The following is a 70,135-nucleotide window of genomic DNA, read 5'->3' as shown; positions in this document are numbered from 1 at the left end:
GTTGGAAGACGTGATCTTAAAGATGAAAGGAACACAAGAGAACATGGTGTGAGAAAATGTTCTAGGAGTAATGACAGTATCAAGTCTGTTGCAGCACAAGTAAAAAGGAACCTTCAGATTGGTGACCACCATAGGGTAAGCTCTTTGTAGGAGCTACCCCTGAGTCTATCTGGCCAAAGATCCTTCTGAAGAGAGTGCCTGAAAAGGCAAGAGTGGGTGGCCTGGGTTTCCTAGGGACATGTCTTCATTTCTTCCATTCACTTAGCAAATCCAAGTCTGGTGGAAATGTTCCGGCCCACTCTTGTCTCTCCTTCAGCTTGGTTTCTATTTTTAAAATTTAAATATAAATGTTCTCCCTCCCACATAATTTTGAGGTAATTCAAGAGCTTGAGGGTAGCTGGTTCTACTGCCATCTGTTTTTTCCTCAAGCTGCCAAACATCTGTTTTCTCCAAGCGGATCAGGCACCTGCAGGCGGTGGTATCACAGCTATCTCCAGCTAGGTGACCAGAGCTGTGGCGACTCAGCCGAGTTGAGATGAACGTCCCGGTTATAGGTGCGTCCTGCAGCGTGAGCAGGTTTCTGCCCGCAAGGGAGCGCTCAGGTTTAGGCATGCGCAGACAGTCTGACAGCCATTTTAAGGGGCTACTGAGCTCCAGAGGGAACCACTGCGCAGGCGTATACAGGAAACTACCAGCTTCCCCCTGAGCCCGGAGCACGCCTGCGCGGATTAGCCGGAAGAGGCGGGGTCGGCTACTGCCGAGCTCTGTGCTTGGGGGAACGCCGAGGTGGGGCGAGGCGGGGCGACTGTCAGCTGACTAAAGAGCCGATTGCCTCGCGGGACAACGGTCAGCGACGCAGGTTGTGGTGGGAACGGAAGAGCTCTCCCGGCGGGTCTCTGTGCAGTCGGTGAGGCAGAGGGCCGCCGCAGCACCATGGCGACCACCGTCAGCACGCAGCGCGGGCCGGTGAGTCCTCTGGGCCAGAGCCTGGCTGGGGCAGCGGAGCCTGGGGTCCGGCTTCTCTTTTCAGTCTCTCGCGGGGCCTCTCGTGGGTTGCTTTGCCGCCCCGGGGCTTCGCGGGTCCTACCTTCAGGTACCCATACGGAGTAGCGACTCGGTCTTTCGGGCCTCTTGGGTGGAACGCAGAACTTGATGGTTCCCCAGATGCCCACGGGCCTTGAAGCTCCTGGCCCCCTTTATGGAGACTCCCGTAGTCCTCCTGAGTGGAGGCCCTGAATCCCTTAGTCCTCTACACAGAGGAAACCTTAGCCCATTGGTATCCAGATGGAGTGGGACTCCGATTCCCCTTAGTTCCTCAGAAAGGGCCCCGAACCCCCTACTTTGTCAGATCTGTCACCTGCTTGGTCTCCCAGATGGACAGGAACTGTGACTCTCTTGCTCTCCCAGATGGAGAGTGGCCCTGACCTGATAAATTTTCCAAACTGAGTGACTCTCGTGGTCTTTCAGAGGATTGGAGCCGGACACCGTTGGTCTCCAAAAAGGAGAGATATCCTGGTCTCCTTGGTTTTAGAGATGGCGAAAGATTCCACTTTGTAGTCAGTCCTTAGTTGCGACAGTTTCCTCCTATCCCTAACATCTATAGAAAATAGGATACTAACTCTTGAACTCAGGTAGTGGCTACCTTCTCAAGCCTCATTTCTTCATTTATAAACGAGTAGAAGGGAGCAGAGAACATGGAAGATTCAACAGGGTTGTCTCTTCAGGATTGTCTTGGATTCTAATACTACCTGTCTTACCTCCCCTAGTGTGAATGTCCTCCCAGTAGCTCCCTGAGGCTGGTATGGGTGGGATGTTGTTAGCCAACAGTGGCTGTGTGTGGTAGAACACAGTTCTGATGAGTACTGCAGTGTCTTTCCCTAAAGTTAATATTGAATGTGCCCGCTAAGCCCTGACAGCTTGGTATTGACACGTGTGTGTGTGTGTGTGTGTGTGTGTGTGTGTGTGTGTGTGTGTGTGTGTTAGAGAGAGAGGGGGAGAGAGAGAGAGAACACAGACAGACATAACTCCTTGGGGTAGGTTACTGATTTCCTGACTTTGAAGAAAGCCCCAGGTTTGATTAGGTGCTTTTAGGGAGGGCTTTGAGCCAGCTCTGACCCACAGTCAAACTTGGATGGAGCTTTCCAGAGCTGGAGTTACCTTCATGTTCAGCAACCTCTTCATCCTCACTGTGTCTCAGCAACTGTAGGAAATTGATGGTGGTTGCCAGAGGAGAAAGGGAGCCAGAGCCTTGCCCTTTTCATATCCCCTGCCTAGGAGAGTGGACCCTTTCTTACTGTGTGATCTGAGAGTATCCTTACCTCCTGTGGCACAGGCTGAGTTTGAATTCATCCGATGGTGAGCTCTGTGTCTGTCATGAGCAAGAAGCCATCTTTCCCTGTTGCTTAGAGAAACTCTGGTGTTGAACAGAGCTGGAATAACCTACACAGTGATGAGTAATTGGGAGTATCAGATGATGCTCGTACTAGCAGAATCCGTGGAGACTTTCTACTTGCCGAGTGTTCCAGGGATAACGTAGTCATAGGAATGCAACATCGGCAGCTAGGTGGTTTTAGAGCACTCTTGATGACTTGTAACTTTGGGCTCTAAGAATTTGTCATAACTGACCACTATCTCAAGCTTTACATGGATGTGCATGACTTCATCATAGTATTAGTGGCCACAATATTTAGAGCAACCAGACACTGAGCCACAGGTGTGGAGCACAGGGACACGCCATGCACGGTGACTTATGTAAGCCAGAAAATAAGTCTCCATCAGATCTGTGCTCTTAAAAGCACAGTGGAAGCAGAAAGGTATGGACTTGATATGGGAGGACTGCATGGGCCATGGCCAGGGTCTCTGTAGAGTAGAAGGCCTTGAACTTCATCTGGGAAGTGCTGTTTCTCAGTGCAAACCTTTTTCAGTTTTCACCTTTTCACTGGCTGCTTCACCTGGAATGACACACCCATTGACCTCTGGATTCACTAATATCTGCAAAGGCTTCTAGCCAGTAGTCAGGGTCTAGTAGAACTGCCAAGTGTGGTTGGTGTGCTTCTCTGCTGCTCATGTCATACTCGGGAGTGCTGCTTCCAAACAGATGAGGTGCATGCGTTTGGTCAGTGCTGGGTCCCACAAGCAGCCTTCTCTGCGTAGCCCCAGCAGAGGTTAGGCCCAGTGTCTCCATCCTAGGAGCCTGGACTCAGGTTTGGGCAGTTGACTCTGTAGCTGACCTTTACCTCTGAGAAGTGGGAAAGAACTGACAAGAGTGTCTTGGCAGGTTATAAAAGGCAGGACAATCCCATCTGGGCGAGGAGGGCAGGTATGAGGACAGATAGCCCACACCTACATATTTGTGAAGGAATAAGTTCTTCCTCAGGCTATGTGGCCTTCTACATTTTTAGATTTTAGGGTTTTTTTTTTTTTTTTTGGTTTTGTTTTTTAAAAATATCTACCACAGGGCACTGAACCCTATGCTATATCCATATCACTTTTGAAAACACTGGTATTTTGAAATTACCAGCCCATTTTGCTAACCGATCTACAAACCTGCTCCTTTTCTACAGTGAGTGACTTGGAGGATCCTATTTCTTGTGGGGATACATGCAGGAGATCTTGCTGCCTGGAGGCTGCACCAGGTGTAAGGGTGGCATTTTGAAGGTCCTTCTTTATAGATGTGTTGCGTTGAGTCCCACAGGTGCTGACTTACCTTGCTTGAGATGCCAGTTAACTGGTTAAAGTGAGCTTTGCCAGAGGACACTGGCTCTGGCTTTGCCCCTCCTCATTCTATGGGTGGTCCTTAGTGCTCATGCCTAGCTGAGCCAATGACTTGATTAGTGATGGCAAAGTGATATTTTTAATTATTAGATTACTTTATGTGTGGCATTTTGCCTATGTACATATATGTATACCATGTGCATTCCTGGGGCCCATGGAGGTCAGAAGAGGGGGTCAGATTTCCCCAGAACTGGAGATACATATGGCTGTGAACCATGTAGGCGCTGGGAATTGAATCCAGGTCCTCTGGAAGATCAGCCATTGCACTTACCCACTGAAGCATCTCTCCAGCCCCAAAAGAGTCATTTTTAAATTTGTTCATATGTTCTGTACTTGGTAACTGGATCTGACGTTAAAGATAAGCATTTCTCATCAGCCAGAGATGCCTAGGTTACAGTTTGAAGTAAGGTAAAATGTAGGCTTCTAATTTTCTAGTAATAGAGAAGGGAGTTGAGTTTTTTAGGGTGTGTATCAGCTAGCTAGCTAGCTTGCTTGCTTGCTTGCTTTATTTATTTATTTATTTATTTATTTATTTATTTATTTATTTATTTATATTTGTGTTGCTACATAAGTGGAGTTTTCAAACCTCCAGTGTAAGTTAGCATCCTCTCGTCTATGCATCTTCACAGGGCAGAACCTGGGCAAGAGGTTGTGCTCCCCAGCTGGCTACTAGGCCTATGTCTCTGGGTCCTTGAGAATGTCTGCTTTGGATTCTGAGGTGAGGCTATTCCTGAGTATAAGTCTAACATTCCTGCATCAGACTGTGGTGACAAGATAGTGACCTCTACTGGCTTCTTGCCTTTTACTTTGAGATTTTGTGACTACTCTGCTTTTTCTTTTAGAAAGTATTTGCAGAGTTTTTCTTTCTTTTGTTTATGTTTTGACTTTACATTGTTTTCAACATTTATGTTTAGGAAAGATCTACACACAGCAACATATAGCTGTATCCTTAAAAGTCAAATCTAAGAAGTACAAGTTCCTATTAGCTATTTTATTTTATATGGTATAAATATATACACATTTTACACTAAAAGGCTTCCATTTGTTTCTATTCTTGCCCTGACTGACTCATTAATCAAAGTTTTTAATGTATGTAATTAGTAGCAATTACATTTTTTTAATGTATGTAATCAGTAGTAAATTCTTTACCAGTTTGGTAAATGCATGGTTTCTTTCTTTCCCTTGGGAGTTACAAGGAATTGTAACACACAGTCTTGCAGATTGAAGTTGATTGCATCTCTGTCTTCCCCGGTCTGGTGGTGTTGTGCCATATTTGATGGTTCTCCTTTCCTTTTATGTCAGTGCTTGTTCAGATCCGAGATGTGTAATTTTCTTCCTCATCTTCTTTGTGTCTGTTTATCAGGATCCGTCTGCTGTGCTTTCCAGTTCCTCTTTTAGCACTCTTGACTGTAGCTCCTGAGAGCTCTGTGTAGAGTGGCAGCAGGCAGTGGCTTCTCAGTCCACCGGACTCCTGCCCTGCTGTCATCCCAGTCACTCTTTTACTAATCTTCCATTCTTTGGAGTTTCAGTGTAAATCACGGAAAGCCTTTAAGTGCAGTTTCCTTCCTGACTGAGGGCCATGAGGATGCTCCAAATTTATGCATGGAGAGTGCAACAGGCCCAGCTCATGGGAAATACCAAAAAGTAGTGAGATTCTAGGTCCTAATGAATTGTTTTTCATTTCTCAGAAAACATATTTCCATGATGGAATCCTTTTCAGATACTATTCTGCTTTGACACAGAGAAGCAGTAGAGCTGGGTACAGGTGGGTTTTACAGTTGTCAGGTACCTTTTGAAGGCAGATGGGACTGGCTGTGGTGACTGTGGCAGCAGCAGCTAATTTTGTGTGTAGGAATCCCTGTGATCACTGGCTCTGGAAGGCTGTCCTGGCCTTGGCATCAGGCAACAGATCCCCCTCTGCCCAGCTGTCACAGATTCTCTAAACTATGAGCTGGTGCTTCTTTAGGATTCTTCCTTGCTCCCTTTAGCCTTGCTAGTGCCCCAGCCTCTCACACATGGATGCATGCATGCAGCTCACACACTCATATACACACTCATCTGTTGAAGGAACTGTCGCTATCCATCTTCTTTGCTGAACTCTAGACTAGCAGCTTCTTGACTTTTCCTACAGTGTCCCAGACATGCTAGCAGGCAGGTGCTCTGCACTGGGCAGGCCAGAAGCCTTTGGAGAACCCAAGGACACAGCTAACTTGTCTGTTGATGGGGAAGTCTCATGGGCTTTGCCACAGATTGTAAAGATTGGGTATCATTGTGCCCTCATTCACAAGATTTGTCTGCCTGTTTCTACATTGAGTTGCCCTCAAGTGCTAGCTACCCAGAGCCAAGGCTGAAGCCTACTGTGCCCTGCCTATTTGTCCCTCCTTTTTGGTTCAGGGTCCTGGGGATTCCTTTCATTCTTTTAGGGACACAGAAATATCCCATTCTTTTTGAAGTTGAGAGCCTGGGCCACGTAGATATTTCTGACTAGGGAACTCAAACGTTGCTTGGTGGCTCTTCCTTTGTCCCGGGCCATAAGGAATGAGCATTTTTATGCTTACATTCTTGAAGCTTTTCCATGGGACTGGTGTCTGGAATTGAAATTGTTGGGTCTTTTTTTTTTTTTAAAGATTTATTTATTGAATATATATAAGCACACTGTAGCTGTCTTCAGACACACCAGAAGAGGGCATTGGATCCCATTATGGATGGTTGTGAGCCACCATGTGGTCGCTGGGAGTTGAACTCAGGACCTCTGGGAGAGCAGTCAGTGCTCTTAACCACTGAGCCATCTCTCCAGCCCTGAAATTGTTGGGTGTTAACCCACATGTTTGAAGTCATTTGTTAGTATCGAACCATGTATTCATCTTGTACTCTTAGATAAACTGTAAAAAAGATCCACTGTGAGTCTGTTAAACAGAATCATCATTTAATTTTTCTGAGTCTTTAAGCCAAGATAAAATTTATATTTCATGTGGCCAATATATAGCAAAAATTTCCTCCACCAGTATATGGCAAAAATACATTTTAGGATTAGCCCTGTATTTTAAAACTTTACTAAAAATAGCTGTTTATTAATGGTATTCTCTAGTGCCGTCATTGACTTTATAGAATTCGCACCAATGCCTGGATTCATCTCTTGCTTTGAAGTACTCCTCACTGTGCTAACAGTAGTGACTCCTTTAGGTACAGCAAGAGGTGTCCTCATTCAGACAAATCATCTGGGACCTGCAGCAACAGGCAGGCTTGTCTTCCCTCCCAGGACAGAGAGTAATGGTTGTATAACCACCTTGTTTATCTGGTTCAGGCTGAAGTCTTTCCTATCCTCCCTGCTCCTTTAGGTGAAGGTGAAACTTTCTAGTACAATTGTGACTTGAGAAAAGCTATAGAAAAAAAGTTTCCCTCGTATCACTCTGCTTCTCCTGATGTCATATTCACAGACCATTTCCACTGCCACGAAACTGGCTTCAGTCCATGCTCAAGATTCAGCTTGTTCCCTTCACTGCTGTGGACTCCTCCCAATACCTGACTTGCCTTGCCTTTAACCATATCTCAGGCTTCCTTGGTTTTTTTGTTTTTTGTTTGTTTGTCTGGTTTTTGTTTGTTTTTTGAGAAGGTACATTGTTGAGGGTGTTATAGCACATCCCTGGCTTGGACGAAGGGTCACCTGAAGAAGGCAGAATGGGTTAGCTTTCTCTACCATAAGGTTGCTTTTCTACTCTTAAGTAACACTGTTAAATTCGCATTGTTAAAACTTTCCTATTTATAATTTTATGGTTAAATCCTTATTGAAAAATAGCATATTTGAATTTGATCTTTGAGGGGCAAAAGTACTGGGGATTGAACTTAGTGCCTTGTGCATGCTGGGCAGATTTTCTGCCACAGAGCTCTACCTCTATCCACATCTTACCACTCTCACCCCCACCCCAACAATCTCTTTTTCTTTAATGAAAGCCTGGAAGAGTATAATATGAAACCTTGGTGCCTAAGGTTTCCAGTCCCAAGAAGAGGATGGATAAACAAAGTAAAAACCAACCCTGACTTGTTCCACATGGCCTTTCCTGACTCCATGCCTCAAGCAGCCCCCATGACTGCCTATATCCTGACCTATCACTGTGATATCTACTGGCCTGCTTGCCCTCCTGTATATATCCTCCGGAGACACAAATGTGTCCTGCTGCAGCACTAAAGCTGTAATACGTGACATACAATTGATAGTTGTTCCTATGACAAGTGAGAACTTGACCTATATGGGTTAACCCCAAGAATCTGGCTTAAAAATATCTGTTTTGCCTAATAACCCATTTAGGATGTATAGACAAAGCTGAGTATACATCTTGGAGGTACACCCTCTAAATTCACTATAGACTAGCACAGGTGTGGGCCAGGAGTTCCTCTGGGAGGGACTGTTTCCTATATACCATAGACACTGATTCGTGTCTTCTCAAATCACAGCCCTTTCTCATCTCTTCTGGAAGCATTTGTGATGTGTCCTGGGAAAGGTTGTCTGTCCAAGAGAAGTTTTAGGTGCTGGAAACTGTGCTTTTCTTGGAAACCATGGGTCTCACTGGCCACAGCTACTTTGCAGAAAGCTTCTGCATGGGTCTGGGGATTTAGCTCAGTGGTAGAGCGCTTGCCTAGGAAGCGCAAGGCCCTGGGTTCGGTCCCCAGCTCCGAAAAAAAGAAAAGGAAAAAAAAGAAAAAAGAAAGCTTCTGCATGTGAGGGCTGGGCTCCCTCCTGGTTCTGGATTGAGAGACCCCAGAGATTCAGAGAGACGTGCTGCTAAGTGGTCAGCACTCACAGACAAATGTGATGTGCTTTTTTTTTAAGTTAGAGGACAGGTCAACTGCTCAGGGGTGGCTATATCCTTGGTTCTGAACATCTGACTAGTCTGTATCTTCTGGAAGCACAGAGATGGGAAGAGGGTAAGGGGCTAGACTTGGGGATCCAGTGACTTTTGCTTGTTTCTTTCCTTTAATAATTTATTTAATTTATTTTTTGAGATAGAATCTTACCATATAACTCAGGTTGGCTTGCAACTCCCTATGTAGTTCAGGTTGGCTTTGATGGGAATGCGAGAGTGAGCCAAGAGGGGGTCTTTTCCAGGTGCTGGGAGTGAAAACCCTGCAGAAGGTGTGCGTAATGCACGTGGAAACCTACAGCCAGGAGGATAGGCAGGAGTGTGGTCAGTGGAGGAGGTAGTCAGGCTGTCACAGAACTGGGTGCCAAGTGCCCCCAGCAGCTCTCAGTAAATTCGCTCTGTCGCAGCTCACATATGACATTGGTGCTTCTGGGGAAGCATGCATGTGGGACCACTTTAGGCTTGATTGCTGCTCAGGTCTTCTTCAGTGCATTTTCAGCCTTCAGAACTTCAACTGTTTCTTAATGGTGAGCATTTCCTCTATGTAGCTAAGACCAGCACCCACTGGGCAAGAAGCAGTCCTGCCTTCTGTCAGGTTACCCTGGTTAAAGCTGTGGAGGCTTGCTCCCAAGGCTGTCCCCACTGTCCTAAGTAGCTAACATCATAGCTGCTACAAAGGGGTCCTTGACCCTCCCATCTTGGACCCCAGACAGGTATGCCATTTCCAACTGGTATTTTCTTCCTAGGTATCCCTGGTTCAGCCTGTATTCCTATGGTCTCCTCTGCGGTAGAGTCCTGTGGTTAACTCTAGAATGAATCTTAGCCAGGGCTACCATTAGGAGTCTTGGTTAACCTTTACTCTGCTCTCCTATTTTTCTTGAAAAGCTTTATTTTCTTAGAGCACTTTAGGTCTCCCTTGAGCTCTAATAGCCTTTTTAGTGACTGAGGTAGGCTCTTAACATTCCAAGAGCTCTGATTTGCCTTGAGCACCTCCTGAATAAGAAGGTGTATGTTTTCAGGGGAAGGAAGCTCAGATGAGGGCAGGCTGGAATCTCTTGTGGGTTAAAAAGAAAGGAAGGATGGAAGGAAGGAAGGAAGGAAGGAAGGAAGGAAGGGAATGAGGAAGGAAGAAAGGAAAAAAAAAACCTTGGTAAGGTGAGCCTGCGTGACACATTGCTCCAAGGTAAGCCTGATAGTACTGTGAGATTGCTTGGCAACTTGCTTTGTTTGACTCTACGCTTTTTCCTCACTGGAAGGTATACATTGGTGAGCTCCCCCAGGACTTTCTCCGTATAACGCCCACACAGCAGCAGCAGCAGATACAGCTGGATGCCCAGGCAGCCCAGCAGCTGCAGTATGGAGGAGCAGTTGGCACTGTGGGTCGTCTCAGCATCACTGTAGTACAGGTGGGTCTCAGTTTCCGGTTGAAAACTGGTGGGATTGAGCAGAAGAGGCATGGGCATGAGGCTTTGCACCTGATGTGGACAGTAATACCTGTCGATGTCCCAGGGATCTACCTAAGATACTGTTGGTCCATGTCAGTCATTATCCTCCATGAGGATGCTTTCTCTGACCCCTTTATTGCAGCTTAGGTGTTAGCTACTCAGTTCTGCACAACTGCCCTCTAAATAAACCATGGTTCCTATTCAACCTCAGCCCCATGCTGAGGCCTAGGATGTGTACAGTCAGTGCACAGTGTCAGATGAGAGGTCTTGTCTTACAGGTAGTTGCTTACTGCCAGGTATGGCCAGGTTCCCAGAGTCATGTGAGTCCAGGAGTGACCGGCAGCATGTTCAAGAGCAGGTTACTGACACAGTGAGGTGAACTTGAAGACTGTTTTTTCACACACTAGGAAATACCTGTAAGGAAAGCAGTTTACATAAGCACTGGCTTTTGTTTCTGCTGGTGGATGCCTCATTTTTCTAAATTTGGTGTTATTTCAGGCCAAATTGGCAAAGAATTATGGCATGACTCGTATGGACCCTTACTGCCGCCTGCGTCTGGGCTATGCTGTTTATGAAACTCCCACAGCACACAATGGCGCCAAGAACCCTCGATGGAACAAGGTTATTCAGTGCACAGTGCCCCCAGGTGTGGACTCGTTCTACCTTGAGATCTTCGATGAGGTGAGAGATGCTCCAATGTTACAGAGTTGCCAAGTTTGGGATCTGGCAGCCATGGGTGTGCTGCATGTGCCTTGTGGTTGTAGTCATGAGGCTGTTCTACTGGTGCTCAGGACCTTTGTACCTAGCATTTAGTGACAGGGTGTAACCTGCCTGGACACCTGGCATTTAGTGGCTGAATGACAAAGTACAGTTTCTTTGACAGTGTCCATTAGGAGCCATCACCAGTGATAGAAGCATGAGTAGAGTGTGAAGATAGATGTTCATGGATAAGTCGAATTACAAATAAGTCAGCACCCTCAGTGAGGGGAACACTGTTCTTGCAGGCCTCAGTTCCAGGCTCTGACACTAATGTCCCATGGCCATACCAGCAGTTAGGTGTGCAACTTTTTGAGGGCAGTCAGGAAACTCAGGTGGCTGAAGATGTCTTCTCGCAGCTTAGTTCTGGAGACCATGTGCTTGCCTCCTTGAAACAGAGCAAAGGGCAGTGGGAAGAGAATGGGGACGGTGAGAGCCAGAGAGGAAGTGGGCATGGGTAGTCCAGCGAGGGGGACGCAGCCACTCATTTGTCTTTACCCCCTTCCTCTGCTTTCTTCTTCAGCGTCTGTGAAGAGTAGGGATATGGGAAGGAGGGTTGGGCTATGGATGGGCTGGCAGCTCTTGTCCTTGTCTGTACCTACTGGGCTTGAGACTTACAGCTTCTATCTAGTTGATTAGTTAGGGCCACAAGGACTGCAGAGGACAGTGTCCATCCCTGAGCAAGGATGGCAGCCAAGAGATTTCTTTATTGTCCTTTGGCCTGACCTTATGGTGGTTACTCAGAAGATGCAGAAGTAGTGGTGGCCAGGTACAGGTCACCTGGATGTCTGGGATTGTGGTTTAATGGGAAGCTCCTTGGAGGAAGCTGGAGCAGTGAGAGGAACCCTGTCCTGCCAAGAACACAGAAGGTAGATGCAGGCGGCAGTCCAAGCACAGCCTTAGGAAAAGCTGGTCTCTATAACATGGGTCGTTGAGGGCCATAATGAGGTCATTTTACTCTTGTCTTCCTCAGCGAGCCTTCTCCATGGACGACCGCATAGCTTGGACCCACATCACTATCCCCGAGTCCCTGAAGCAGGGCCAAGTGGAGGACGAGTGGTATAGCCTGAGTGGGAGGCAGGGCGACGACAAGGAGGGCATGATTAACCTGGTCATGTCCTATACGGTGAGTTCACTGTCTGGCGAGGCCATTCTCAAAGAGGGTCTGGCACCTCCTTGAGATAGCTATGGCTCCCAGAACCTTGGGAAGTCATGGGAGGCAGGGCTGGGGGTCTGGTTTCCCACTGTCTCCTTTGTATTATCTGGGCCTTTCCTTTTAGTTGTTCTTGAGCCTTTGAGAACAGGGGAGTATAAAGCACCCGGTATGCAGGCCTCCTCCGCTTTACCATCCTACATGCCTCTCCTGGTGTGGAGTGTCACCCATCTTTAACAGGTGCTTTATGTAGCATAGGTCCATTGTATACTCGCTCATCTACAGTTCAAGATTATTTGAGCTGGGGCAGGAGAGGTGACTCAACAGGTTAAGAGCACTGCTGCTCTTGTGATTCCCAGTACCTTCATGGTGGCTGACAACCAACTGTAACTCCAATTCCAGGGGATCCAATACCCTAATCTAACCTTCACTGGCATCAGGCACACACATAATGCACACACATATAGGCACACAAAACACTAAGATATGTTAAATAAAACAAAGCAGTTCAGCATTTCCGAGAGAAGCTACTGATACTGATGCAGTCTCCAAAATGGACCCTGAAGGGAGCTTTGTAAGTCCTGTGTGAGAAGTGGTGTGGTTGTAGCTCGTGTGAGCCAGTGGTTGACATCATTTGTTTTCTTTGGTCTTCACCTTGACTCTTGTTCTCACTGAAACTGAAACTCATTCAATTCACTAGATTGGCTGGCTAATGAACTTGAGGGATCTTCTTGTCTCTGCCTCTCTCGTCCTAGGATTATAGATATGTGTCACACACACACACACACACACACACACACACACACACACACACACACACACACATAAACATAGCTTTATATATGGGTGCCGGGGATTGAACTCATGTCCTCATGCTTGTGCACCAAGCACTTTCCTAACTGAGCTGTAGTTCTGAGTCTGCAGCCCAAGTCTTCCAGCTGAAGGGAGGAGGTCTGCAGGAGTGGTGCAGATGAAACCAGTGGCCATGGACACTACATTCTTGCTGAGGATTCCATGTCTTGGGTGTTGCTGTCTGGGCTGTGGCTAGGACTAGCCCTATGATACCAGAAGTAACAAGATTGACATATGGTATGGTCCTCCTTGACACCCATGTTTTTCTTTGTTGTGTTTCAGTCCCTTCCAGCTGCCATGATGATGCCGCCTCAGCCTGTGGTTCTGATGCCAACTGTGTACCAGCAGGGTGTTGGCTATGTGCCCATTGCAGGTGTGTACTGCTTCTTTGGTAGGCATCCCAGGGACAAAGTAGGACAGGAGGAGGGAGGGGCCCAGCATTCCTATGAAGCTTGAGTAGTGTAGAATTGTGTAAGCATGGCTATTTTAAATGAAGACCTTCTAAAACCTACTCCAGTGTCATATTTGAATTATTTTTGTATACATAGGAAGTAGTGTTTGCTCTGTTTTTGCCACAAGTAAGGTGAGTTGAAATTTTTAGAGGTGTAGAAACGTTGTCTAGGAATATTTTCATGTATGAGTTGTAGGAATAAGAAAATCTGGTTCCTGTTAGACAAGGCATACTACATCTTAAATCATGGCTTTCGTTGAAAGTATTTACCCATGTAAATTAATACCTGCTTGAGTCGTAAAGTCAAGATGTGGCTTTTATATATTTTTTTAATTTTTAACCTTCCTGTGGATTTCACAGTACCTGGTGTCCAGTTGGTCTTCCTACCAGAGTAGGGCAAGCCAGATGAGATCACACACCTGCTTTCTTAGCCAACAGGAAAGACTGTGGCTCTGAGAGTAGACACCAGGGCAGGCCTTCAGGACCCCTGTTCTCTGCTAGGGTTCAGGAAACTGGAGTCCAAGCAAACCATGTAGTCCTGCTATCCCAAGGAATTCAAAGGCTAAGGCAGTAGGGATGGCCAGTCCATAGGGCAAGAGGGAATATGAGATCCTGGATGGGGCTTTGCCTATATGGTCCCTGCTTGCTGGTGCTCAGAGTGAGCATTGCTTTGGATCTAGGACAGCACAGAGCTGCTGTGGTTCATCTGTGTGGGGTCTGAGGGTTCCACACAGTCAGAATGGAGTGACTCATTAGTCTTTATTAAACTTAGCCCTTACGCCAGCTGAGCGAGGGAAGATAGTACAGGACTTGGGAATGAAATCCACCCACACATATCCTGAAAACAGCCCTGACAGACAGAACTTGGGCCTTCTGCCTATGACAAATCTCCCTGCAGGGACAAAGGGCAGCGTTTTCCAAAGGAAAGGGAGGGTAAGTTCACAGGGTTCCAGGGCCCTGCAGTATTTGAACTGGACTAGGTTGTCACCAGATCAGCAGACTAGAATGTACAACCTGCAGTAGAGGGCAAACAAGTCAAGTGGGCAGTGACCCAGGTCCTTAGAGAAACTTTAAAGCAGTGTGGTGGTTCACCAGGAGCCTTAGAAATCAGGAAAGTGGGGTTTTAGGATGTGTGCTCTCTGGAGTCCCAAATACAAGATACTGACTTGTCCTAGTTCAGTGATCAAATCAGATCCTCAAAACCCTGAGGTATGAGGGTTGGGTTCCCAGAGTTGCTCCCAGATTCCATTTTGAACTACAGCCCCGTCAGGGTATGTATGGAGTTTATCAGTGAGATGTGCTGAATTGGAGGTCTGAGGAGGGAGAAGAAGCAAGTGAAATGCAGTGAGCACAAAGGGTACCCAGTGTAGCAGAGGCGACTGGGTCACAGATGGGACAGTGTAGCCCTGAGGCCCTGAGGCCAGGAGTCAAAACAAGGGCTGTAATCCTTTCCGACGCTCCAGAGAGGGAAATTCTACCTTTTTGAGCTCTTGTGGTCTGTCTTCATACACTTGTGGCCGCCACCCTCTTTGTATGTTTCTGTCCTGTATGGTCACTGGACAAGGGCTCTTCTGTGCTCCTTCATGGTCTTATCCGAACAAGGGTACCCTCTTTCCAAGTAAAGCCCATCTACAGGCACCGGGGTTGGACTTGAGCAGAGGGTATGGGGAAGCAACAAAGACAAACTTCTGTGCAGTTACAAACAGGAGAACTACTTCTAAACAAAAGATAAAAGTTGTTGACCAATTTACCCTTTCTTGAAGGGCTCCTGTCCTTCATTCTCTGTAATGCCTCTAGGCTGCTCTAGAATGTGTATTTTAGGGAAGGCTCCTCTGTAAATAGACTTTGATCCTTTGATGTACATCTTTAAAGTTAGAAATAGTTTCCTACCAACAGAAAAGCTGTCACAGAAATAAAAGGATATTTTTCCTTTGGAGACTAGCCTCTGATGTTTGCTCTATCCCCATGTAAGCATGCTTCCTGGAAGTGAGGACTCTTCCCAAAGGGACGTGCTACAGGACTGGTGGACTGGATCTTCTGAGAATTTGTGACAGGCTTTGCTCTGTTCACTGTCTGGCCAGGTGTCCCCAGGTGCTGCTTAGAAAGCTGCTCTCTTCTATTTCTGCTGCTCCCACCTTAGTGTTTGGTGAGGTGACAGTTTGCCCTTTCATTCTCTTGGGAACCCCTTCGTATCTCCTCGAGGATTGTATTCAAGGTCACAGTTGCTGCCTGTTTTATGTCAGACTGAGCTGTCCACTGATAGTTGTAGCAGTGTGGACTTGAGGTTTGTTTTATTTTCTGAGCTATTAATTCGTTACTATATTGTTTTGTTACTCAGTGATCCCAGATTGACTAGGTCTGGAAGTGAGGCCTAGTTGGCTGAATTATGTGCTTTTTGATGCTGTGTGAGCTTCCTGACGTTGGCACAGGAAGCCTCTGGCTACCTTGTACATTTCCTTCTTCCACCCCAGAATTAGCCACTTCTCTCTGAACCCAGACTTCCACTCAGGGAGAATCAGTTCTAAAAACGTTCTTGAATTGTTTTTGTGTTGTATTTATCTTAATGATTGGGGTATTATAAGGATGTTGTTTTGTTGAAACTGGATGCCCAGCTTTGGTTCTTAGGATTCCTGTATGTTTTTGAGGGCAGAGCTGTCCTAGCAGTGTGCTTGGGGTATCCTGTGCAGGGATGATTCGTAGCTGCCATCTGTCCCGTGAGTCAGGTTATCTCAGTCCACAGAGGCAGGAGAAGCAGTTCATCCAGGGTGTTTTTATTCCTGTTGCTCTCTGCCTTCTCAAAAGTGAGGTCAAGTCACGTGATATTTCTTGGTTCATATCAGCTTCATGCTGCAGAGTTTGCTCTCTTGGGAAGACTCATACCCTTGACTATTCACAGTGTGAGGTCTATGTGTACACAGACCATACATGAAAGAAGACTGCACTCAAGCTCCTGACAGTAAGGTGAAATAAGTCTGTGACCAGTTAGACAGGAATGAGGAGACTCACATGTTAGCCTGTTCTCACTGCCCATTGGTCTACCCTTGCTGTATGCCCAAGGGCCAATGCATGGCCAGTAGGTGCCTGCTGCCTCTGCATATCAGGAGGCATAGACCCTGTTGTCTGTGTTTGAGGTCTTGGTTTCAAGACCATAGCTGCTGCTTTGCAGAGCTAAAGCTGAAGGTTGAGGATCAAGGGTTACCTGTGTTTATGAATCTGTTAGTTTGAGAGCGTAGAAATGTCCTGTGGTGTGCAGCCTGCTCTGAGCTCCCTTATTCAGCATGGTTTACTTCCTTCTGTATGGCTCCGCACTGTACCCACTTGAACCAGAGAGGACACATTTTTTACAACCCAAAACTACAGGGTCCTGTCCATCCTTTACCCGCAAAATTGGCTGCTCACCCCACACTTGCTCTTACAATTTCAAGGAAGTTTTGATAAACTGGTCCATACTCGGTCATGGTGACAGGTCATGGATTGAGAATATAGTATTCACTCCGGAGGATGGAAGACACTAGGGCCAGTTTTCCTTGTATGTAGTGGCCTGCTGCTCCCAAAGGAGCTGGTTTATGAGAGCAGATGACTGCACACTGCTTTCCTATGCTGACTCTGTGCAGTTTTTTTCTGCAGGTTTTGCAGCGGTGCCTAGTTCTCTCTTTTCTGTACCCAGCTAGGTTGAAAAGTGTTGGAAAGTCTGAGCAGGACTCAGAGGAAGCTGCCCGGCCTGCATATGGTTGCGCACCTTTCCGTGTGTTGCTGCAGTGGCTGTGTTCATGGCTGTAGGCACTGCATTCGTTCTGGTGAGGTTGTTTGGGTCCCTTTAGAAACAGGCTGCTGTCTTACACCTGGATCAGGCAAAAATTTTGGCGTTTTGTTTTCTTTAGAAAATACAGAAATAGTATAAGAATATGTTTTGTTGTAATCCCAGGTGTGGGACATGGGGCTGCTTCAGACCGTCTGCAGCAGCTGACTGTGATTTGCCTCGTGCTCTAGCAGAGGTGTGGTTTTGCCAGCGACAGTTTCTGCAGTTGTGTGGTGGTGAGAACTCTGGAGACTTTTCAGAGAGTGTATATATAAGTGCTAGGCTCAAGAGGCAGGGTGGGTTGTTGTTTGGTTGTTGTTTGCTGTCGGTTATGGTTTGTTAAGTGTCATGTGCAGAGAAGAAACAAGAATTATTAGATATGCTGATGGCAAAGATCAAACCTGCCCCAAAGATCTTAATGCCCCGAGTCAGCAGGAAGTAGTCTATGATAAGCCCTCCCTTCTTTCTATCCTTTTTTTTTCTTTCCTATCTAGTATTAGGAGTTTGAAAGATTGGAGAAGGGTATTAGAATGAAAAACTCAAATAGCAAATGCCAGCTACACCACTATATGGTGACAACTTGTAAGGTGTCTGATGACAACCTGTCTAAGTCAGTCAGGACACAAGCATGAAGGAGAAGGCCTGGCCCAGAGGGTACTTAGGAAACCTGCCTCTGTTTCTCAGCTTGTACCCCTTCACCTAGCACAGGCTGCAGGGAGCCATGTAACATCAGTGCTGAGCCCTGTGCCAGCAGCCCTTCGTTGCTCTCATGGCAAAGGAATTGGCTCCCATGCCCCACTGAAGTCCCTGTGCCTCAGGCTGCCGAGAAGCGATGTGCTTTCTAATGAGCGTCGTCTTCATTGTGAAAGGCTAGAATGCAGCTTTCTTGAGGTTTTCAGAGAGTGCTTTTTTAGCCTTACCTTGTGTGTGGCTACTGTAATGTCTTTGCTAGGCTGTGAAAGTAAATTCTAGAATGTTGACACAAGCAGACTTTGGAGTATTGGGTGTACAAGCATAATACTTTGTTGTCCCCAATCTCAGTAAAGACTCATGAGTGTAGTGAGTCTCCTAAGTTCTTGAAGTAGCACATGTGATGACCAAGTTTTCATCTTGCTCCCTGTAATTTTTGATGAGATAGATTCATCTTGAATTTTTGTTCAGAAAGAAAATACACCAGGAGAGGTAGCGAGGTAGTGAGGATGATGGCCCATCCCATCTGCCGTGGGCATCCCTGTGAGATCCGGTTTCAAGTCAGGCCTGAGGTAGTCTTTCCCCTTGGAACCAGTGAGATGTATTATTTCTTCCTTTGGCACTGCAGCTTTGTGACCCCACTATTTTTGTCCTAGAACTCACTCTGTAGACCAGGCTGGCCTTGAACTTAGAGACTCTCCTGTTGCCTTCTAAGTATTGGGATTAAAGGCATGTACCACCACGCCTGGCTGACCCCACTCTTTTTAACCAAATTTCAACTTTTGTTTTCAGGGATGCCTGCTGTCTGCAGCCCTGGCATGGTGCCTATGGCTATGCCCCCACCAGCTGTGGCTCCTCAGCCCCGCTGTAATGAGGAGGACCTCAAGGCTATCCAGGACATGTTTCCCAACATGGACAGGGAAGTAATCCGTTCTGTGCTTGAAGCCCAAAGAGGGAACAAAGATGCTGCCATCAACTCCTTACTGCAAATGGGCGAAGAGTCCTAGACCCACCTGTGGCCCTTGGCTTCACAGCACTGACCCTTGGACTTGTCCACCCGGGGCTCCCCAGGGTCACCATCCCCACAAGATTCCAATGAAAGACCATCCACATACCCTTTCCTTGGACATCTGCGCCGCCCCTTCCCACATATTTTGGGGATGCATGTGGATTTTCGGTTCTAGGCAGGCAGTCCTCTTCAATGTTGCTGGGGGACAGGGTTGGGGGACAGTTCTCTCCCTGTCTCTAGCTGGGTGATGGTGGCATGGCCCTGTTATTGCACAGACCAGTCGTCCTGTTTGGGGACCTGCATCTCCTGTCCTCACCCTATTCTGGAAAGCATTCTTATAGAAAGCAAGCTGCCTCTGCCAGGATAGAGGTGATTGTACAGCGTCCTTCTGAGTTGATGGATGGCATGGAGTTACTCAGCCCAGCTGGGATGGTTGTTGACGGTGCACTGAGTTCATGTGCACTTACTTACAGGTTATTTTTAGAACTTTCAAGCTAAAACCTCCTTCCCTCCTCTGATGTTGTATGTGAACCTGGGCCCCTCAGCTAGTCCTGGGCCAGGAGATATGCTTCCCAGCCATATCCAGCAGGTCTCTAACCTCCTGTCTTGCTTACCTGCCACTGTCTGGCTAGGCTTCAGCCACAGAAATCCATCTTGGAAACAGAAGGTATCCAGACTTGGTGCTTGGCTAGCAAGGCCCCACCTTGGCCCTTACTGCTGAAGGCTGCTTTCCACCTCTTCTTTAGTCCAGCATTGTGGGTCTTACTCCAGGGGCTGTTCTTGTTGATAGACCTTCATCACAGAGTTCAGAGTCAAGTGAAGGAGATGGGCGGGTGTGGCACTGCGTGCTTACTACTAAAATTCAAGCATCGTGACACTACTGACCTGCAGTACACTCTATGGACCCACACTGTAGATTGGCTTGAGTAATAAAAATCCATGCTTAAATTAAACCTTCATGGAGGTAGAGGTGCCTGTACCTGACCAGTGGATATTGTGCATTGTATTTTGAGTTACAAACCTATGAGCCCATGGCCTGGCTATAGACCTGTTTAGGGGAAAGATGGGTGGCACCTTGTCCTAAGATTCAGACCTTGAAAGCTTTCTCAGAATCGATCCACTGTACAGGTACTGTTAAGAAGCTATCACACATTGTCACGTGTTTATGGTGTTACAGTTTTGCCTTACATTGCAGTTGCTTTTTGTTTTTCTGAGAATTTGCACACCCAGTGTTTGAATATGTGATGCACCAATATGGGCGTGAAGGTGACTCCTAGCAGTTTGGACTATTGAAATACGAAAACTAGTACTTCAGTTTTGATCTTTGCCTCCTAAAAAAGCAGTGAGATATACTACTTTCTGTTATCCGTGGGGTGCTTTTTGTCAGATGTATTGTTCATAAGTATTTATTTTTGTAAGCCTAAAGGCAGTATGTGGTGACGGTGAGCATGGGATGGTGGTAACAAGCACTTTTCTGTAGTTGTAGCTCTTTAAACCTTTTAACTGCAAAACAGAGAAGAAAGACCAATGTTTGTTAAATAGATTCAACCACTCACTTTAACACAACCAGGCACTGGAAGTCTCCATTCTAGACCGTTGTGTGGCCTTGTTCTGGGTAAGCAGATGCCCTCTTATAGGGTGGATGAGTCAAGCAGGCAGGACCTCCTCAAGTGGTCTGCTTAGTGTCACCAGCAGACTCGAGACACTGCAGAGCAGGGACCTCAGTACCTGTCTCTAGGTCTCAGTGTGGCTGTGCGCATCAGCCTCTGCCTTAGGAGGTGTGGTCTGAGCACAGGGCCACTTTGCTCTTGTGAGGCTCTGTAGGGAGCCCCTGAGCAGCCCCCACAGCACTCAGAGGCAGCATTCACTAACTTGTGCTTGCTCGAATGAGGAAGAGGGATGGTTTTAAGACAGATTTAAGACTTGAGCTGAACACAGACTCTTCCCTTTGTCATGAACATTTTATTTTTTTAATAGATTAAAGGAAGATCACGTTTTATAAGGCCTGAGTGATATCCCACTCTCCTAGGTTTTATGCTATTTTGTCTTGGAATTTCATGTCAGCACCCATGTAGTACAAGGAAAGAGGCAGTGCTTGTCGGCGCCTGTGTAGGGACTAAGGCATCAGAGCATGGCTTGCTTGGCCTTCCATCGCATCCTGAATCTTCTCAAGGTGAGAAGTCACCCCTGGAAGGAGCTCAAAGGCAGAGGCCACAGCAGAGACAGACAAGCTTCTGCGTGGGGACCAGGCTCTTTCTGGGTATCATTGCTGCTCTTGCCAAGTTTGAAGATTGATGTTGGTAGCAAAATTTCACAAGGTGTTCATTGGAGGCCCTGCCCTCAAGGTGTTCACTGGGGCCCCTGCCCTCAGGCCAACTCCAGGGTAGGTAGGTATGGGTCTAGGGATGGCCTGCGCTGTTCTCTTCTCTGCACATGTTGGTTGGCTGAAGTTGTAACCTGCTGCACATTTGTGGTCTGACATGGCCAGTGGCTTTCATCTCACCTGTGAGTAACGCCTGCCCAATTGACAGAAGTGTGGTGCGATGGGCTCTGCCCTCGCCCTCCCAGGCCACTCTTTACAGACACTGGCATCATCCGACACACTGTCTAGAGGTTGGTGGGAATAGTTCTCAGAACCCTGTCTGTGGTTATTTTGGGGATGGGGGTCCATGTCCAGATTTTTCTTTGATTATATGATATATTTTTACTTTCAGCCTTCTAATTTAATAAGTGGTCTATATAAAATAGAAAAATAAAGCCCTCTGAGGAAATGTTTACCATTTTTGTTCTTGAGTATTTTTTTAACTTATTAGTTCTTTGTGAATTTCACATCATACACCCCAATTCCACTTATCTTCCCCCTTCCTAGTACCTGCCTTCCACCCTTGCAACCTCCTCCCCCAGCAGAGAGGGAAATCACGTGGAAGCTGTAGTACATCACACGGTGTCCCACAGTGTGTCCTTTTGTCAGTACTTCTTGCAAATGTCCGTCACATTCAGTCGTTGGTCTGCTATGAGGCCTCTGCTTTCTGCTACATCGTCTGTACTGCATCCTCATGGGGACGCCTCTGGGAGTTGGTACACTGTGTCATGGAGATCCTGCAGCTTTGGATCTGTAGGACCGGCCCCTTCACACCCTCCAGCAGTTTATCCATGGGGTAGATGTTGGGGTGGGACGATACAGAGTCGTAGGTCTGGGCCTGAGAGGTGTCTGAACTGGGGACAGAGGCAGCTCTTCAGCTCGCGTGCCCTTGGCTGGCTCATCCACGCCTGTACCATCAGGGCAACTGTGCTGCCCAGGTGAGGTGCAAGGCCTGCTCTCCAGCTCATGACCCCAGGGCCAGGTCTCCAGCCTGCCGCAGGTAGCCAGGGGTGAGTGGAGAGGAAGCTATCTCTCCCTGATTCATGCCACCACACAGGAAACAAATGTCAGGGCCAGCTCTCCTACACTTATACCCCCGGGCCTGAGCCACCTAAAACTCCATTACCAGAGTCAGCTCTGCTTTGCTTTCTGGGAGGTGTGCTGTGCAGCACATGTTCTTCCAAGTACAGCATAGGCCAGGTCTCTACCATGGTCCCAGATGGCATCAGCAGTTACTTACATCAGGCTGTTCCTCACTGCCCTCAAGTCTCCAGTTCTGCCCTTCTTCATTGTTCCTACATTCTTCTTTCTCTTCTATCTTTTCTCTGCCTGTTCCTCTTACTGGCACCTAAGGTTTCTGATTGTCTGGGGTCAGCTCAGGAGTGGTTTCAGGAGTGCTATGCCCTGCCTGTGCATTATGGTACCAGACTGGTGGTCATCTCAGATTAGCCCCCTGTCTAGGCCCCATACAGTGGTCTCCGTTCACTTCTCACCCAGGCCCACCCCTGTGACCCTATGCAGGGGTTGTCTGTTTCAGGCTGTCCTCCTGTTCCTTGTAGGCTTTGTTTAAAAAACAAAACAAAACAAACAGACAAACAGGGAAAAAAAAAAAAAAAAAAAAAAAAAAAAAAAAAAAAACCTCTGCGGGAGACTGTGTAGCCTAGCAGGAAGGAGCCAAAGAATAGAAGAATCCTCCTTGGAGCCGCCGCTGTAGCATAGTGCTGGGCACGTGTGGAAGGATATAGGTCTGAAGACTCAGGTACACGGTGTTTGATGACAGTCCTGCAGCTTTGACTTGAGTGGGACTGTCATCTATATGGGATGTTAGAAGAGTGTGGTGGTTTGAATGCTTGGCCCAGGAAGAGGCACTATTAGGAGGTGTGGCCTTGTTAGAAGTGTGTTACTATGGGCATGGGCTTGGAGACCCACCTCCTAGCTGCCTGGAAGTCAGTCTCTGTCTTCAGATGAAGATACAGAACTTTCAGCTCCTTCCCCAACACCATGCCTGCCTGGATGCTGCCATGCTCCCACCTTGATGATAACGGACTGAACCTCTGAACCTGTAAGCCAGCCCCAATTAAATCTTGTCCTTAGAAGAGTTGCCTTGGCCATGGTGTCTTCACACAATAAAACACTGACTGAGACAAAGAGTAAGATTTTAATCCCCAGCTTGAGCTGGGGAAAGCTGACCCGACAGAGACAAGAAGGCAAGGGATGAAAAACAGGAATTCACAATTCAGTTTCTCCTGGCCGTCTTGGGTTGAGCTCCACAGTCATATAGTCCAGAATCTGAGGTGTGCAGGAATAAAAGCATTCCTTCTGGAAAATCGGGGGTCAGTGTGGGCCCACAGCAGCCAACAGCAAATGAAACGCAATGAAAAGTTAGGAACATGAGAAGCAGGCTGTGAGCTGGGACCAGAAGAAGCAGTGATGCCCCAGAATCCCTGCTGAAGCATGTGTGTAGTTTCTTTTTTAAGGTTTTAAAAACAGGGTGACTAAACATTGCAAGCAAAGATCGACAGACTACTAAAAGCACACAACAGTGGCAAGAACCGAGTCGAACATTGAGATTGAGAGGTAAAAACCAAGCCTTAAGATGAACTTTTTCTGTGGGTTATTTATTTGTATTTTAAATGTTGTCCCCCTTCCCAGCAAACCTCTTATCCTATCCCCCTCCCCCTGCTTCTATAAGGGTGCCTGCCTACCCACCCACCCACCTACCCACTCCCGCCTCACTGCCCTAGAATCCCCCTACGCTGAGGCATCAAGCCTCCACAGGACCGAGGGCCTCCCCTCCCACTGGTGCCAGATAAGGCCATCCTCTGCTAGATGAACTTCTTAATGATCAGTTCACCTACATAGATGGGTCAAGACTAAATAAGCCGGAAAAAGGATTGTGGTGAGTGGATTAGAACACCAGCAGAGGAGACCCACCCTTTCGTGGGGTCTTGGGGTTTAAGGGAGGCAGGCGGTATGTCCAAAGGACAGTGTCAGAGAACACTGACAAGGTATAAGGATTTCAGGGAAGCCCAGAGTACAAAAATCCTGTAGGAACAGCACAAAGCCATCAAAACAGTGTCTGGCATCAGTAATGTGAAAATGAGAATCACGAGAGGCAAAGCAGAGATGACCAGTCTGAGTGTGTGAGCTGGTGTGTTAAGTTTTCAGAGCAGCTTCTGAAAGGACAAGGCCCTTAGCCATTTCAGAGCTCTGCTCCTGTTCTGATGTGCATGTCCACACCATCAGGTCTCTTACAGATAGAGTTAAGGGTCAGCCTTGGTCTTGTGGGTTTTATGGGGCCTGAAAGATGAATTATGCAAGACAGGGGAGGGCCACCTGCTTCTGAGCTTTCTATCCCAGGGGTGACCCTACTGTGAGCTCTAGGCTGCAGGCTCCACATTGCAGCATTTCCACTCTAGGCTCTCACTTATAGTCTATGTAGGGACTCCGGCATCTCAACTCTGGGCTCTTGGCTCTTGTGGTTCACCTCAGATCCAGTGTGGACTTGGTCTGTCTGTTTTGGGTCCCGCTTGGCCTGTCAGCTTCTTACTAAACAGGCCAAGTGGTCGTGGATGCACACCAGCTGCTGAGCATCCAGAATCATGGGAAACGATCAAGGTTCTGTCACAGAGTGGACGGACGGAAATCTCGTATCTGACTCCTCAAAGTTCTCTGTCACGTGGGTGCAGTGGTGTGTCTCCTGACCCCAGTGTCAGCAGTGATCTGCCATTCTCACTTCGTGCATACATCAGGCCACATAGCCCTGGGGAAGTTGGAGACCCAGTGCTGTGTAATGTCTCTGAGGATGCTTTCAAGGGAGTCATGCCTCTCCGTCAGCTGCGCTTCATGTCAACCTGAGGCCTACAAACGGACAAGAGAGTTTCCCACTAGGAAGATTGGCCTCAACCTATGCTGTCTGGATGCTTGGTTCTAAGTATGTGTAATTGTCAAGTTGACCTTAAAATTATATGGTCCAGGACCAGCTATCACAGATTCTGCTGGCCAGAGCCCCTGGGATGCCCTTGGACCTAAGAGTTTATCACAGAGCTTCTGTCAGAGGTTTGCCATTTTTCTGCTATCTCGGAGATGTGTGGTCCCCTGCTGTTTGAAGATCTTGCAATGCCTCCTCAAAGGCCATCCTACAAAGGACAGCTTATCCTCTGTTTGTTCTTCACTGCTTGATGTAAGACATCGTCTAAGACCCAGTGAAGAACAGATCTGTCCCCTGTTCTTTGGTCTCACCCCTTACTATTAATAATGCAGTTCTGGGGTCTCTACTGGGACACTGTTCACAGCTTCTAGCAGGCAGCAGCATAGCAAGTCAGTGCCAAGTGCATCTGCTGTATCATCAACCTCCCGGGCCTACCCTGCCTTACCCCCTGCAGCCAGCCAGGCCCAGACTAAAACGAGGCCCACTGAGCCATTCGTACTTTATCCTTACTCCAGGCTCCCTACTGCACTCTTGGCTCTGGCTCTTGGGTCTGATCAACTAGACCCTGGGCCAGCATTCAGAACCATCTGACCCTGCATATAGATAGTGGCATATTTAAGCCCATAGAGAGGCCTATGGTTTATATACCTGTATCTATGGGCCAGAGGGCTATGCCAGCAGCACCTCATAGTCCATCCGGTCCTGACTCAGCACAGTTGGAGCACCTGAGGCCCTTGTCATCTGCCTGGGAGTGATCTAGTTCTTTCCAGAATCCCACTCCCACCATCTGCTGTCTAGAACAATTCTCTAGAGACACCCCTAGATAAGGGGCTGGGCTGGTGAGTCATTGGGGATGCTCCCCCAGGAAAAGTTAGTGAGAGGTGGGGACAGGGATGGGGGAGGGGGCTACCCAGTCTAACTGCCACCTCAGAGAAAGGCTCTGCTCAGCCAGGTCAGCAGGGACACAGTTTTTCCAATTGCAGATCATAACAAGAGCCCATCCCAGCTAGTCCTTGGCTTGAGGACCTATTAGGGGAGACATTCTAGGCGCTTCCAGCTCAGCATGTGTGGGAAAAGTCCCCTAAGGAAGTCCTCCCAGGTGTGAACCAGGAAAGAAAGTACAAGGGACCACATAGTGCATGAACAGTATTGGGGTTCAGGACACTTGGCTCTCTGTCAGGGTCCTTAGCAGGCTGCCTTCCAGTTACCTCTCTTGGAGCACATGGCTTCCACTGGAGGATGGGCGGAGTCTATCCAGTCACTGCGTGTAAGCCATTTGAAGTCACTTCATCTTTCTACATGCTGTGTATTTGGTGACATAGATATCTTTGTTGAGGTTGGATGTCATATAGTCAGTCCTTGGCTTTATTTAGTCTTGGTTTTGTTCTATGCCATGTGAAAGATTTGATTCAAAGTCAAAGTGTAAACAAGAGTGGGTTCAGAAAGATGGGATTTTCCTGAGCGCTTCCCCAGGGCTTACCCTGCGATAGGTGCCCACGTCAGCGCTGCTTGGTCTGTCCCTCCTTGACACAGTGTGTGCTGAGTCTCCACAGCCACATAGATCTCAGCCTCTTCCCCTCCCCTGCGTGTCTTTCTTAGGTGCCCAGAAGACCCCAGCTGCCACACAGACATCCTCTTTCAGGTGCCACTCACACCACTGGAGGGTCTCTTCTAGGGACTTTGCAGTTGTTCCTAGTGTGACCGTGACATATATCTTTAGGACAGATCTCTGAATGACAAGGTAGTAAGCCCAGGATAAATCTTCGGCTTGCATACCTCCTTAGGTCCTGTGTCTCCCTGAGGAGGTTCCCTCCAGCCTCAGGTCATGTCCTCTTTGGGGCTGCTGGTCTCTTCTTAGTCCTCAGCTTCTCCTATGTGGCAGGCAATGGCCCAGTTGTAGACGACTGCTTGCCTTGCGTGCTCAGCCCTCAGCACCACACAAACCAAACCACAGTTCCGTGTTGCAGGCATTACTCTGGCAGGGGCTGCAGGGGTCTTTGCCTTCCCCATGTGTTGTTGGTGTTATTTTACGGAAAGGTTTTCTTTTGTATGTGTTGCCAAGTTTGCTAACCTTTGTCCGCGTGGTTCCCACATTTTTATTCACAATCAGGAAAGCCTTTTCTACTTTCAGGTTTTTAAAGAAAGCTTCACGGTTTCTCCTGAAGCGTAGGCTTTAACTTCCTTTACCTCTGTCTGAGGCGCTGAATAAGTTACCGTCCTATTGCTGGGAAGAGACACCATGACCAAGGCAGCTTATAAAAGAGAGCATTTAATTGGGGGGCGGCTTCAGAAGTTAGTCCACAATCGTTATGGAGAATGTGGGAGCAGGCAGGCAGGCTGGCTGGCAGGCTTGATGTGACAGCAGTAGCTGGGAGCTTACATGCTGATTCGAAAGCAGGAGGCAGAGAAAAAGAGAGAGTAGGCCTGACATGGGCTTTTGAAATCTCAAAGCCCAGCCACAGTAACATTTCTCCAAGTCCACACCTCCTAACCTTTTGTTAACAGCCAGGAAACAAACATTCAAATCCCCGAGCCTGTGGAGGCCATTCTAACTCAGATTTCCATAGTTGTCAATCCAATTGCCGTTCCCCGGAGCAAGTGTCATTTAGCCGAGAAGTGCTCATCTGACGTGCAGGAGTCTGTCCATTCCTCAGCCTCCACAAAAATGACAAGAAGAAGACAGACTATGAAGAGTGTCCCCGCCAGCGGGGACCCAGTTATTCAGGGTCCCGAAGAGGCTTTCTACCTGTGGGCCAAAATGGGGGTGAAGAGAAGAAGGAGACCAAGCAAAAGTTCTGTTGTCAAGGTCTCGTTTATTGGGGTGAATGTTACAGCTTTTAAGGCTTTCAGGTAGGGGGAGTGTCCTTTGTGAAACACAGAGGAGGGGGAGGTGCGGATATAGGCAGTGATAGCTGGAGGCAAAGAGGTCAGGCAGTGGAGACACTGGGTGTTGATTCAGGAGGTAACAGGTATCTGCTAAGGGAGCTGAGGCATCCCTTGAATGTTATCTTCCTGTGCCGTAAATTCATGGGAGAGGCTTTCATTCAACAATCTTAAGACTTATGGCAGTCATCTTAGGGGTGAATATCTGTGGCCAAACAGCCCAAAGTCACCTAGCCACGCAGTCAAAAAGCGGCTAGGCCCAAATCCAATACGGCTCCGTGCAGAAGAGCAGATCTAGATGTCACTTCTTGGCCATTATCCAGTTAGCTGCAAATCTTCTTTGCCTTCGTCTCCATGTTTCTGTACATACGGTTCTGTATCTTTCCTTCGCCTGTGCTCTGTCTTCGGAACCCTTACCACTTTTTCTTTTTATCACCCAGCAGGTCTGGGCTGTGACATCACTTTTCTTTTCACTGTTCTGGCCAGGGTACTGTGGTGCTTTGAGTAAAGTGAACCCCATAACACCACAGGGAGTCGCACTGTTGGGAGGTTCTGTTGGAGTGGGTGTGGCTTTGTTGGAGGAGGTGTGTCACTAAGGCTCTGCGGTCTCAGATGCTCAGGTCAGTCCAGTGTGCCTGTCACTTTCTGCTGCCTGTGGATCCAGATGTAGAACTCTCAGTTCCTCCTCCAGTACAGTGTCTGCTCACATGCCGTCATGCTTCCTGCTGTGGCAATAATGGACTGAACCTCTGAAGCTGTAAGCGAGCCAGCCCCAAGTAAACATTTCCTTTATAAGAGTTGCTGTGGTCATGGTGTCTCCTCGCAGCGGTAGAAACCCTAACTAAGATGGCTATTATTGTTGTTAGAACGCCTGGATATACTTCATAATATGTAAGCTAGGCTCTAGGAAAAGCGTGGCGACGTTGTACTGGAATTAATACAGTCAATATGTTAGGAGGCAAGCCCTCCCCTGCAGCACTCAGTCTTACATTTATTCTACCCTCAAGTATGCTGTGAGCATCACTGCTACCTTAGTAGACTTCATCATGCCTTCATCTTGCTGACTTGGGGACTCTTAAGCCTATCTGCTCTCCTAAGTGCTTAGCCTTGGAGTGGATGGAAACAAAAGTCCGTTGGCAGAATCTGTGCCTGCTCCTGGCTCTCATCTACCCCCCCCCCCGCCCCGTCCCTCCCTGGCTGGCTTTTCTGTAGATCCCATGAGCTGAACCTAGAGGTGGCATCCATTTCTCCCCAGTTCATTCCAAGCACCAAGGCAGGGTGACATCACCAGGAGAGAATAGAAAAGACTTACATTTGTTAATTGTCCTGTCGCTGTGACCAAATACTCGACAAGAAGCAACTTAAGGTCATCATGGAGGGGAGGCATAATTGAGCACAAGGAGGCTGGCACATGAACCTGTAGTTACAAGCCAACAGCAGATCTGACTGTAAAACGCTAAAACCGACTGTAAAAGACCCAGTTCCTTACTTTGAGTGTCTACCTCTCAAAGATTCAACAACCTTCCAAACAGTGCTAAAACCTGGGGATCAAGTATTTGAACACCCAGTCTGTAAAGAGTATTTTGAGTCGGGAGAGTGGATTTCACAGTAGGATCACAGGACTGACAAGGCTTGGGCAGGAGCAGTGGCATCCAAGGGGACAGCAGAAAGGGTGAAATTGTATTGCCTGTGAGGCTAAATGGCTCTCCATGTTACTGTGTGCCTCAGGCTCCAGGACAGCTGAAAAGCCAGAGAAAGGAAGAGAGTCCCCTCCTGGCCTCTAAGGTACAGAGCAGGCTCAGCAAGCTGTCATCCCAGACTGCTGGAAAGCAGCCACCAGAGTGTGCACAGTGGAGGGGCTGGGAAGAAGGTTCCAGGAGGCAGGGCACAGTCAGGCAGATAGTGTGGAGATACAGACGGAGATGTCACTGGATCGGGGGCATCAGCAGGATGGTGGGAGAGTGAACAGAGTAGCAGAGCTAGGTCAGTTCTTCCTGGGAATATCATGTGAGCACAGGAAGAACAAGGACTTGTGTTAGGGTCGGGCGCTGGCTCTGTGTTTTTGTTCTCTGACAGCTACACTCTATAGCTACATTCGATTCTATGTCCTGCATCCCTCATGGCCCAAGTTCCTTATCTCTTCATCTCAGTGGCTGGCAGAGACCTTCCAAAGCAACACTCTGACAGTCCTCTGCTTGTGAGTGCATGCCATGCCCACTTCTGTAGGGATTGGATTTGGGCCTGGTCGCCTGGTAGATTGTTGGACGAAAACCTCTCCCATGAATTTACGGCACAAAAATATTACAATCACAGAATGCTTTCAGCCCGAACAAGACCCCTCTGAGTCTCTTCCAGGGTTTGACCCCTGCTGAGCCCTGCTGAAGCCTTTTGTTCCTAACTAGGAACAGTCTGGCCTGGTACTTCTCACCTGAGTCAGAATTAGGCTGGCCTTCCTGGTTATTTCCCTAATTTATTCAGGTCTCTAGTCAGTCTTTTGTTAAGTCTGAGCCAGGGTTTCCCACTGTGCTTTGCAGATACCTGCTAAGTGGTGTACTTGGGATATATAGTTTGGTCCATAAAGAAACCAGAGGCTCTTTCCTCTTCTGGCTTGACACAAATAACCTGTGTGTGTGTTTCTTTAATCCCACAGGCTTTCGCCTGATTCTTGGTACCGTGTCATGTCGGTGCTGGTGCCGGCACTCTCCGTGACCTTTGAACTTGTCCACTTGTCTCCGTAGGGTCACCCTGGGCTCCTCATTCCCCAAGCTTCTCCTTCCTGCTTAGCTTCACAATGGTTTGAATGAAAACAGCCCTTACAGGCTCCCAAGGTTGAGTGCTTGGTCCTCAGCTGGTAGCCATTTGGGAATGCTTAGAAGGTGTGACCTTGTTGGAGTAGCTGTGACCTTTGGAGGAAATGTGTTATGGGGGTGAACTTTGAGGTTTCAAAAGCCTATGCTCCTGTTTCCTCTCTGCCTGCTGCCTGTGGATCGGGATGTAAAGCTCAGCTACTGCTCCAGCACAGCGGTCTGCCTATCTGCTTCCTGTCATGATGATAATGACCAAGTCTAAAGCTGTGAGCAAGCCTCCAGTTACGTGTTCCTTTACTAAGACTTGCCTTGGTCAGAGTGTCTCTTTACAGCAAAGGAACATCAAGGCAACTTTCCGTCTTTCCCAGGCGTCCTTTCTGCCTCCAGTGGAGCAGACCTTACCCAGCCATGCATGTGAGCTCATGAGAGTAGCGTGTGCCTCCTCCCCCCTTTCCCTCCCCTCCCCCCTCCTCCTTCCCCTCCTCACCTCTCCCTCCCCCTCTTCCTTGCATTTCCCAAGTGCTGTTTGTGGGAGGAACAATGTCCACCTTGTTTCCACCACAGGGCCTTGGGCAGGTCCCCCAGGAAACACAAGGCAGTGTTGCTAAGCACCCTTTGCCAGAGTGCTTGCCTTCCTGCTTAGCAGGCTGGGCCCTCGAGACTTCCCTGGACACTTAGGAGAGAGCATGTTTGTTTTAGGTTCAGGCAAAGGATCAAGACGACTCCTTTTATTTCTAGTTTTGGGGTGTGTGTGTGTGTGTGTGTGTGTGTGTGTGTGTGTGTGTGTCTGTTCACATGTAAGTGAAGGTTAGTGGTCAACCCTAGGTGTTGTCCCTCAGGTGCTGTCTACCTTGAATTTTGAGACAGGGTAGAGACTAGGCCTGGACCTCACCAAGTAGACTGGGCTGGCTGGTCAGTGAATCCCAGGAGTCTGTCTTCTCTACCTTCCCAGGACTAATACTACAACACACAGTTCAAAGTCCTGCTTTTATGTGCGTTCTGAGGATTCAACTCAAACCCTCATGCCTATGAGGCAAGCATTCTATCAACTGAGCCATTTCCATTTACTTAGTTTTAAGTTTCATATATTAATATTGTGTGTATGTGTCTGTCTGTCTGTCTGTCTGTCTGTCTGTCTGACTGTCTGTCTGCGAGAGTGCGCATGCACACACCATCTTGTGCATATGGAGGCCAGAGGACAACTTTTGGAGTCACTTCTCTCCTCCCCCTTTATGCAGGTTCCTGGGATTGAACTCAGTAGGCAGGCTTGAGTGACGAGTGCCTGTATCTGTTGAGCTACACCCCAGCTCCTCATTTACGTTTTTAATTTTTTATTATTTTATGTGTGTGGGTATTTTTCCTGCCTCTATGCTTATGTACCACATGCATGCCTAGTGCCTACGGGGGCCAGAAGATGAGTTACAAATGGTCGTAAGCTGCCATGTAGTTGCTAGGATCGAACTTGCATCCTCTGGAAGATCATCAAGTGCTCTTAACCATGGAGCCTTCCCTCTAGCCTCTCATTTATATTCTGAAGCCAACTCTGCCAGCATCATTTTTTGAGCTGCAGACCTCTGCTGTGCTATCTATGGAAACACAACCCTGTATCTGAGATCTATGTAAAAGCTCTGGGGTGGGAATGTGGAAACAGAAGGAGAGTTCGTGGGATACAGGTTTCTCCAGGCTGAGCAGCATCCTCCCTTCCTCCTCATGATTGTAACACCAGCAGGGACTCACACATACACCCCTCCTCTCTCTTCACGGTCTCACTGTATAGCCCAGGCTGACCTCCAGCTGGTGATCCTCATGGCTTAGCCACTGGAGTGCTGGGATTACAGGTATGGGGTCAGCTCCCTTTCGGTTCTTTCCTTTGGGGGAATTTCAGATGGATCATATCTTTAAAACCATCCTACTTCATCTGCAAAGCTAAGTGCCTGGTGCTTGGTTCCGTTTTGTTTCCTGACTGTCTCACGTGCGGACCCAGAGGCCTGGTGACTTAGGAGCTAAGCATGCACTCCCTATAAGGAAGGGCATTGGACCTCCTGATGTGGACCCCTGGGCTGCTCTGTCATGGCTGTTGTATTGCTGATGTCTTTTTTTTTTTCCCAGAAGGATGCCTGTCTTGCTTTCCACTTTATCCAACTTGTGGCTGCAGTTCCCTTTTGTCACTGTGGGGGAAAGATGCCCACTCTCCCATCTAGAAGGCAGAATCCCTCTTAGAATATATTTAGAGTGGACCTAGAGCTGCTTGTTTATTCATTGTGTCTTGATTTTCCCCAGGCCCTGGCTGGGCCTTAGATTTTCAGAGTGGACTCTTGAGTCTACTTCCTTGGCCTGGAGCAAGCCTTGTTCCCGCTAAAGCAATTTTTCATCTTTTAGTGCCTCTGTTTCCCCAATGGGTAGAAGAGTGATGGTGCATCTATATATTTGGCCATAGCATCTCTTGACATGGATGACCTCAACATTTGAGAGCGTCCCTGCCAAATGATGCCCTTGACTCCCAGTAAGGGTGCATGGGGGTAACTGGGGTTGAGGAATCAATATTTTGCTGTGGCGTCATGAGGACAGGGACAAGGAATTTCTTGTCCTGAAAGCCACACTCTGCAATCAATGGTGAGCTTAGAGAAGCTGGCATCAGTATCTTCCTGCTGTCTCTCGGCACACCCGCTGGCCTCATCAACCTCTGGGCCATGTGTGTCAGTCCCAGTGTACTGTCTGCCAGACAGACCTCACTCACTGCACAGGAAAGGCGGGTCTACTGGCCACATCCGTGAGGACCTGTGTTCTCCTACCCCAGACCCAGGAGCTCTGCCACACTGGGTCTCTTTTCATCCACTTCTGGGGATCAGGATAACCTTATCCTCCCAGCATTTGGCCACAGTCTGTACATTTTGAGATTATCATCTTGTACCCTTCCTACACAGCCAGCCAGGACATTATCTGTCCCACACTACATAGAGGTTCCACCTTGTCATGTTTCCTTCTTGCCACTCCTACCTCTGGAACCCAAGCCTTTGAGCCCCACATTTCCAACTCTGTGATTCCCTTCCAACTTATGGGACGCTCTCCACTCTCAACAGAGGGAGGGAAAGGAAGGAGCAACCTATAGCTACTTGTATGGTAATCCAATAATTGTCAGTTATCTTAAATATAGTGCCCCTGAGGAGGCAGAACAGGACTTGGGGTCCTAGCACTACTGTAAACACAGCCTCTTGGCGTTTGAGCAGTGCAAAGCACCCTTCTCCATGTTCCTGCGTACTGCAGCCAACACACTGGTGGGTGCTAAGATGACCTCCTCAGCCCATAGGCTCCTCTGGCTACCTAGGGTGTCCTGATGCTGCCCTGGGGTTCAGTGGTTTCGAAGCTGGTGTGTGGGTCCCTGGCTTGCTTCGCCCCTGCCCATGTTCTCCGCGTCCAGCCAATGGCTAAGTACCTCTCTCTTATTCCTCTTAGACACCCTCTCGTCCCTCGTGTTCTGTTGATAGCTCTAGCTGTGTTCCTGGCACCTTTGAACCACAAACAGGGAGCCACGCAGAGTGCCCAGGGAAAGACCAGGAGGAGACACACGGTGCCAGGGTTTATTGCCGCTTAGGGATGAGTGAGCTCAGACCCCCTCTTCCACCTCAGACCCCAGAGCCCCTCCAGCAGGCAGCCACCTTGTCTGATACAGCTCCCTGGTAGCTGGTCTTGCGTGGACAGTTCCATCTGCCCTTGTGAACATGAGGTGACTGACACAGAGCTCACTTTATGTGACAGAGGGCGCACAGGCTTGCTGTGGGGAGCCCTACAGCCACAGGCTCTCACGGAGGATGAGACCAAAGGAGCCAACAGGCTCCTCAGGACCAAACCCTCGCCTGGCACCCTCCTCAGGTGAATCTTAATTGCCCTGTCCCCCTCTTTGATGCTGGTCTCACCAAGTGGCAGGCAGAGGGGAGGAGCAGAGGCAGTGAGAGCCACAGAGGGTTCTTGTGGGCCTCATGGAGCATACCTGCCTAAGGTTTTCATGGTCAGTTGTGCAGATTCTGCTCCAGGTGGAGGGACATAAGGGGTTGGGGATGCAATTGCCTTCCAGCAAGAGGCTCTAGGAAATAGTCATGGAAGTCATAGGCAGGGAGCTGCAGGCCGGGGCACATTTGCACTCGTCGATGTGGGTATAGGTGTGCTGGATGACTGTACCATCGGGACACTGTAATGTTGCAGCTACATCATGGACCTTGGTCTCCTGACAGCAGCTGCACTGATGCTCTATGGCCCGGGCCTCCATGGAGTACCTGTGGACACAGAAGGGTGTTCCTCTTAACAGTAGAATGATGCATGGTCCTCTGTGGGCTCCTGACAGCTGTCTGATGTCCACCATGTCTACTTTCTTAAACACAAAGCCTTACCCCTCCTGGACTCTCTTTAAATCCTACTCTGTCTTTCATAGCCTTCTGTGATTCCGTTCCCTTTCCATTCTGCCGAGCCTGTTCAGATGTCCCTCTGGACAGCCACCCTAAGCCCCAAAGTGAGCCTCTGATCATTTCTCCTGCCCTATCTAACCACAGACTCTCGACCTTCCTGGACACTCCCTCTTCACAGCTGACCACAGCCTGGGGCTATCTAGGGCTCACAGATGCTGCCCGACCCCCTAGACACATTCAGATTCCTGACCATGAGTCCCCAGCCAAAACCTTATTTTGTGCAGCTAAGCCAGGTTTGCCCCTGGCTTGGGTGGGAGGTGAACCATATGCTTTACACAGAGAGCTATGTGTGACCTCCTGGTCCTGAGCAGGGGACAGTCTCTGTGAGACCCAAGGTGACAGATAGCAAGCACCTAGTTCTGCTGACCTCTCAGGGGAAGTAGGACACCCACTCACTTGGACTTTCCAGAGCAGGAACCCTCGCAGAAGGTGATGTTGACCTCTGTCTCACAGCCCTCGTGCCTCAAGACGGTTGGGTTGACGTGCACTTGACAGGTACTTGAGTCTGCAAGTAAACAGGCCAGTGCAAGGACCCTAGACCCTCACTCAGAGCCCCTGGAACTGGTAAAGCTGACCCTCCGTGGTGTCAACATTAACTATCGATTTGACAGGATCTAGAGTCGTCTAAGGGAAAAGCTCAGAGAGATTTTCTGGATTAAGTTAATGTGTGAGAAAAGACCCACCCTGAATGTGGGCAGGACCTCCACGGGCTGGGGTCTCAGCCTGAATGTAAAGGAACAAGTGAGCCGCCCACCATCGTTGATCTCCCCCCTTACTGCTCTCTGGCTGCGGACGCATTGCCACCTCCTTCTACTTTGACCGCCATGTCTCCCCACCATGGTGGGACTTCACACTCCAACCAGGAGACAAAAACAAATCCTTCCTTCCCCAAAATGACTTTGTCCCGTGTTTTGTCACAGTCGTGAGAGAGACCTTTCATGGGTGGCCCGCCCCTTCTCTCGTCTTGGGACCCTGGGTGAGACTTGTATTGCTTTTAGAGGGAACTGGATAGAGCCAGAGGACTAGATAGGCGATGTCTTCAACTTACCCTCTCTTTCACAGGAGTAACAGCAGCCCGTTTTCCTTAGGATTCCCTGCAGAGCCAAGAGCAGAGCAAGACTGGGACAGAGTTGGGATAGGGGGACAAGCCGTAGAAACCCAGACTCTTTGGGGCAGAGCCTTCCAGGGGCGTGATAAGGGTGGGCCACCCAAAGGCAGGGCGTCCCAGGCACATACCGTACAGTTGGACACATCAGGGCAAGACGTGGGGATTGGGGTCAGTACGTGAACTCCATTCTCAGCACTACAATAGTATGTAGTGCAGTTGTCCCCAGGGCTGTTCACCCAGGTTTCATTGGGCTAAAAAGCAAATCACACAGTAGAGGTCCAGGCATCGATCTACCTGTGGCTGAGACCCGCTCAAGGGAAGGCCTCCCTCTACCCTCTCCTATTATTACCTGTACCACCTGGCCCTCTGGTGTGAGGCAGGCATTCTGTACACACTTCCCGCAGCACTGGTCTGGCACCAGTGTGTACTCAAAGCCCTGTGAGGACAGGAGAGGTGGTCAGGTCTCTCAATCATCCCAGCCACCCTCTCGAGGACACACTAGGGGCTCTGGGCCTCCTTAACAGGAACCGTGGAAAGGTCATGTCTTTGCTGTGTTCCCAGGACTTGCAGCTTAGCTCACCCTGCTTCTCTATGTCTAATGAAGTGGTTCTCAACCTTCCTAATATTACAGCCTTTGAGTACAACTCCTCATGGTGTGGTGACCCACAACCATAAAATTACTTCATTGCTATTTCATAACTGTAATTTTTGCTACTCTTATGAATCGTAATATAAATATCTGGTATACAGAATGTCTGATATGTGACCCCAGTGAAAGGTCATTTGACCCTCAGAAGGTTTGCAACACACAGGTTGAGAACCACTTGTCTACTGGGACCACACTAGATCCATTTCTAATCAGCTCAGCAGCTGCAGGTCCTGTCCTCCGGTCCTTACCTCTTCCCTACTTTTCCCATTGGGAAAAAAAAAAAAAAAACAAGTCCTCAAAGCGATGGTGAACTGGAGGCCTCTCAATGAGAGACTGCCATGGGTAGCCCCTCAGGGAGTTTTCTGGGCCGTAGGCTCACCTGGGGACAAGAGGTGGTGCAGTGGGTCTCCCTACACTCTACTCTAGGTTCTTGGTTGTCCACAGAGAGGCAGGTGCATATCTGGCAGGGACCCCCTAGGAAGGTTGCACCGACCTAGAGCAGAAGAGAAGGGTGACACAGAAGGCAAGGCAGATGCCGGTGAGCACTTCAGGATGTCACATCAGGACATCAGGATGTGTAGCTGAATCCAGGCAGGGCCCACAAGGCCCAGGTACTTTCCCCCTGAGATATGATGGTTCTTCAGGTCGAACACAGGTACCCATGGGCAGGACAGCAGTAAGCTGGGAGACCCAAAAGCTGAGCATGCAGATGTGACAGATGTGGTAGCCCCTCTTTCCACAGCTCTCTCTACACACATGCATGCACACATACACACAACGGCTTTATGTCCTAGGTCTTAAGGGTCCAGACCCCCTCTTCAGATCCGCCTTCATGGCAAGAATGTTGAGATAAGACCACAAACAAGGGAACATGGGCTTCCCACCCACCCCAACCTAGCTCTGCTATCCACCCTGCCGGGCTGAGCCCTTACCCCATAGATGGTGTCATTGTATGTACACAGCTTAGGTCCTGAAAGGAAAGGGGATTGAGTATGCATCTGTCAGCAGGGCACAAACCCTTGCTCCTCCGCATCCCTGGACTCCATTGTAACCACTCTCAGTGTCCCCTCCCTCATGCCTCTGCCCCATTCCTACTTACGACAGCTGGAGATGGGACAGCAGCTGCCGTTCTCATGGGTCTGGAGCAGTTCGTACCCTGGTTCACATTTGGGCAGACTCGGGCAAGTGGTTGAATTGCAAACTGTAGAGAGGTAGCCCTGTCAGGACACTGCCAACTTAGCCACACACCCCCCACCTTCTTCATTTCTGGAAACACTGGTCTCTAGTGTCATTTTTTCCCTTGGGACCTAGTGTGTTTCATGGCTTTTCTGGGTTTCAACAAATCCCCTCACTTTCTGATCCCCTTGGTCCTCGCCAATTTTCTGCTTTGTTAGGTCAGACCAGAGGTCGCCAGTTTTATTTTTAGGTAAAAAGCTGAAGCATCTTCAGATCACCCCCCACCCCTGGAATGGCCCAGTGCAGCTAAGCTAGAGGGTGACTCTTCTATGTCCCCAGGAGATGCTCACCACACAGTGTCTCAGGGCAGCATGGATTGTCAGTGCTGGGCCAGGTCACAGTCACAAAGCCAGCTTCTGTGCACTGTGGGGGTTTGTCCTGGCCCTCACACTTCACCGGCTCACATTGTACTGACACAGAGCCAAGGTCACACACACAGTCCTGGCAGTTGCTGATCCAGTGTTCTCCAGGCTGAAAAAGACCACATGAGGATCTCTGAAGGCTCTGGGGTCCTTAAGTCCCGGGTCTGTCTACCTGAACTCAACTCCCGGTCATAGTTTACCTAGGCTGGTTAGTCCTCTGCTGCCCAGAGTGGCAACAAGAAGGAAGCCCAGGATCCCACATCAGCTTCCTGGGCCATGAAGACTTGGCCTCCCTCCCTCTCTCCCTCCTTCTCCCCTCCCGCCCTCCCTCCCTCCATCATTCCTGCTATTCTTTAGCTCAAGCAGAGACCAGACAGCAGCAGCACTCACAAGCTTGGGTAACCCATCTGGTCCCACGCAGGCTGGAAAGAAACGAGTAAAGTTGTTACTGAAGATGCTGGGGTTCAAGGCCAGGCAGAAAGGGGGTCACAAGCTGAGAGAACTGTGCTCTTAGCTCTGGCTATCTGTACCCAAGCCAAGATGGAGCAGAAGGTCCTAGACAATTCCGAGGGCGTCAGGTCCCTGGGGCAGTAGTAAGATTAGATGTTGAAATTCTAGCCCTTATGTGGTAAAGGGAGGCAGGTTCTCTGACCAGCCCCAAGCAGCACAGTTTAGACAGAACGGTGGCAGGCTTCCAGGAGGCCTTTTGACATCGACAGGAATTTACGGCCTCACCAGAATCTTCTCTCATACTCGTCTTGCAGAATACGATCACGGCCTGGCAGGTGAGGATGGACCCTAAGGAGGGTGGGGTGGGGCAGGGTTTGTCTCATGGTAGATGAAAGACACTTACGACACTCAGACACACAGATGTCCGTGCGTGAGTTGAAGAGGAGCTGACCCTCAGGGCAGAAGCAGCCCTCTGCCAGGGTCCCATCTGAAAGTTCCTGGGTCCTAATGTGAGGAGAAGCAGCAGAGTGTAAGGTCAAAAATCAGGTTGCACTTCCAAGAGCCAATCGTGAACATCCCAGGGAGTCCTGGGAGGAGGGTACCCACATGCTCAGTTGAAACCCTTCAGACATGCCTGGGAGGCCAGCTGCTACCTCCACATTTCTCTCACTCAGCGAGCTCTCACCTGGGGCTGCAGGAAGCTGGATACATGGGTCCACAAGGCCTGTACTCCTTAGAGGGTGGACAGGAGAAGTCTGTGGGCACAGAAAGCGTCATCAAACAGGTTCAAGAACCGAGGAGGGTGGAGCCCTAAGTCGAATGATTCCAACTTACCACACAGCCCTCCTGTGGCATTGCGCCAGTCGGTACATACACCCTGGATCCGGCAGAGCGCTGCGTAGACCTCCAGGCTCTGACAGAGCGTTTTACTAAAATTGCCATTGCAGTGGTCACTGACACAGGCTCTGAAGAAGGCGTCTGGAGGGATGAACTTGTGGCACTCGGCAAAGACCCTATGATAGTGAGGGGTCAGGACTGGGAGCTCAACAGGGAGGCTGGCCAAGGAACTACTGCCCAGGCCCACCACCCCAAAGGCCGACTCACTGGCTCAACATCAGCTCACAGAGAGGCGCAGAGGGGCATGTGGTGGAGGTCAGTGTGCTGGACATTGGGGGCTGGGAAGTGGTGCTGGGGGAAGGGCTGGGTTGAGCTAAGCAGTCGCTGTTGTTGTTCCCCGGCACCAGCCAGTCTTTGGCCATGTCCTGGCAGTCGGAAGCTATGGTGCCATCAGGCCGGCGGCAGTCGTCTGTCTGACTGTTTGTGCAGGTACCTGGTGAGTAGAGCAGGGATCACATCAGCTTCTGTTATTTCCTATGGACCTGATCCTTTCCCCACTTATGGAAGAATGAGCCAGGTCCTGCCTACTCACCACACTGGCCCTCAGTGTTGTTGCTGAAGTATCTATAGGGCAACCATATCTGGAAGATGTTTCCATCAAAGGTGATGCTGGCGCCAATGGTGGAAATGTTGACACTCATTGTGGTGGCCCCACTCAAAGATACGGTCACGCCATTCTTACTGAAGCCCGACCTTATCCACATCTGGTCCCATATAATCTAGAGATGTCCAGAGGGAAACAATGATCAGAGGGCCAGGTAGGCAGCACACTCTTCGGGCATTCTCCCTCCCAAACACCGGGAACCTTTCTAATGTCTCCCCAGTCTAGAGCTAAGAGTTATTTCTTTGCCTAGACCAACTCCTACATGCCATTTCTGCAGAGGGGAGAATGTTCTCAGTCCTCAGGGCTTTTCATCCCTGCCTATGCCGCCCCATATCTAGACCCCATGTTTGCTATGCGGTATGGAGGCCCTACCTATCACAAAACTCACCAGGCTCTCTTCCTTCCCACTGTTGGTGGTGGTGGTGGTGAGGACAATCTCCATGGAGTTGTAGTACACACTGAGGGCGCGGGGACAGAAGGTGACATTTGTGGTGGCCCCACAGTAGTAGCTGTGGGCAAGGATGCTCAGGTTGCCATGGCGAGGGTGGATCTCTCTCATGAGCACTGAGGTACAGTTGTCCACAAAAGTATAGGAGGTGCCATCGAATGTCAGGTAGTGGGAGTGCCCCCATCCACTGCAGAAGCCTATGGGAGACTACAGTTGGAGACTCACTCCCCAACCCTGTTACCCAGTGCCATCCCAGGAACTATTACTTCAGGGGAACAGTTGCTACACCAGTAAAATAGGTGTCTCCAAAACCATATTTGCTGTGAATCTGATGTTGGTCTTAAAATGGGACAGTTCCAAATTACCTAGGTGTCCCTTGAACCTAATGACAGTGTACTTATAAACGACAGGAGAGATAGGCATGGAGCTGAAGGCCATAGGGACATGGAGGCAGAATGAAACGATGAAGCCACAAGCCGAGGACCCCTGTAGCCCTTAATTTGTAAAGGCAGGGAGGATCCTTCTCAGCCCCCATAGGAAGTGTGGCCTGGCCTGATCTGATCTGACTCTAGTCTGGGGATGGGAGACCCTAAGATTTGCAGTCCCAAGTTTGAGTCATTTATCACGCAGTAATGGAAGTTGTCATCAGTACTGCAGGAAAGGACTCACACTGTGACTTTTCTACCCTGCCTCTCTCTGGTTACAGCCCCTGCCACATCCATGTTCTTAGCCTCCCTGTGCACAGTGCCTGCAGGCTAGTACAGCATTTACATGTGCTGTGTGACATTGACAGACACTGATGTCAAATGTCCCAATGCTGTCCCATCTCGCTGAGCTGTCCCAGGCCTGCCCTGTGCTCACATTCACACTCATAGTGGAAATGGCAAGGCTCCTGGTCCCACACTTTGATGGGCAAGTGCTTGTTGACACACGTGACGTTGTCCACAGGCTCTGGCTCTAGGAGGATGATTTGGTTGTTGCCCTGGCACTGGGCCACCGTGCAGTTCTCCAGGGTCCAAGACTCATTCACCTGAGGGAGAAGACATACAGAGTGTTCACCTATACCTGGAACTTTCGTGGAGACTCAAGCCCTGTCCTGCCTGCAGCCCTGGGTTCCTACAGCCCTGAATGCAGCTTGTGTCTACTGATCAAGACCCCAGACCCCTCTCAAAAGGACCTCCTGGAAGGCAGGTCACTGAGACAGGCCACAGGGCTGGGGTGCTGCTGTGCAGTCGCCATGGCTCAACCCACAAGGAGTTGCCCTTGACAACCCAAACCCACACCACATCAGTGGGAGGTGGGGAGAGAAGGGGAACCCACCTGCCGGGGAGGGGTGATATTATCACAGCCAGGAAGCAGGGGAGACAAAGGCGCAGGGGTAGAGGGCGTTGGAGGTGAAGAGGAGGGGCAGGCACCCTGGAAGCGGTCAACATCACAGTGCTGGTTGCAGATGGCATAGAATTGGCAGCCAGCTCCATCAGTCTTATTGTAGATGATATCCCCTGGGAGGGAAAGGGCACAAGAAAACATAGCAACACCCAGCCGAAGAGGCAGGCTAGTGCCAGGGCAGAGACATAGGGTATGGGGGTAACCTGAGGGAAAGAGAATCTCGTTCAAAGGGCATTGACTGAACCTTGTATACACAAAAGACCCCATAGCTCCAAAAACTGACAAGGGATATAGGGTAGGGAGAACATGGGCTTTTCTACTCACCAGGTACGAACAGCTGTCCAAATGCCCGGCAGAAACAGGGTGATGGGGAAGATGCTTGGCTGGAAATGACAGTAGGCCTGGAGGTACTGAACACCGAGGAGGAAGAAGCAGTAGACACGCTGAAGGTCGCCTGACTGCTGGGGAAGACTTCAGGGGTGTGAGGGGTCCCTGAGGTTGAGGAGGGGATCACAATGGGACCAGTGGCTATAGTTGAAGTCAGGGTGGTCAACACTGCCGAGGTGTGAGTAGATACCAGGGAAGAGGAGTGGGGCACGCTGGAACTAGAGACCCCAGGGAAAGAAGTCGTGGTATTCAAAGCTGGGGCAGTGTGGGTAGAGGACAGGCGAGAGGAAGAAGGGACAGTGGATGTGGTGGCCAGAGGTGACGTGGTACAGTGACTATAGTTGTCACAGCAGAGGAGGCGCACGTGGTAGTTGTCACAATACTGCAAAGGTCCCGATTGGTTGATATTTTTGCATATCAGCCCGAATCGCACATCACACAGGACCACCTGCTGTAGAGCTTCCAGGGGCTTGTCTGGCTCCTTCTCTGAACGGCATTGGATGTCCTTGGGTTGATCACAGAAGATAAAGCCAACCTCACGAAGCACTGCGTAGACCTCAAAGTCCCCGCCTCTGGGGCCAGGGTTGGGGAAGTCGGCGTCAAACCACTCTGTCCATTTGCAGCGAGGTTCACAGCCCGAGTCAGGAGATATAGTCCATGTGGAGGCTTGGGTGCTTGATACGGAAGAGCTGGAGGGATGCTTAGTCTGAAAGGTGGACTCCGTGCTCGAGGACACTGAGGTTGTGAAAGGGACCAGGGGCGTAGGGGTAGACCAGAGCGGGGATGGCTTGATGGTGCTGTAAGGGGTTTCAGGACAGTGGCTATAGTCATCACAGCAAAGCACACGTATATTGTAGTTGAAGCACATTTTAAAATCATCTGTCTGCTCCTCATTTCTGCAGACTAGCCCCGTCTCCAGGTTGCAGCTTACTACTTGACCAACCTTATCAATACTCACTGCAGGGTAGTTCTCTGCCCGACACTCAATTTTCTCTGGTGCCTGGCACATCTTCTTGCCAGAGGCCCTGATGTTTTCATAGGTCTCCATGTCCCCTTTTACTACCCCCGATGTCGGTGAGTCCACATCAAACCATTCAGTCCACTTACACTTGGGCTGGCAGTGTGTTGTGCCCTGGGAGGTGGTTGCATTAGTCACGGTTGGTGGTAGGGTATGTGTCATTGGTACACTGGTGGATGGCTCTTTTATGCCTGTAGTCGTTTCTAGGGTGGTGGACAGAGATTTTGGGGAGACAGTGCCAGCTGTACCCGTATGTACACTTGTCCAGATTCCAGTTGACGAGATCTGTTGTGTTGTCAAGCCAGATGTCGACTGTAATGTCTCAGGCAAGGTCTTGGGTGTTGTATGGATTGAGGAGGCTCTTCCCGGGCTGCTGGTTTCCTTGATAGTTGAAACATGTGGGGGCCTTGTGCCATGGGATGTAACAAGAGTGGCTGTGTGGCTAGAGCCTGTTAGAGCTTTTGAGACGCTTGTTCCTACTGTGGTGGAGGCTGGGTGGGTACTGGCCACAGTCAGACTAGTGTTGGGAAGAGGCTTAGGACTCAGGGTCTGAGTGGCAGTAGTTGCTGATCCCGTCACTGGGACTGACCCTGCCGTGGTGGCAGTTCCCGTCGTCAGGGCCGACTCTGTAGTGGTGGAAGATCCCTGGCAGTGGATGACACTACAACAGAGCACCTTGATCATGTAGTTGTAGCACATCGGGAAAATGCCTCCCTGGTCCCGGTTGTAGCACACCAGACCAAGGCTGACATCACACTTCACTTTCTGTTGCAAGTTGTCTAAGGCCTGTCCAGGGTAGTTCTGGGCCATACACCTGATGTCCTTAGGCTTCTCACAGACTTTTTCTCCATTGGCCCTGATATTGTCATATGTCTCTATGTCTCCTCCATCAATGCTAGAGGTAGGATAGTCTACATCAATCCACTTTGTCCACTCACATTTGGGTTGGCAGGTGGTGGAGGAGGTCTCAGGGCTGCTGACTGTCTGTATGACCGTGCTGGGGCTTGAAGTGGACCCAGTCTGTGTGCTGGGCCCTACTGTGGAGCTGGCTGAGGAAACTCCAGGGAGCTCTGAGGTGGTCTCGGTATGTGGCCTTGAGGACGGGGTCTCAGTAACCGCTCTGGTCATGGAGGCAGCTGTGGCTGGGTTTGTGGTAGTGCTCCCAGGAGGAGTTCTGGAGGGTCCAGGAGTGGTCAGGGAGGTAGAGATGGTGGCCAGACTCCTATTTGTTGCTGGGGCTGAAGATGTTGTGGTGATATGGGGCCTACTAGGCAGCATAGAGTTGCTTTTGGAAATGTCATTGGTGGTCAGTGTTTGAGGGTTCTTCGTTGTCATTGTGGTAGAAATGGGATGGGTGGATGTGGCCATGGTTGAGGTACTAGAATGGAGGTCTTTCCACAATGTGGTTTTTGTTCCAGAGACCGGTTTGCCAATAGAGGTGGTCAGCGTGGCAGTGCTCAGAACATTGGAGGAGGCTGTCCACAAACTTGTACTTGGCTTACCCGAGTGTGGCTCTTTTGAGGTTTGGAGACGGCTGGTGGGAGAGGCTGGAAGTGTAGAGAGACTAGAGGCAGAGAAACTCCCAGTAGTCCTAGTCGTGGTGTTGGGGACAATCTTCTCTGTCCTAGGGGTAGAGGGTCTCCTTTGAGTTGTGAAAGAAGTTGAGGATTTTGGCTCCTCTGATGACCACTTGCTTGTGGACATGGGGACTATGCTGGGAAATCCAGTTGCTGGTGTGGAAGTGGTGGACAGTGACCCAGTTGTGCTGATACAGCTGATATCTTCCTCACAGCAGAGGACACGGATATGGTAGTTGAAACAAGTTTCATTGTCGACCTGCTTGCTATTCCTACAGATGAGTCCGAAGTCCACATTACAAACCACCTCCTGGCCCAGTTGCTGGAAGGACATGTTGGGGAAGAGGATGGCCTCACACTCAATGTCCACAGGTTTCTTGCATATCTCGATACCTGTCTTGTTTTGAATATGATAGTAGGTCTCAATGTCTCCTCCAAACTGGCCAGGTTGGGGTTTGTCACTGTCCAGCCAATCTGTCCAGGTGCACTGAGATTTACAGCCTGTGGAAGTGGTCTCTGTGGTTGTGAGGGCTGAGGATGGACCAGTGGTTAGCAAGGATGAGGTTTGAGTCTCCCTGGATGTCACTGTAGCTGTAGAGGAAGCTCTGGTAAGGACTGTGGTTTTTTCACGGGAAGAAAATGACTCTGTAGTGCTGGCGCTGGTAGGCATGCTGGACACAGGCCAGGAAGTGTGTGTGGATGTCCCAGAAGTGGCAGTAGTGGCAGTTCCCATCGTCGGGGCTGATTCTGTAGTGGTGGAAGATCCCTGGCAGTGGATGACACTACAACAGAGCACCTTGATCATGTAGTTGTAGCACATCGGGAAAATGCCTCCCTGGTCCCGGTTGTAGCACACCAGACCAAGGCTGACATCACACTTCACTTTCTGTTGCAAGTTGTCTAAGGCCTGTCCAGGGTAGTTCTGGGCCATACACCTGATGTCCTTAGGCTTCTCACAGACTTTTTCTCCATTGGCCCTGATATTGTCATATGTCTCTATGTCTCCTCCATCAATGCTAGAGGTAGGATAGTCTACATCAATCCACTTTGTCCACTCACATTTGGGTTGGCAGGTGGTGGAGGAGGTCTCAGGGCTGCTGACTGTCTGTATGACCGTGCTGGGGCTTGAAGTGGACCCAGTCTGTGTGCTGGGCCCTACTGTGGAGCTGGCTGAGGAAACTCCAGGGAACTCTGAGGTGGTCTCGGTATGTGGCCTTGAGGACAGGGTCTCAGTAACCGCTCTGGTCATGGAGGCAGCTGTGGCTGGGTTTGTGGTAGTGCTCCCAGGAGGAGTTCTGGAGGGTCCAGGAGTGGTCAGGGAGGTAGAGATGGTGGCCAGGCTAGACAGGGAAGTCCTTGAGGTTGTTGCTGAGAACGTGTTGGTAGTGTGGGGACTGCTGGGAAGCAGGGACTGCCCTTGAGAGGTGGACCTGATAGTCACCACAGATGGGATGCCAGAGGATTCTAGACTCTTGGGATGCTGAGTGCTCACTGAAGTGACTGTGAGAGGGGTGGTGAGTGGGGATGACACACTTGTAGTCAGGGTTCCAGGGGTGGGCAAATCTGAAGCATCTATATGGGTGGTGGACCCTGAGGGAGACCAGGTCTCAACTGAATCAGTGTTGGGATGAGGCTTGGAGGACAGGGTCTGGGTAGTGAAAGTGGCAGTTCCCGTCGTCAGGGCCGACTCTGCAGTGGTGCTAGGTCCCTGGCAGTGGATGACACTACAACAGAGCACCTTGATCATGTAGTTGTAGCACATCGGGAAAATGCCTCCCTGGTCCCGGTTGTAGCACACCAGACCAAGGCTGACATCACACTTCACTTTCTGTTGCAAGTTGTCTAAGGCCTCTTCGGGGTAGTTCTGGGCCATACACCTGATGTCCTTAGGCTTCTCACAGACTTTTTCTCCATTGGCCCTGATATTGTCATATGTCTCTATGTCTCCTCCATCAATGCTAGAAGTAGGATAGTCTACATCAATCCACTTTGTCCACTCACATTTGGGTTGGCAGGTGGTGGAGGAGGTCTCAGGGCTGCTGACTGTCTGTGTGACTGTGTTGGGGCTTGAAGTGGACCTGGTGTGTGAAGTGAATTCTGCTGTTGTCTGGGAGCTAAGCACTGTGTTCTCATTGGTCCCTTTCACTGTTGTAGTCCAGGTAGGGTTGGACAAGGGGAGGCTGCTGGCTGAGTTTCTAGATGACGTAGGAGATGAAGTAGGTCTGCTCTTTGAGGCAAACGTCACTGTTTGCCTTGAGCTGTGAGTTTTATCCAGTGATGTCTCTTTCCCACCTCTGGTCCAGGACTGTGATTTTGAGGATGCTGTATGAGTGGTAAGTGTGGGCAGAGAGGGGTTTTTACTGGTGTCAGACTGAGAGGGAGTGGTACTCACACCCGAGGTCAGAGAGGAGCCACAGGGCACATAATCACAACACAGAACCCTCAGCTCATAGTTGTGGCACAGTGGGGGGCTCTGTTCATTGTTGAAGCATCTCAACCCAGAGGATAGGTCACAGTTTACCTTCTGACCCAGCTTCTCTAAGTCCAGGCTGGGGAACTTCACTGCTCGGCATTCAATGGCAACGGGGGTTTGACACACCTGGTACCCTTTCCTCCTCAGGTTCTCAAATGTTTCAAAGTCCCCGCCTAACATGCCAGCCTCTGGATGGCTCTCATCATACCAACTGGACCAGTGGCAGACCTCACGAACACACACAGTAGACGCAGTGGAAGCTGAACCTGTGCAAAAGCGATAAAAGGCCCTGCTCGGTTCCTCTGACCTCAGAGTCTAGAAACAGAGGGCTCCACCCATTTCCAAAAGTTAGGACCATTCCTGACCTGAACCCAGGACCTGCCAGCTAGTCTGGAGAGAGCTCACTGACTGAGGTAGGATACACTAAAGAGGAACCTGGGGGTTTTAGTGGTCTCTGGTGGCATCCCTATTAGTTGTGCAAAAGAGTCTTGGGGACTAGAAAGGGAGAGGTGAGGTCATGGATACAGGCAGAGCCTGGCCTACCAGACAGTGGGTCAGGACCCAGCATGCCTCTACAGCTCCCTTGACAACTTCCCTTATCCCAGATGTGGTCAAGCCTTTCCCTGGGTTAACATAATAGTTTAGAGTCCAGGGGCTCCCAGAAAACCTGGTATGGGCTTACCGTTTGTGGTAAGGGGTGTCAGAGTGGTGGTGAATATGAATGGTGTGGTAGACGGGACTTCAGGGCACTCTTCAGTCGTGCGTTTTATAGTCCCGTTGTCTTTGCAGATGGCTACTAAGCAGGCACCGAGGCCATCAGTGGTGTTGTAGACAACATCATTGTAGTTGTAGGTACGGCCCTCATAGATGCATGTGCAGGCTGGGGATTACATGCACTGGCTTAGCTTACTCACCCTCCAGTCTTTCTTCAACCCCAAACCCACAGCCTTTCCTTACCTGTAAGGTTGTAAGCACACTGGAGGCCACCAGGGGTGCAGAGACTGGAGGGAAGACAGGGGCTCTGAGAATCTGTGGGCAATCCCTAACTACGACACACTTTCGTCCTCCCTGTCCTCTCCCAACCACCATGGATCTCTACCCTCTCCCTTCCCTGGGTCCTTTCTCACCAACTCTGGCAGTTCTCAGCTGTAGGGACCTGTGTGCCAATGTCATGATAGTTTCCGTCATCATCATAGCAGCCACACTGGGCCACACACTTCATCTGGTCTTCATTGAAGAAGGGCTGGCTGGGTGGGCACTGTGGGTAGCAGCCTAGAGCATGTGGGGTTTATCATTTGGCTTCCCATCCTCTCAAGCATGTAGTCATTTGCCCAGCCTCCAAGCAGTGGCAGAGAACCCCCAGTACATTGGGTCTGCCCTAAAGGTACCGTGCATGGGTTACGGGGCCCAAAGGTTCTACCCTCACCTTCTAGGCCTGGCAGGTCAACCAGGCAGTGTCCAGATGGATTCCGACAGGTCTTCAGACAGGGGGCTCCACAGGGCTGATAATGCCACTCACATTGCCCATGAGGGTTGTAGTAGTCACAGAAAAGAGCTGAGCAAGAAGGCCAGAGCTAAGCAGGCGCCTGCTAGGTCTCATGCTGGGCTGCACCCAGATACACAGGCCTCGAGGTAGGCAGAAGCTTCCTTGGGTTCATTCTTTACCCCATGTCCTGGAGACCTCAACTTCAACTACCACTTGTCAGGTCAAAGAGCCATACATGTATATAGATATGTGGACACATGTGCAAACACACACGTGCACATGCACACACGCCCCCACCCACAACCATACACTCACGTGTCAAAATGGCCAGACTCCAAGCCACGAGGGAGGTATAGAGACTGCCACCCACCCCAGCCCCAGCCCCACCCTTCAATCCCATAAGCAGAGCCCCACTCACGGCAGATGTCTGGAGTCCTCCAGGACAAGCACACACCCACATCACGGCAGGCCTGGGCGTAGGCGGCCACGGCAGTGCAGAAGCACTCACAGTCACCTCCTGAGTCACAGGCACACACATCATGCACACAGGCTTCGTAGTATTTTGTAGAGTCAACCTGGAATGGAGGGACCAAAGTACCACTCAGGGAGGACAGCAATGTCTACCCAGGTCACGGGGCAGCTGAACATGGAGGAAGGGTGCAGAGTTAGCCATAGTTCAAACCCACACTTATGGGAAGTCTGATCTGGGACTGTGGCTGCTATCAGTGTTCCAAATGGGACTGGTTCGACACCACCTTTCTGACTCGCTAGTATAACTACATATTTGCACACCTGCATACCCATAACCTGCCATTTGTCCACCCATATGCCCGTGCTCCTATACCTGCTCATCTGACAGCTTGTACACCTGCCTGAATACCTGAATAATATACCTATCTGTATAGGCATACCTACTGTATAGGTATACATATGGCACACATATGGTGAGCCACTTGTATACCTATCTGTTTGGCTACCTGTGCACCTGCTTATATATCTATCTGCACACCTACATGCTCACTGCCTGTACAGCACCTGCACCCCTGTAAAACGCATACCTTCCCACCCATGCACACGCCTGGATGTACACCAGTGCCCACCTATGAACTTGCACACCTGTTCGTGTGTTCACCTACCCTCCTAACCACTTGCATATCTGCCTGCCTGCTGACCTGTGCACTTTCCCTCCTGCCCATACGTGCACCCATCCACCTGTCTGTTTGCACAGATGCTCACCTGCACGGCACTGTGTACCTCCCCACCCGCACCTACACAAGTATTCACCTGCCCATCTGCCTGCCTGTGTGCCCACCTGCATACTCACTATACTGCTACAGGCAGTATAACTGACCGCCTGTAGCTGCCCCACTTTCACACCTGCTTTCCTTCACGCACAAGCACCTGCACACCTGTGCATCTGCACACCTGTGCACCTGCACACCTGCGCACCTTCACTAACGCTCGGCGGATCCTTTTACTTGATCTAGTCATATGATCCACAGGTTTTATACCTGCAGAGCACTGCACTTCTGTCTTGTATTCTTGCCCCAGTGCACCGGCCTCCATCCTATGTCTGCCTTCCCGTAACTGACTTATTCCCTGGATTGCTGTGCCCATGACCTCTGGTGGCTCCCTGGTTTGCTTTTGGGTGCGAGCCCCTCCCTGACCTCATTCCTGTGGAGAATTGTTGAGAGACAGCAAATTTTATCCCCCATCCATTTGAATGAGTTGGTTCCCAGAGACTGCTTGACCTTCCAGACATGCTCCAAGGAAGTAGTGCAATGGTTCTCAACCTTCCTGATGCCGTGACCGTTTAGTACAGTTCTTCACGGTGTGGTGACCCCAACCATGTTATTCCATTGCTACTTAATGGCTGTAAGTTTGCTTGTTACAAATTGTAATGTAAATGTCTGATGTACAGGATGTATGTTATGCGACTCCCAAAGGGGTCAGGACCGGCAGGTTAAGAACCACTGAAGTAGTGGGTGGTCCCTATTCAGCATTTTTTAACGTCCAGACTGGCACAGCCATGGGACATGTCGTTAACTGTCTAATTCTGTGGAGGAAAGCACCTCCCACTCACACTGTGCCAACTGAAAGACCCAGGAATGGACTTAGGTTCCTGCTCTTGCCAACAAGGACACCTCCGAGTTAGCCTTGTCAGGCCACAGTGAACCAAGATATGAAGAGCATGGTAACCAGAGGGACCCCTGTCCACCTGCTCACAAGGTTGGTGTGGTGGCCTGAGGTGCTCAGCACAGGTGAGTAGCACTGGCTGCCCATGATCCATGAGCACTTTCTGGTCATGGCCTGAAAGCCTGAGTTGTGAAGCTCCTTTCCTAGCTGGACACTTGAGTCTTGGTTGTAGAAATAGAAGGTAGCCTTAGGAGATCTAATGAGAGCCAGTTACCACTTCCCGCTGGTGTTTCTGATGTACCCTAGACAGGTCTGGGGGTCACCCAGGAAGATGATGACGGAAATTCATTGAGAGTCATGGATGGTGGCTGTAGTGAAGGGCTGCTCCCAAAATAGTGGAGATGACTCCATGATGGGGATATATGCATGAATGCCCACGCATCTTGCAGTAGATTTAGGCCTAGAACTTGAAAACCCAGAGCCATGTGCTCTGACTGGGTCAGGATGACCCTCAAGGTTCTGCTATGTGCCTAGGTCAGCAAGACTCAAGTCCTACCAGGAAGAAGCAGGCAATTTCAAGTCCTGCGAACCAAGACCAGGCCCTACCTGAGAGTGGCAGGCAGCGAAAGTTGCGCTGTTGATGATGCTACATTTTTTCTGGGCCCAGGACTTGCGGTAAGGGTTGGCGATGCAGGGATCCTTAGGAACTGGGGCATCCGGGCAGGATGGGGAGAACTTCCAGCTATTTCCAAACTCCAGCACATCACCCACCACAGACTGGCTGCGTGTGGTGAAGTCATTGATGGCATTGTCATCAAAGTTCCCACACAGGCCGCAGACCCTACCCTGCAGACACATAGGGAGAGAGAATCCTCAGACAGTTCCGTGAGGTGGCACAGAGCCTGGATGGGGAGTAGAACATAGGGAGAACCCATTTCCCCTGGATTGTACCCAGTGAACTTCCAAACGAAATGTTATATAGGAAGTAGGTCCTGGGGCAGGAGGGTAAACTGCACGTCTTCTCTATAGAAGACTGTCTCTGCACAGGCCTGTGGACAGGGCAAGGCCACCAATCTTGGTTTCAGTACACCCATTATTCATTGCGATCTTAACTCATCCCTCTTGGAAACTGGCATTGTGTGTGACCTTGGTGGCCAGGGCTTTTCAATGTGGATCAGCCCTCAGTTGCCTTGTCAGCTTCCAGCCTTAGACCTGTCGGAGCTGAGCCTAGAAGCAGGGTACATGGTGGCCACACTTACCTTATAATGCTGCTGCAGCCGGACAAACACACTGGTCTTCCTGTCCCAGGACACGACTATCCCACTCCGGATCTCAATGACCAGGAAGATGCCCATGTATCTGATCTTGTACGGAGGGTCCCCACTTGGCCCTCGCGCTACCACCTTAAAGTTCCCCTCATGAAGGATCAGCTCATAGCTCTGTAGATGGAGAGATACAGTACAGGGCAGCAATGGTTTCAGGGAGCTAAGAAATGAAGAGCTTGCCTGCTCCCCTTGGAGGACACCTCAGCAGATGAAGACTTGCTATGTGAGGGGTGGAGAGAGTCAAGCCACATAGCTGCAGATCTCCAAAAGCTCACATGTGCACTGCTGTCTCACACCATCCCTCACCCACCTCAGGTGACCTGATGCTGCCTTCCTCCACTCTGGAAGGGATGCATCCCAAGCCAGCAGCTCTGCTTTCTGCTCTGTGAAATCTGACTTTACTCAGCCAGAAGTAAGGTACTGGGTATGATATCCTTCCCAAATATGCCAAGTAATTCCAAGGATGTGAAAAACAACACTACTAAAAAAAAAGAGCCATTGGAAGATCTTGAGGTAAGCTGTCTGGAATTACCTGAGTGTCCCCTAAGTCTAATGTCTGTCTTGTTGTGGCCAGAGACATACAGACATACAACAGAAGGTCATGATTAGTTAGAGACAGACTGGAGCAATGCTGCCACACACCAAGGACTCCTGGAGCCCGTAGCTCAGAGAGGCAGGAAGGATCCTCCTGACCTATATGGAGCAAGACCTTGCTAACCTTGCTCTAACTCTGGAGGAAGGATGGAAGACGGTAGAATCCATTATAAGTCTCCAGTTTGGGTCTCTCATTATCCTTCCTTTGAGAAGACTTCCTGGCTGGAGAACCAGGAATGGAGCTGCAGAGGAAAGGAGGCAGTTCCCAATGGCTACAAATGTACTAACCTCCACAAAGATCTTGATGGCCTTGGAGCAGGTGGTTCCTGTGGTCCCACAGGGGACATTCTCAGTGACAATACGGAAGGTCCCATCAGTACTGGTGTTGCCTCTGCAGTAGTCCTAAGAAAGGAGGAAATGAGGCTCTGGTTACAGCCCAGAAATAACCAGAAGGACAGAGAAGGGTGATCCACTGGGAGGGGACTACATACTTGAGCCAAGGTATACTCGCAGTTGCCTTCAAAGATGTAACGTTCACCATCAAAGGTAACAAAGTGGCCGTCCCCATAGGCCACACAGGCACCCATGCAGGGCTGGTTGGTGCATTCCCACCGGCGGTTCCGGCAGGTGCTGGGAAAGGAAAGGTCATTGCTGACAAGGGAATTGTCCTCTGAGACCAGCTGTCCTGGTCCTGTGCTAGCAAGCCACTTCACTTGGGGAATTAAGCTCAGTGTAAGTCAAGCTTTGGTCATGTGTGGCTGTGTTTCCAATCACCCTAGGCTCGATAAACAGTCCTTCCTCCACAGAATGGGGTCCTGGGAGTACCTTGGCCCCAAGACACATGCTGAGGCCCCTAAAATATCAATATCTCACACCAGTGTCCCTGTAGATGCCTCTTGACCCCCTCTGAGATCCCAAGACTTACCAGTTATTGCAGTCTACCCGAATGATCTCCCCAGGTCTGTATGTGGCCTCATTGTGTACGCAGGGGCAGTCCTCCTCGGCAATGCAGCCCCCATTCCCATCTGCTACCAGCCCTGAGGGACACACGCAGCCCGAGACACATTGTGTGCTGAACTGTAGACAAAGTTGGCTGGTCAGGGACTGAGACAGCTGCCTGTTCCCTCATCCCTGTTAGGTTTCCAGGACACGGAGCAAGCAGACTCAGTCCTGGGAATGCTCAGGAGGAGCCATTAAGGAGCAGCAAGACGCAAAGCCATTGACTGCTCTGTGACATTGCCCCCTCCCCACCCTTCCTGCAGATTAAGACGGTAGACAAGGGTTGGCATTAGAACTGAGAGGACTCACGCAATCCACATCCAGCGTGTGGCAGCTTCTGAGGCATTCAGCCCCGTGGTCACCCACTGAGGCATTGTTACAGTCCAAGTATACCATAGGTGCCTGGCACTCTGCAGGGAACAAGCATGTGAGAGAGACCTAGGGTGGGATACTCCTGGCCCCTGCCATCCCCCCAACCCTGTCTTACTGCTAAGATCGTAGTGAGCTAGGGTCTTACGTGGCTTGTGCTCTTTCCAGAGCATCCAGGCTATGTGGACCTGCCACAGAAGGTATAACCCACAACCCCCAAGAGCTCTATGGCTACACTGCCGGAAAGCCCACAGACCTGCCTTCCGTAGAGCATCCTGGCACAGTAGCCATGGCCGAGTACAGGCTGGTCAGAATGGAATGTTACCTTTGTTTCTCTGCATCAGGGCTCCCAGGCAGGTCAACTTCCCATTTGTACACGAGCTACAAGAGACAGTAGCAGCCCTGCTCTGGGCCTAGTGTCTCCTACATCTTAACCCCAGCACTTCCCATACCCCACCAAGGTCTGGGCCTTCATGAAACTCCTTGTCTCCTCCCAAGGCCAAGAGGGTGCCTGCTGTTAGGGGCCCATGGGAAGACCCTGGACCCCACATTCTCACACACTCAAGGTTCAGCCACCAGCCTGAGACGGTAGTGCCCTTACGTAGGGCCAAATGGTAAGAAGTTAGGTCATTAAAGGGGACAGTGGGGCTTTAACCCTAACTTGCCCATCCTCTCTTCCTTGCTATGCAATGAGTTATGTTCTACATGTTCTCCTACCATGATGCGCTGCCTTACCACAGGCCCAAAGTCATTGGACCACTCAGTCATATCCTTATAGGCTGAGCATTCAAAACTGTGAGCCAAGACGAACCTCTCTTTCTGTCTTGTCCTGGGTTTTTGGTATAGTCCCAGAAAGCTCGATTATACCATGAGTTGTAAAGGAACTGCCTTTGAGGTCAAGGGGGGAGTAGGACCTCGGCTGAGAACTGCTTGTGAGTGCTTCTGCACGCGATATCACAGGACCCTCAGAACAACCCCCCTGCTGTTTCTCAGGGGCGTCTGAAAGGTGCCCCCAACACCCAACATGCCCCAAGTATGTCCTGAAACCCTCAGTGAGGAGGCCATACAAACTTTCAGGTATAGAAAGACCAGCAGCTAGAGACCTTGCTGACACAGACCTGTGAGGATGGGGAAGGGTGTGAGAACAGTCTCCTTACCACACCACACCGTTGTCCATAACAACCTCTCCGGAAGCCACCACGGTTCCATGGAAGTAGCAGGGGCACTCCTCCACTGGGACACAGTGGTCCTTGTCATTCAGGAAGGTACCTTCAGGGCAGGTGCAACCATCCACAGGCACAAAGGGGATGCTGCAGGTGACGTCAACCTCACTTAGAGAGCGGCACGTAGGCTGGCAAGTACTCACTGAGTAGGAGTACTCCTTGGTTTGGGGGCAGTTGTTCATGTACTTGTCTATAGGAAGAACAGGGGACAGAGAGATCAGTGACTGGGGAACTGGCCCAACCCTTGCTCTTCCCTGCCTCAAACCAACACCCTTGTTGACACAACAGGATGCTGCACAGTAGGCATGGGACAGAGGACTAATAGCTACTGCTGCCGAGGGTCCTAAGTGGCCCCTGTGCCAGGGTGGCAGGATCCCCGTGGGGATGTATACCCTGTGACAAAGCCTCGGTGGCCCACAGCGTACTCACAGCAGGCTTTGCCCCTCCAGCCACTGAGCAGCACGCCTTTGGCAGCACAGGCACGCACGTAGGAGGACAGGGCGGCACACATGCAGTCCTCGCTATTCTCACAGTTGCACGTGTCAAACAAGCAGTTCTGGGAGACAGGACATCAAGGAGTCAGGAACCTCTGTCTCCTAAGTCCCCTTGTTGTTCATTAAACTTTCCTATTGCATCCGCCAAACCCCGGTCAAGGCCTGGGCCTGTGGCTTCCCAGCAGGAGCCACCCTATAAGGGACTTTGACAAGCAGTGCCGTGGAGGGTTGGCTTAGGCTTGGCATTAAAGACAGAGTCAGAGGCCACAGGGCAAAGTGGCAGCCAGATTAGAGGCCAGGCCTGGGATCTGAGCATAGAAGCTAGAACGCGTGAAGCCTAAGGCGGGGAGGGGCCCTGAGGAAGAGTGTGTCCGTAAGACAAGGGCAGGGTCAACCTGTATCTGAGGTGTCATTCTACTTGGGCTTCCCATAGGGAACCTGGATGGGATGAACAGAAAAAACTGAAGCAGAAGCCAGATAAGTTCAGGAAGGAGTGCCCAGCAAGGTGTCGTGGAAGTGGGTTACCTGGAGACCCACCCTTGGGGGTGGAGTGATATGCTAAAGCTTAGGGCTTTGGTGTGATGTTTAGGATTGAGGTGTCCCCCCTCCCCCGAAGATGCTCTGTCCCATGTGAATGGGGCACATCATAGAAAAGCCTTTAAGGGAAGGCCCATGGAGAGAAAGGCTACTTGTGATCACCCTGCTCCAGACCCTGCTGTCTTTGCAAGAGGGAGGTTGTACATGCACAAAGACTATGAAGGACCCTTCTGAGCTTTCTTTTTTAGCTCCTCGATTGGTGAATCTTTTAACTGCCCTGGGAAGTACACACCAGAGTGGGTAGTGGTGGGTGGGCCTTGGGAGTCCCGCCTCCAAGGGCTTTTATGCCTACCCCCACCCAAGGCCAGCAGATCATGGTCTCACCGAGTAGAAGGGCACCGGGCTAACAGTGGCATGGCAGGCTGAGAAAACTCCTGAGCTTTCAGTGAGCATCGAGCACCACTCCCGAGCGAAGTTCTCTAGGAGAGGGAGAAATGTGGGCTGCCCCTCAGCTGCTCCTCAGAGCCTGTCCCTGGCTGTAACCTTAACCCTTCATGCCTTCCTGTCTACATGGGGGTTCTCTGAGCCCTTCCCTTGGGGGTTCCTGTGGCCCAGAGGTCAGGAAGGGCTGTCAGACTGGCTAATGGCTGGAGAGGGTGGTTACCGTTCTCCACACTGTATGAGCAGGGGTCTTCATAGGTGTTCTTGGAGTTGGGGCAGGAGGCTTGAGTCTTCCAGGTGTTGGAGAAGGCTGCCCCTGTGCCCTCCACCACCCCACTGAGGGCTGTGAAGTCATCGGCCTGGTTCTGGTTGAAGTTTCCACACAGGCCTAGAGACCAAGGTCAGGAGGTCAGTGATTTATTCAACCTGGTCACTCTCCCCAGGCTGTCATCCATCTAAGCATTGTTAAAAGAAGACCGAGGAGAAAGTCCCTGCCTAGTACCTCCCCTATGACAATCTCCTAACAGGGCTAGCCCAATCAGGGCAGCACAGCAGGCTGTCTTCCCAGGCTACTCCACAGGTTACTGACTAGATGTCAGACATGCTGGGTGGTGCTGGGGTTTCCACCGAGCCATAGAGCCAATGCTGCCCAACCATCTTTCACACTTGATCTCACTTCACAACCTAGAGTTGTGAAGGCCCCAACAGCCCCACCCCCACAACCCTATGTTCAAGCCCATTGGTGCCTCACTCACCACACATCTGGCCTTGGTAGGAGCGGTCCAGCCTGACAAACACCTGCATGAAGGGCACCAGCTGCACTTGCAGCTGCAGCCCCGTGCCCACCTGTACTATAACGAAGAAGGATGATGGCCTGAAGATGGTGACGTTGCCTGTAAGGGGAGAGACGTTAGGCATGCTGGGAGCTGGCCCAACAAACAGGACAGTGCAGGCTGGGACTGGAGGTGGAGCACCTAAGGAAATCCCATGCCCAAAGTCCCCAAATGTGCACGGGATGTAAATGACTGCCAATTGTCCCTGATAGGGCGTGGACAGTGTTGCTAGACATAGGGCTCCCATAGAACAGGGGTAGCAACTTGTCACCGGAGCTGACAAACAGCCGCAAAGAGCTCAGCAGGAGCTAGACTCTCCCCAGTGCTGAAAGCTGACCGCCCACTGAAGGCAGCAGCCTGGCCTGCTGTGTCAGGGAGCCACACACCTGCTGACAAGGGCAGTTGAGTGAAAATGGAGTTCAGGAACACAGCACCGTTGACCTGGATCCTGACGACCTGGTATGCAGTGGAACAGTTAGTACCCACAGGGCCCATCCGGACACTTACAGAAAGAATTGCGACGGAATCCCCCCTCCATCCAGTGACAGAGCCAAAAAGGAAGCTCAGCCCTGCCCTCGCAGGAGGTTCTAGAATCTCTCCCTAGGTGGTGGCTGCTCCTGTCTTGCAGGCTTGGAGAGGGAGTGATGGCCTCTCTTTAACCGGTTGCCACTCTATATACTTCCCTACCTCTGTTCTTCATAACCCAGAGTGTGATGGTAGTCAGAGCTCCAGTCCTCACCATGTCCCCGCTATTGAGGCTCAGCGTCACTGCTTTGAGGCAGTTCTCGGTGTCCGTCATTCCACACTTCCGAAGATCCACCAGCACAGTGAAGCTGCTATCTGCACATTTCTGTCAAGAAACCCAAAATGTGTGATTGGATGGAGAATTTCCCTTTGCACAACCCCTCAAGACCTGGAGGGACTCTACAAGTATCCTCAGGTACCCCAGTTTTCCACAGGCAGCTTGTCATGGGGTCTGGAATATCCCATGGCCTTCACCCCTGCTCCTGACCATCGACAGGACTCTAGTCGGTATCTGTGGACCAGATTATGACCACACCTTGGTCAGGATGTAGCTGCAGTCTCCATGCACATTGTAGAGTTTCTCATCAAAGGTGGAGATGTGGGACCCGCCTTGCACAGAGCAGGTGCCGGGGCACGGCAGGTCCTGGCACTGCCACAGTCCCCCGAAGCAGGTGCTATGGGAGAGAGTCCATGAGCAGAAGGGGAACAGGGCAAAGGCAAGCCTCACCCCACATATCTCCATGCAGGCTGTTAAGCTTACCAGGAGCTACAGGTGGTGTTGAAGGACTCTCCAGGGGCATAAATGTGGCCACCGTGGGTACAGTGGCACTGTTCCAGGGGCAGGCAGCCCAAATGTCTGACATCATCCAGCACAGTTCCTGGTGGGAGGGGCAGTGAACACAGATGTCTCCCACACAGATAGTGGGGCTGCTTGCTCCAATACAACCCTAGTCCTAGGCAGGGGGAAGGGTCCCTGGTCTAGAATACTGTCCCAGCCTGAACTGACGGGGATAAGCTCCTCTGGGCCTCAGTTTCCCCACCTGATCTCAGAGACCCAAGACACCTATTCTCTGGAAACAGGCCAGCAGTTTTCTGTCTTGCTAATGATCAGTTTCAATTCTGCACATAGCTGTGGGATGCAACCCCTAGTAGGGCCAATCAACCTTAGGAGTTGAGAGGGTCAGCTGATGCTGGGGTCAAATGCTAGTGCCCATAACCCAAAGGTGGCCTTGGAGGTGGAGACAAAGGGCACAGGGCCTGCCTGGGGGACAGAAGCAGCCATCCATGCAGTGGTCCTCGCACAGTTGAGAGCGCTGGGGGTTGGAGCAGGTATCCACACAGGGTGAGCTGCACTCTTGGTATTCCATGTTGAAAGGGCAGGTCCAGTCTGTAAGAGATAGTAGCACATGACCCAGGAGAAGTGAGTCCTGATCACTCCAGCCAGTGGGAGTTATGCCCACTGCTTGCTCTTGTGTCCACTGAGGTCCCAGAAAGCTATCTCCTGGATAAAGCAGTAGGCAGGAAAGCAGGGGCCCAGCACTTCATAGACAGCCTTCTATACCCATGGCCACCTGAGGCCACGGTCCTCCAGGTGACCCTACCCTGAGGTTCTGGAGCGACATCTTGCTGTGCTCAGGGACACAGCAAGGCCCACTAGAGTCTTCAGGCATAGACTCTTCCCTTCAATTCTGCCCACTATCTCCTCTGTCTATGACATTCACCCTCTCTTGGGGACCCTTAAGTGGTTCTCTCTACCTTGTCTTCCCAGTCATGTTCTAGGCTCAAGACTGGCCCTTAGTAAGACCTTGGGCTATCCTTTGGTGAGGGTACTAACTGCAGAGATCGGAACGCCTCCAGTTCTGTGGGTGGCCCCCTGCATGGGCACACTGGCGGGAATATTCAGCAAAAGTGGCACATGGGCAGGTGGGGCAGCGGCACAGGTCCTGGACACAGGCATCCAGGTACACGTTGACGTCTACCAGGGCGATGCACTCGGCAAAGGCAGGGCCAAGCAGGATGTGACGGCAGATGCCCTCCTGGAGAACACAGAGAGGCTAAGCACCTTCTGAACTCTTGATCCTCAAGCAGAATTGTCATGAACCTTGCAATGAGGACCATGTCCCTCCAAGGGCAGAACATGAAGCCCCTCTTCCCTGGGTTCCTTCCATCCATTTGTCTGTTCATCCATCATCTCTCTATCCATTCATCATCCAGCCACTATCTATCTATCTATCTATCTATCTATCTATCTATCTATCTATCTATCTATCTATCTATCTTTCATTCATCATCCATCCATCATCCTTATACATTATTCTCAAACACTGTGAACTTGTTGTGTCTGGTTACAGAGTCCTACTTGGCTCTGAGGGAATGACCTGGGCCTCTCTGTTTCTCCAACCTCCAGTGCTCCACGACATGCTGATTTGTGGCTTGTGCATACAGGAGAATGCAGAGTGCATTCTTGTATGGTAGCTCAGAGAAGGGAATAAACATAACCCACCCTTAGGTGTCCTCCACCTAAGTGCTGCTATTGAACATCTTCCTACACCAGAGAAGCCAGTGTGGGGCCAGGCTTCCCAGGACTGAACAGCATTCTCCTTCACTTCACAATTTAGGGAGGACTCAGGTATTTACTAGTTTCAGGGATTATGGACTCCCATCCAAAGGATGAGTCCTCCTGCTCACAAGAGGGGTTTCTTAAGTGTCCTTGAGTGTCTGCCTTTGGCTCACCGTATGGTGGTGGGCACACATATCCCCCATACACATTACCTGCACACAGAGATCATGTGTGCCCTTGTGGACAAGTTGTGACTGTCCATTAAAACATGTGATCCTTTTTGGACCCACTGAGGAGGGCCAGCCTGGCCTACCTCCCTCAGACCTAAACAGCAGCCTCCTGGGAGCTTTTTATTCCAATTGTTCAGGAGCTTGAAAGCCCTCCATCTGGTCACCCGGTGTTCCCCAGCCGTTGGCCAGGCAGTGCTTGGTCTTATATCAACCTTGCACTGTTCCCGGACTTGGGGACTGTGGCCCGATCAAAGTGCTCACCGTATCTGTGCAGTTGTTGGCAGGTGACAGTAGGACATCCTGGCACTGTTCTGTGGGACCATCCAGCTTCTGCAGGTTTCCAAACTGGACAGGGGTCAGCCTAGTGTCTGCAGGAGAGAAAGTTCAGTCAAGAGGTCTGATTATCGGGGGTTTTACCTGGAAACACACACACACACACACACACACACACACACACACACACACACACACACACACACACTTCCATCCTCCATGTCTGCAATCCCTCCTGGACTTCCTAGATTTTCTATCCCCTAGGACCATCTAGCCCGAAGACTCAGTGACACTCACTGTGGGCGTAGAACTCATTGACAGCTGGGAGCCCGTTGAAGTCACCGCACAGCCCACACGTCTGGTTGGTGTATTTGGAGTCCAGTTCCAGCTGAGGGTGAGACAGAGCAGCTTCAGCCTCAGGGCTTCTGCTCTGGCTCCAGGCCCTGCCTGGCAGCTTCCTACCCCACTCACCCAGGGAACTAGAAAGGGTATTCCCCTAATACTCTGCAGGGTCCCTATAATAGGTCCAGGAGCTCTAAGGGCTGCAGGTGAGCTGTGAGGATATGTGGAGACCATATGGACTGGTGAAAACTGCAGGTAGCTATGAGTGACTGGGGTTTTGTGAAATCTGTGGGGAATTTCCAGGGAAGTCTATGAAGACCGTGAGGATTCTGGAAGGGAATGTGGAGTTGTGGGAGACCATGGAGGGCTCTGAGGAATCTGTAGTATTGAGAGGAGCTATGTGAGATGGCAAGAGTTTGTTTAAGACCTGTGTAGGGTTATCGGGGCTATAGGGAGCTGACTGAATGTCCTCACCAGGACACTGTCTTCTTCATTCCACAGGAAGTTGAGGACTAGCCTGATGCTGATCTTCACATAGCCACTGGTCTTCTCCATCAGAAGACCTGCACGGCTGTAGGGCAGCTCCTCCCTGTGCAGAAAGTTCTGGTCTTCCTTCAGCAGGTATAGGCAAGGGCTGTCCTCCCCACCCACTCTGATCCTGATCCCTCCCCAGAGTACCAAGTGGGGACACACTGAGGTCTAAAGACCACAATGAATGCAGCCCAACTCACCGATGTCCGTTTACCAGGACAGAGCCATTAGACAGCTCAATCACCAGTCCCTGGGCCCTGAGGAACACATAGGTGACCGTGGGCCTGGAACCCTCAAGACCACGACGTAATTGGATGTTGAAGTCCTCGTAGGTGGCCCCGCAGTGTGAAGAGAAGACATAGTTACAGAGGCCAGGGAAGCGGAACACGTCACCATCGAAGGTCTTATAATGGAAGTCACCCCACGTGCTGCACACTCTCCCGTTGTGTGCCAGGTGTAAGGCTACAGAGAAACCAGAAGGAATCACTGAATGTCACCACTCCATGCCAAGCTATCCAAGGGACAACCCCCTAGGGCCAAGGCAATATCTTTGGAGCAAGGAAGCCCCACTACCCATAGCTATGTAAGGTAGCTCTCTTCTGTCTCACTCCCTCAACGGCTCAAATAAAACCCAAAGACCCAGATCCATCCCTCGAGGGGCCTTTTCATTTGCTGCAGGTCAGATACCCCACAGTAGTCAACAGATGTTCCCGGGGAAAGTTCCAGACCCTATTCAGAGCCTCACCCTATGTCAGCTTCAACCAGATAGGCAATCTCCCACTTGCCCACGCACCCCCACTCCTTAGCCTGGCTGGCAGTAGGAGCTGTCCACTTACCACTTATGCTTGGGAAGACAGAGATAGGTGGGATGAAGGTGACATGCCGTGCGGATGAGGATGTGGGGGCTGCAGAAGGAAGGCCAGGTCACACGGGGGTGTAGCTGAGGGTATCTTTCCTGGCTACCCACCCTCCACAGTGCCCACCCCAAGGAAATCAGGAAGCCCAAGACTAACAGGTTGGTTCCAGGATATACAATTTCTAATTGATCACCCCTGGACCTCTCACCCCCACCGAAACCCTCTCCTATCCGCCCAGGAGCTCCTCCGCTTCTGAGTGCTCTGGTCTCTGTGTGCCCAGCACTGCCTTCAGGCAGTTAAGAGTTTTGATGTGATGAATGGCTGTGGGAAGACCAGTGGTCTGTCCTACCAGAGCTCAATCCAAATCACTGCCTCCCCTCCCATCCCCTGAGCCACATACCACTATACACTTTCTGACTGTCTCCGGTGAGTTCTGGATGTTCTGCGCTCAGCTCTTCCTGGCCCTGGCTCTCTGCAGGAAAGGGGAACACAATTCCAAAAGAAGCCATCAGGCCATGGCTGCATCTGTAGCTTAATGTGAGGCACATGGGTTGGCTCTGCCTGCAGGACAAGCCCCTCCTGTAATCTATAGAAACCTGAACAGACTTGGGCCTGGTGACCCTAGCCCCACCAGCTACAGTATCTTTCAGTCTGTGAATACCATCAAAGCCAGGTTTCCTGAGCAGTTCTGGTCCCTGTAGGCCAGTCCTTCTCCCTACAGTGGCACCTTGTCTTGCCAGTGATATGGAAGATGGCCCCAGTGGGTCAGAAAAGCAAATCAGGAAACAGTATTAGTATCATAACTGTCATGATCATCTGTTGGGTGGTGGCTTGAGGCCCTTGGAAGACAAAGGCTGGCTTTGTTAGGGAAAACGCAACTAGCAGTTTCCACAAGTGGCGTAACAGAAAGAAACCTAAGATCCAAAGGCAGCCCCAGACTGGATCTATGAGTCAGGGCAGGTAGCATGAGGAGTTCAGTTCTTGGTGCAGAATGTCCACTCTCGATGGCCTGGACTGTCCACTGCCTCTGGGCAAGGCCATCTCCACAGCCTGACTGCTAGAAGCCCAGGAGGCAAGAGACTAGAATGCTAGAGACAGCTTCAACCTCCACAACTCAAGCCTCTGAAGGCTGGTGGCTCCTGAAGGCCAGCACTTTGTAAGGGACCTTGTTCCCCAGGCCAGCACTCAGATGACTACTTGCTCCAGTGCCATGGGCAGTGCGGCTTCCTGTTTGATTTTCCCAGCGTGTCCAGATGACCTTTGGAAACCGCAGGGACTGTCCTGTGCGTTAATCCTTCCTCAAGGGCCCCGCTTGACTGCATTTCCCAGAGGCACGGACACTCCCTCTGTCCATCCTTGACCCCAAATCCACAGCCTCTCCCAAGTGTGCTTGGCCCAGCCTGTCCTCTGCCATCTTCTGGAAGGCCCTGTGGATAAGAATATCCCCTATCCCAAGCCCCCTGTGCTATGCCAGTCCCTGTCAGGCTGAAATCCCTCAGTCTCCACTTGACCAGAGAGTTGTCAGTCACCTCCTACACACACACACACACACACACACACACACACACACACACACACACACACCCAACATCTTGGTCTAGGTTACCCATCCTGACAAGAACTAAATCCCTTCTAAGTGAAGACCCCCACCCCCCAACAGTTAACACAAAAGGACATTTCAGCAACCCAAGGCTTAATTTGCCCTTTACAAGTAAAATTAGTGGGGAAGAGGGCTGGCTGCTCAACTGGTAAGCTCAGCACTCTGACAAACAGAATCTGACACAGGGAGAGCCCTGTTATGGAGGAATATGGCCCAGGGGAACAGTCAGCAGCCATCAGACAGTCCTAGAAGCAAGAGAAATGACCATGGCTTCTCGGGCTCTAAAAGAATGGATTTGGGGGTACCCTTTCCCCCACATCTACTGCCTTCTTTCACAGATATAGGAAGCCTGGAACTGAGGTCCCCTCCTGCTCGAACTCCCAATCTAGGATTCAGAGCCTGGGGAGGTCATAGCACTTGGGGATTCCAGCCAGCTCTGCTTACTTACTGCTGAGCCCTGTGGGAGCCACCTTTTGACGGTCTTAGCATCCCGGCTTTCTCAAGAGCAAACAGGAAGGGAAAAGCGCTCAGCTGACAGGGTCGCACAGCCCACCTGACTTGGCTATAGTTTAGGCTACAGCTCTGGGTATCCTATCGGTCTGTTCTAGCTCCATCTCTAATTCTTGGAGGTAGAATCCACTCCATCAAGGAGTCCCCGGCTTCTGTGAAGATCACCCTGGTACCTGTAATCCCAGCAGTGAAGGGAAGACCTGTCCTAACTAGAAGTCTCTGTCCCTGCTGATTCTGAGGCAGGCCCCTCAGACTCAGAAATACCTCTATGGTCCTCACATTCATCTCCCCTTCCTGCTCATTTCCAAAGCCAAGACCGTCTTAGGGTTTCCCTGGGGTTCATTCCCGGAGGCTTAGAGGACCTACTCTCTTCCAGATACCTCCCTCCAAGCCAGGTCCCGGGACCACAGTGTTGGGGACAGTGGGAAGTGCCTGTCATCTCGGCAGGAGAAATCCCCAGGTGGAGGTCATCTCTCTGGGAAAATAGTTTTGAGAAGGCAAGAGGCTTCGAGCTTACCTGCTGGCCACACCATGAGCAAGGCCACAGAAGCCCAGACCAGAGCCCAGCTCCAATTCCTGCCGCCCATCCTGGGGGCAGTACAGAGGGCAGGCAGGAGGGACTAAGACAAGGCACTTGCTCCCTGGGGGCCTGGACTTATGTAGCCGATGGCTTTGGCCCAGAGCCCAGTTCCCTGGCCATGTATGGCACTGTCTACTCCCTACACAGCCACGTGTGTTTGCTCTTGGGGAGGGGCTATGGCAGGAAGAGGCCATGGAGAAGGAAGGATTTGCATCACGGTGCCACCAGACAGAGTGTTCCCACCCCTTGTGGCTTCTGAGAACTAGGAGGGAGTGGACAGGGAAGTTTGGGAGTGGAGCTGGATTCGAGGCCCTGGGCCTATGTGGTGGGTATTTGGCCAGGCAGCCCTGTGTCAGCCCCTCTGGGAAACCAGACACTACAAGGATCAGGGTCAAAGGGGCAACAACCTTGCCTTGTGTCTTCCTGGGAAGCTGGCCCCAGGTGCTCAACAACACTGGGTCCCCAAAGAATATCAACAAGGCTGTGAGGGTGGCTCACGCCTCAAGGACTCATGCCTCAGCCCAGAAAATGGGGACTTAGGAATTCTAATTATGTTCCAGATGGGCATGGACTGGCAGGGTCCCTGGTCTGTATAGCTTTGGGGGGGTCCTGTGGTTGAGGGGAACCCTCACAGAATCTGAGAAAGGATGAGTCTCTGGGCTCCTGTCTTCTGCAGAGCTTAAGCACATGGGGAAAGTGAGGCCCAATACTGATTTTGGCCAAGGCAAGCCACAAGCTTCTCTGGTTGGACTCCACCTCTTCCCAGGGTCAGTTTATTAACCCTGGGCCTCAACAAGGGGAATGGCCAAAGGTCCCAAGGGCCCTGGATCTGCCTCAGGCCTCAGCTCTGGAACTTGTAAACTCCAAACCGGGGGACAGTGGGGCAAGGGAATAACTAGAAGTCTCCTGACCCAACTGTCCATCCTGAATGGGAGTCCCATGGGCTCAGCTCTCTTAATTGTGTTGGTTAGGTTTCCCAAGGGTTGTGGGGAGCCACTTCCTGGACCATGAACATATCCACCATTTCTACACCACTGCAGAGAGCAGGATGCTCAAGTCTAAGTCTCCTTCCTGTTACATGCATACAAAACACGCTCACAGTCCCCCTGTTACAGCCACCAGGAATGCATACGAGATCTGACCACCCCTGAGAGCTCTAGGGGTTGGCCACATCGGGGAGTGGCACAGTGTTTGGGTGACTTCAGTATCATGGAAGCCCCTCCCTGACTGCTCCTGTACTAGAGATGGGATGGGAAAGGGAAAAGTCTATGTGAGAAGCCTTTAACCTGTTTCAGAACCAAGAGGTTGGCTGTCGTCAAACAACAGAGCACAGGAGGTGCCCATGAGGACATGGGGAGGCGGGAACCCCACTCAGTCAGTGAGCAGCCAAGTGGGACCACCGCTAGGGAACAGCCTGGCACTTCCTTAAGTTAAAAATAGAACTGCTATATGGCCTAGCAATTCTACTCTTAGGCAAATTTGCCAGAAAAGGAGAAAACAAAGACAAATACCGGCACCACTGACCTAGTGGCTCCATCCACGTTTGCTAAAACCGGAGTACCCCAAGCATCAGAAATGAGACAGTGACTGAGCAAGCGATGCCCCACCCCTACAGTGGCCTAACCACAGACCTTTCCCATCTCCCTGAGGTAGGGTTTTTCTGGGTAGCCCTGGCTGTTCTAGAACTTGGAGATCCACCTGCCGCTGCCTCCCAAGGGCTGAGATTAAAGGCATGCATCACCACAGCCTGACAAGCGTACAGACATTTAAAACGGGGGTGTTTTGTTGTTCATCACAACACTGATGGGTCCTGAGGACCCTGGTTTCAAAAGAGATAATACTGCAGGATCCCACTTCTCGGATCCACAGAAAGCAAGATGGGATGCCAGAGGGTAGAGTGTGTGCCTTAATGGGGACACAGTGTCTGCTGGCAAGATAGAATGTTCTAGAGGGGAAAGAGGGCAGCTGTGCGAGCCACTAAGATGGCCCTGGTATAGTCTGAATGACACCATTCAGACTTTATCTCAATGATAATGTCAAAAGTCTGCTCACACTTTCTCTTGCATGGTAGATGCCCCCTGGGTGTTTCTGGGTGTACTAAGACTGGCGGCCAGCCTGACACCTGTTTTCTCACCCTTGTCTGCAGTTTCTTTAATGCCCAGCGCATGTGTCTAGAATGGCCTAGGGTGGGGCCTACAGCTCCTACCTAGGGATGTGGTACTATCCTGAGCTGGGTCTGATATCAGCACATCAAACTTTTGTTCTGTAGGCTTCCCACCAGGATCTGCAGGTCTGAGATGTTCTTTTTTATGCCCAGTTCCTTTGCTAAATGGTGCTGCTGAAGGACACCCAGGGACGGTCTGGAGGGGGGCTCTGTCCCCTTCCTAGATGGCCTGTGTCAGCAGCTGTGGCTTACCTAGGCCTCTACTGCAACCTGCTCTCCATGGCTTTTCTACCTGCTCAGACTGGGCTGTGAGCCCAATTGAACACGGCTGGTGTTCAATTGCACTTGCTTCACTGATAACGCTTGTCTCAAAAGGAGAGTCCTGTAGTCTCCCACCTCTGGAGAGCCCCACTGCTTGGACAGCTAGCTGCCATACCAGTTTCTCTCCTTTGCCCAGGATCTGGCACCCTGTGTTCACTGAGCCGAGCCCGCTGAGCCTCATCCACCTCCAGCTCAGGTGACATTGCCCACTCCTGCCCATCCTCACTCAGGAAAAAAAAAACCCTGTGGCATCTGCACCCACAGGCAGCACATAGTAGGACCCAATAGTTCCACACATTGCAATGGAGGGGCTGCAACCTCCACCCACGTCCTGCCCTTATCCTGGCACTGAGTTCATCTCCGTGGACAGGAGGGGGACAGGCCTGCTGGGGTCGCAGCTGTTGAGACATCCCGGATGTGGAGGCCACCCAGCCTGTTTGCTCAGCCTTCCAAGTTTACCTCTTCACAGTTGAAGGAGTTGGAAGCCGTGAACAGGGAGGAGAGGGACAGGAGGAACATGGTTGTTCCTGCTTGGCAGGGGTGGGGGGAGCGGGTGGCTGGCCAGCCGCCTCCTGGAGTGCAGAGTGTGTGTGGGGGCGCCTCAGCTATGCCAGGAACCAGCCCTGTGGTTTATGACCACAGAGCCTGGGGCGGGACCCTGTCCTTCATCCTGGCCTCTGAGGCCAGGGCCAGCTAGGACAAAGGGAGCTACACTGGGCCACACAGAGCTCAGGGATGGAGGTGACTCCTACGAACAAAGGATCCCTGGGGCCACGGAGAGCCCATGTTGACTCGTCACAAGAACACTGCTTCTTGGTTTGGGTACTGTCAAGCCTGTACCCCCAGCACATTCACAGGTTTCTAGTAAGATTAGTCTCTCATAGGAAGCAAATGGAGAATACGTGGCTGTCCTGGGCTCCAGACGCCAGCCTGTCTCCACAGGGGCCGATTAGAGGCACTGGAGAATCTACTGGGGTTGGGCAGTTAGTTCACCCTGGCTCTAACATCCTGGTCCTCTGAGCTGCTATCAATGATAAAGACCGAGCGTGCACCTGAACCCTGAGGCCAGGCTTGAAGAGCATACCTGGCCACCCATACAAGCCCACCCTCCCACAAGGACCTTGATCTCTCTAGCCTCCACCACGAACCTCACACAGATGCTTCCTGGTCTGTTTGTCTGTCCTTTTTCCTAACTGGTGGACCTAACTGTGAGCAGGTGTCACCCCAGGCAGGGAGATATGACAAGATCCATGGGTCACTTCAAATCCTGCAACAGGGCTGGGCCTCTTGGCATAGCAACACAGTTTTCCTGGAGCCAAGAGAAGGTCACCCTGTTTTATGGGGGCAGGTGAGTGACAGAACGCCTCCTGAAGATT

At 50.6% G+C, this 70,135-nt stretch overlaps 2 protein-coding genes across 3 annotated transcripts; one reads left to right on the top strand and one right to left on the bottom strand.

Moving 5' to 3' along the window:
- Positions 1-740: 740 nt before the first annotated feature.
- On the top strand, positions 741-21,565 carry Tollip (toll interacting protein). Of its 2 annotated transcripts, XM_087573228.1 has the most exons (7): positions 767-966; positions 4,404-4,492; positions 9,890-10,039; positions 10,577-10,759; positions 11,808-11,960; positions 13,122-13,212; positions 18,572-21,565. In XM_087573228.1, the coding sequence occupies exons 2-7, from the start codon at positions 4,472-4,474 to the stop codon at positions 18,784-18,786; spliced, it is 813 nt and encodes a 270-aa protein (XP_087429354.1). In that variant the 5' UTR covers positions 767-966; positions 4,404-4,471; the 3' UTR covers positions 18,787-21,565.
- A 12,770-nt stretch (positions 21,566-34,335) lies between these two features.
- Muc5b (mucin 5B, oligomeric mucus/gel-forming) lies at positions 34,336-66,326 on the bottom strand. Its single transcript, NM_001427156.1, is given in 49 exon segments — positions 34,336-35,042; positions 35,628-35,736; positions 36,280-36,325; positions 36,468-36,590; positions 36,689-36,775; positions 37,368-37,481; positions 37,921-37,958; positions 38,088-38,189; positions 38,515-38,695; positions 38,977-39,008; positions 39,440-39,540; positions 39,722-39,791; positions 39,871-40,049; positions 40,141-40,366; positions 40,466-40,652; positions 40,926-41,182; positions 41,847-42,015; positions 42,306-42,487; positions 42,699-48,095; positions 48,512-48,709; positions 48,787-48,830; positions 48,957-49,101; positions 49,256-49,384; positions 49,734-49,890; positions 52,058-52,297; positions 52,711-52,890; positions 53,659-53,772; positions 53,862-54,000; positions 54,296-54,447; positions 54,679-54,779; positions 55,064-55,119; positions 55,896-56,151; positions 56,391-56,517; positions 57,377-57,471; positions 57,657-57,821; positions 58,189-58,326; positions 58,653-58,722; positions 59,006-59,116; positions 59,327-59,465; positions 59,552-59,669; positions 60,053-60,178; positions 60,626-60,827; positions 61,843-61,949; positions 62,152-62,242; positions 62,671-62,785; positions 62,928-63,189; positions 63,564-63,632; positions 63,985-64,056; positions 66,212-66,326. Coding segments are annotated over 49 exon segments (11,778 nt in total). The 5' UTR covers positions 66,282-66,326; the 3' UTR covers positions 34,336-34,852.
- Between the last annotated feature and the right edge of the window lie 3,809 nt (positions 66,327-70,135).

Source organism: Rattus norvegicus, chromosome 1 (assembly GCF_021556685.1).
Source record: "Rattus norvegicus strain SHRSP/BbbUtx chromosome 1, alternate assembly SHRSP_T2T, whole genome shotgun sequence".
Classification (NCBI taxonomy): domain Eukaryota; kingdom Metazoa; phylum Chordata; class Mammalia; order Rodentia; family Muridae; genus Rattus; species Rattus norvegicus.
Note: the sequence above shows the minus strand (reverse complement) of the source record. Positions and strands in the feature narration are given on the sequence as shown.

What these genes read in the sequence shown, in the direction of transcription:
- Tollip (XM_087573228.1), top strand. Translation starts at nt 4,472, where the DNA reads ATGTCTGCTTTGGATTCTGAG. An exon ending in TGTCTGCTTTGGATTCTGAG is followed by an intron (nt 4,493 to 9,889) that starts GTGAGGCTATTC and finishes CCTCACTGGAAG; the next exon opens with GTATACATTGGTGAGCTCCC. An exon ending in TCAGCATCACTGTAGTACAG is followed by an intron (nt 10,040 to 10,576) that starts GTGGGTCTCAGT and finishes GTGTTATTTCAG; the next exon opens with GCCAAATTGGCAAAGAATTA.